Source organism: Dromaius novaehollandiae, chromosome 7, assembly GCF_036370855.1.
Source record: "Dromaius novaehollandiae isolate bDroNov1 chromosome 7, bDroNov1.hap1, whole genome shotgun sequence".
NCBI classification, from domain to species: Eukaryota; Metazoa; Chordata; class Aves; order Casuariiformes; family Dromaiidae; genus Dromaius; species Dromaius novaehollandiae.
The window spans coordinates 7,093,147-7,163,910 of NC_088104.1; the positions used below are offsets into that span (position 1 = coordinate 7,093,147).

At 41.7% G+C, this 70,764-nt stretch overlaps 1 protein-coding gene across 2 annotated transcripts; it reads left to right on the plus strand.

Moving 5' to 3' along the window:
* The first annotated feature begins 15,668 nt into the window (after positions 1-15,668).
* Positions 15,669-57,138, plus strand: NXPH2 (neurexophilin 2). 2 transcript variants are annotated; one of them, XM_026123482.2, is made up of 2 exons: positions 15,669-15,727; positions 54,287-57,138. In XM_026123482.2, the coding sequence occupies exons 1-2, from the start codon at positions 15,710-15,712 to the stop codon at positions 55,028-55,030; spliced, it is 762 nt and encodes a 253-aa protein (XP_025979267.2). In that variant the 5' UTR covers positions 15,669-15,709; the 3' UTR covers positions 55,031-57,138. The 2 variants fall into 2 exon arrangements, with proteins under 2 accessions (XP_025979267.2, XP_064370677.1); XM_064514607.1 differs by lacking the exon at positions 15,669-15,727 and adding an exon at positions 18,328-18,510.
* The last annotated feature ends 13,626 nt before the right edge of the window (positions 57,139-70,764 follow it).

Here is a 70,764-nt window from a genome sequence, read left to right on the forward strand (position 1 = left end):
TTCTTGACCACACTAAATATTTTCCTGCTATAAAAAAGTACACATACGTAACAATTTTTCCCCATTCTTACCAGTATAAACCAAACAAACGTAAAATAAACGAGACTGAAATTTTACTATTTCCCTGTTAAATGTTTTCCATATTACAATCTTAAAACAAAATGCAAAAAAGTAGGATGTACAGATTTTAATTATTCTAAATTCCTAATTCTCTGTGCTTTCAAAACCAAAATAGGCTGTAAATGAAGTGAGCGTTGCTGTTTGCACTTGCAATCAACCGTTTGTTCCAATCACTAAACACTTATAATAAATGCTGTGGCCAATACAACAAAAAATACATTTTCCCTCCATTGTGTGCAAGGGTTATTTCAACTCAGAGTTGTGGTTCTTTCAGGTTAGAAGTTGAGGGCATGCCTACACTAAGTTTTCATCTTGTAAAGGCAGCCTTCTCTTGCATCTTCTTCTACTATTAATGAAGCCTTTCATTTGTGCTAATTTAGCAACTGAAAACTATGAGTGACTGGTAGGTAGTCTTATAACAGCAAAAATCAATGGGCCAGCTCACATATCCTGTGTGTCATGTTGATGCTACGGCTGGAATGACCTGGCCATTTCAAAATACATTTTAAGGAACCAAGAATCTAATTTGGATTGTCAGTGTTTTTTCCCTACCTGCAGTGATCTTGTTAGCCTTCCTCTGTCTCCCAAAAGTGAATAAAATTCCACATTTTCCATGAAGCAAGTAGCAGCTGCTTGAGCACTGTAGTGAAAGAAAGCCTCTGTGAAACAATATAGTGCTTTTACATTATAATATATCACACACTAGATAACAATAAAGCAAGATCTCAGGAGGGCCTTCCCACATGTCAAAAATTAGAGCGTTTTTAAAGAGGCAAGTCCACTGGTTTGGGCTGGGAAGGGTACTTTGGATGGCTCCAACACCTAAGGCAGCCCCTCGGAGTGGAAACCCCACAGCCAAAGTCACCGTTCCCAGGGGCTTGCTGCGCCTCTAAGGTCTCAGCTCAGCATCAAGGCCTCGCCACGCCATGTGCTGACATCTCACCACCTGGCAGAAGGATCATGCATTCCCTCAGGCCTCTCCTTGCAGCTCACTGGATTATTTCGTCTCTAGAAGTCCATCTGTCAAGGAGCAGAAGTTGAAACCAGCTGCTCATTCATCGAGAGCAACAGCAAACTACAACGCAGAATCACCACTCAATTATTGCCACAGACTATCTCAAAGAGTCCAAATTGCAACATGCCTTTGAAATTCAGTAGGCTTTGAGTTGAAATAGATGAACTGAAAAGAAAGATGTGAAAATATTTCGTACTGCTAAGCAGTATTAATGGAGTAAAATGATGATGGGATTTAAAGACCCCCAAGGTAATGACAGTTTAAACAGTAACAATTACAGTGATGAACAGCAGTAAAAGGTTTGCATCAAGCTAACACTGTAAACAGAGGCAAACAGATTTCCACTTCTCCAACTTCTTACTCTGCCCTAATAAATCCTACTTTCAAGTATTGCTTCTCATTTTCTGAACAAACCTTATATTCAGCATGACAACTGATGACAGTTCTTGGTCTCTTTGATAAATACTCCTCTCATCCTCTGATTCCTTTTTCATATGCTCTTCATTTCCCTTTTTTACTGTACCATTGATCCATATTTTCTCCCTGACTTCTCTTTCCCTATATCCCAGTCTTTCCTCTCCTATTTCTTCAGGTCTTAATAAGCTTGATGTATCCTAATATTAGGAGAGGGAAAAAGGAAATCTTCTCTAAAGCAGCATTTAAAAAAGAGAAGGTTAAAGGAGGGGCAACAGAATCTAATGTCATTACATATTTAAATACTACTAATAGTGCAGGAGCAGGCATGCCAGAATCCACCAGCTGTTCCTAAAGGTACAAGCCAGCTTTCTGTCTCTTTGCGTTATAGCCCAGTTTAACCTCTGTTGTAATGTTTCTCAGGACAAAAATTACAAATTCTGCTCCATTAAGAGCTGGAGCTCTAATTTTCAAATATAAGTTTTGTTCCCTGGAAATAGTTAACAATTACAATTACATTCAGTGTTGTACATAGCTAACATAGCAGAAGTTTAATAGTATTTGTTAACGCAGAGTGGTTTAGTTTGCATAACAGGGTAAGATTGTGCAGAGCCACTATATATATATATATGAATGTATGTATGTATATATGTATATGGAGGAACTATGATACTTCAAAAAATCAGCAGACTTTGCCTTAACTGAGTCATGCATGGGAAACAGTTCTGGACATAGAAATATGCAAGAAATTAAACCACGGTTCAGCAAAGGCAAGAAGATAATTGTCCTGTCTCCAGCTAATAGAACAGCCATTGAGCTGCAGCTAATAATATCTGATCTAGACAATTTCAAATGTTTAGGTTAATTGGGGCCTAAATGCAGTTAGAAAACAAACAGATGAAAATTTATGAGGAGTCAACTCCTCCCTCCCTGCCCCCACTATTAAGAAGCAAAAATATGGCCTCCAAATTAGAAGCAGAATGAATTTCTAGAAGAGTGTGTGGATACAAAGAATCTGGATATTTAATTTTGGCTATCTTCATCTGGATGTGCAACTTTTAGTGTTTGCCTATGGCTTCTCCAGACCATGGCAGACACCACTGTTCTTGATGTGATTCTGTATCTGAAAGGATTTAGTCTGGCCAGGGACACCCACCTGGGACGGAAAGCTGCCTGGCAGCCGCTGGGTCCATGTCTCCCAGCCTTGCTCCACACCTGCAGCAAAAGCAGTTTTATATCGTATAAATCCATGAAATTCTTCTTAGGTAGGCTGGTGTTTTGTTAAGTTTTTTACACCCAAGAGAGACCAGATAACTGCTTACTTTTAAGCAACTTATAGCTCCCCTGTTGTTATGTTTTGCTTAGGTTAATAGCATATACTGTGTACCACACCTTCAGCAAGCTCCCACACCTGTGCCACATGCCATCAGTGGAAGATTATGGCAGTAAAGTAGGCTTCAGTTCAGCAATCCAGCCAGCTTTGACAACTGATGTTCTTTCTGATGAAGCCTCTCTGTTACAAACACAGAAGCTCCCCAGCAACTGTGGGAAGTTGCTGGAAACCTTGTTTATGTGACAAGCTGCTGGAGGTAAATACGTAATTCACACATTATGCAATATATAACCAACATCACTACAGCTCAAAGTTTAGAACTCCTCCACATTAACAAAAATGACTTCAGTTTTCTGTTTCATACTTTCATTGGTAAATAAGAGGAAGTCTTAGACTCCATCTAGTATTTCTTATTTTCCAACGTTGCCTGCATTAAGTGACCCTTGTCCTTATGCTATGTAGGTTCCCGCACCTCCAAAATAACTCCACTTAACTGTTTATAAAACTTTCTTCTCCAGTTTTCCTGACACTGCCATAGATGTTTCAGATAAAGTATCTCTCCCTCTTATTCTTGCCTTCTGTGCACCAAATGCTTTGGAAATGAGGCCAAGCCACAAAAGTCAGATCTAGATTCCAGAGAGACGGTATAGCTACCAAAGCCAGCTGTGATATACGAGTGAAGGTCTGGCTGGTGAAATTACAGCTGAATTCCTTTAGTCCTTTCAACAGCCTGTGCAGAAAAGGTCTGAAGATGTTTTTAATAACCTGACCTCATCCTGAAGAAGAAATAGGAATTTGAAAGCAGAAAAACATGGGCATGTAATCCAGGACTGTGGATTGATAATTGAGGACTTAAGTCACACACAGGCATGATTTGATGTGGTTTCCTCTACTGACAAATTACTGGGCATGAAACTCTCTCTTTCTGTGTCTCTTTGGGAAACTTTTTACCATGCACGGAGATGCTGCAAGTAGGAAGTACACCATGTAAAAGTACATAGCAATTATTTATTGCCTAATACACAAAACAAATTGCTGGGACAAACAAGCTTCCAGGCTAACCGGTAAGTAGCTCACTGCTCCAGAGAAGACATCCAAGCAGTGTTTGCCAGCCCAGCAAATCGTGTGAGGAGGGTTGGCCTCCATCTCTCCTGGAACAGGCCGATTCTCAATGTTGCAGAGTTGCCACCTTGCAACTCCTTGGATCCCAGCCAGCCCAAGCCCTTAGGAGGAGGGTTAGAGGTAGGAGAGACTATTCTGGAAAATCCTATTGACATTACCTTGTGAAGAGCTGTGTCTTTCATTGTCAAATCATGCTGCTGTGAGGAAGCAGAGAGCAACAACACACACTTAATAAAACAGAAAGACCTCTTTGCACCTCATTCAACCCTGACACAACAACAATAGCAGCAGACACCTCTCATGGTTCGGGAGCACTGATCACACAAAAGCAGATAAAAGGACCCAAAAGAGCTCTTCATTTGCACTAAGTTAAGCAGCAATACACTTAGGACAGGAGATGGTTCACTACCTGGGTTTGGCTTGGATATTAACACAGAAATACCAGCAACTGTTAGTGGCCACACTGGATGACCTCCTGCCTACAGTCACTGATTTTCTTTTAAGGCTGAATACAGACCACAGGAAGCACTTGGAGAGACAGGTCGTACGGCAAGTCCCATTAGGCAGTCACAAACGGAAGGAAAGCAGGCACCAGATAACTATTTCTGCCCCAAGCAGTAATTTCAGGATAAACCAAAGTCAGTCCCAGGGAATGCATGAGACCCTGCACCTCTGGTAACGCACCAGGAGAGGAAGCATCCGTGCGCTTCCAGCCAAGGTAACACGTGGCCAGCGCGACACTGCAGGAAATATGCAGAAAGGCACAAAAAGGCATAATGGAGGTAACAGCAATACAGGTGATACTCTGTCCCTCTTCTGAGATGAACAAACTTCCACATCCTACTGTGTAATCACATCTAACTGTATAAAACTGACGCTTTATTAAGCTGAATAGCTAAATCAGTGTTTTCCATCTTTTCTCAACTGGCCAACCCTTAAAAGTGTTCCAGAGCAGAAGCAGATTTTTATACTGTAAATTTACATCTACTGATAATTGGCATATTTTTTCCCCTAAAAGAAATATATTAACCTCAGGAAAACAGGTCAACAGCCACTGAACCATTTGGCATAGGCACAGGTTTGCGCTTGGACTATTCCCTCTGGGTACTTTTCACATGCAGCTGCTAAAATAAGCTTCCAGAAAAAGTAGTTAAGCCTTTTTCAGAGCCCCTCCAGCTGTTGTGAAGAGAAGCAAAATAATACATCAGACACAATCCACCTCAGTATTATGTGTTTTTTTTTCTTCAAGGCCAAGTGCTTCCCCACTCCTTATAGTAAGGTTAGTCTTGCCAAACACATTGTATTAAGCACTGACAGCAACACACTTCTGCTTGGATATTGGTTGCCCCAGAAAATTAATTATGGTAGTTACTTGCAGGAAGCAAATGGCAGTTTTTCTAGGCTTCAGGTTTTTCTAGAAAACAGCTACCAATGCCTTAAGATTGTGGAAACTGCAATTAGTCAACAAAATTTATGGTAACTTAAAAGGTCTACAAGGTAATTTTGAAGGAGTCTACAAATGTCAGATTACACGTGCAATTTAGGAAGGAATGTTCAAATACTTTTCTTTAATTCAGTAACTCGATAGCCTATGGATTTTTCTTTTAATAACACAAGACATTTCACTGGCCATAATATTCGATTCCAAATGTATTGTTAACACAGTATGAAAGGGTAGGGTTTACAGGTCAAATTCCTCTGGACTGCAAGACCTGCAAAACACATCCTAAATTTATGTCCAGTATTGCTTTGAAATGACGGGAATCATCACTGCACTGATGACAGGGCATGAAGCAGTATCTGTTTATACCTATGCTTCTGACGAAAAAATAATTTTGAGCAATGCTAAAAATAGTGAACACTTTTGTTTCATTACTGAAGATTCCTACTTGCCATGCTTACTATTCATGATCAGTCTACAATACGACCTTGGTGGCCTGGTTAGTGAGGATGTATTTGCATGGTTACATGAAATGCCAGGCTCTCTCTTATGATTTATTTAAGCCTACAAAAGGTATTTCCTTTGATTCATTGAAGATTTCATTGTAGATACTTGCTGATTCAACAGTCACAGTAGAGCTTGCCTCCACTAAACATCAGATCACATAAATCTGTTAAGATTTTAATTTTAGAAACACCTTTTGAAGATTTGCTTTTGATTTGAGAAACTCACATTTTTAGGCAATCCACTCAGGCAAGCCCTTGCTTTTCTTCCTCTCATATGATTCCCCTCCCAAAAGAAAAGAAAAATTTATCTGCCAAATCTTTTCTTCTCTAATTCTTAGATTTTTAAAGATGGCAAAGTCTTTCCTAGGTCTTTTCAATTACAACAGTAAAAAAATTCACAGAACTCTGCAAACAAGAAAAATGAGAGGATGGGAGATTTCTTAAAGACTCAACGTATAAAAATGAAAGCAAGAGGACACATATATGCTCCTTTCCACTGCAAGCGAAAGAACACTGCTGGGACACTCTTTTCTCCATCTTCCAGTCACACTTTGTTCGTGGCTGTGTCTCCCCATGAGCAGAGGGACTTAGGATGATCTCTGCCATTTTCTTCAGCAATATCAGATCTATAGACTAATTGCTACCACACACTTTCTAAAACAGAGGAATCTTAGTCTGTGCCAGACCTCTCAAAGGCAGTATTGCATCACTGCTGTATTTCAATTTACATAGTCATACCTATCCCCCAAGCTGGATAGTAGAGTAAAATTCACGACCAGCACAGAACAAGCTCTAGGATGACCTTATACAGGAAATGTTAATAGGTCACTCATACATTATTGCTGCCATCCTTGAATAAGCCAGCTGGTCTCAATATACCATTTTTAGGCAGCTGGTAAAGCGTGCGCTTGTTGGACCAAGTATTTTAGAACAAGAGTTCAGGCTACATCCTGTTGATGGGAAGATGTGGCAAATTTAATCACAAACCAGTGCCCACACTCCTGGGCTTGTTGTCTAACAGTTTCCCCCAGCCAAGCTGCTGCTTCTGCATTTGTTCAGAATTTCAAGCACCCAGTTTCCAGAGGGCCAAGATTTTTCAGACAAATCCTAGCAAATACAAAGTAAAAAGCAATAAAAATATCCTACCTCTTTTAGGGAAGGCTCCTTAGTCCCTCTGATTTATTCCGAAGCTCTTCCTGCTCTGAAGGAACCAAACCCCTTGGCAGCAGGCATTGCCAGTACTCCGAAATAGCTGTCCTGGAAATTAAGGTCTGCCTCTCTTCGTCCATAGAGGGAAGCTCTATCTGCAGGGCCAAAGCACAGCTTCATCCACATTTGCCTGATATTTTTGGTCTGGATTCTAAATACAGATAAGAGACTTGGGTTTGTTTCCCACCCTGGAGGACCCTTTGGGAGGGATTCCCCTCTTCCCTCAGCAGCTATATACCCGGCAGGGCTGGAATTTAAAAGGGAATGTAGCAGGCTGATGCTTGCTCCAGGGCCTTCTATGCCTTGTGTTGAAGGGTCAACAATCACACAACCAAGAAAGCACACAAAAAGGAGTAGATACTCAAAACAACACATGAAAGGGGCTGTGAGGGAAATTCAAAAGAGGGAGGCTGTTTTCACTGTTGAAAATAAAATGCCAGAAGTCCACAATCACCCCTACAGTGAAAAATGATTTCCTTTTTAATCATCTGAAGTTAAGGATGTTAAATGTTTTATTTTCCCCCCTCCTGATCATTTGCATTGCAAAATTTGATATTCTGTGTCAAAGAAAACTTTCGATTTGTGAAGCAGAAAGAGTATATTTTGAAGTTTCAACTGATGGATGAATGAGTAACTAACTGCAAGCTGCAATGGTCTACAACAGTTAGACCAAATTTAGCAGCAGCAGGGCTGCATTACTGACACTAATTCTTTGATCTTATAACGGTAGAGTATAGGAAATCAGTAGAACATACTATGCTTACTCTTCACCTCAGCTGTCTAATGCCAAGCTGGCAGACGGCGTCTGCGAAACACCGACTCTTTCACAGCACACAGTGAATTGTCAGTAACAGCTGGGAACATAAGGAGCAAACCTAGAATGATTCCAGGTTTCCCTCGGACAGAAAAATGCCTTATGAATGACAGCTTTGGCATTGTGGAAGGTGATGAAGAAAATCAATTCTGAGGGATTTTGTTCAATTTTCAGAAACGATCAATTACGTACACAGTCTAGCAGGCTATATTATTTGTCGACCTGCTATAATTGTTCTGATAACATAATGAGTGTTTGGGAAGTTTCATGAAGAATTTTATTTCATAGGGTACCAAAGGCCATTGTGATATGTGCTTTGGTCTAGCCTGGGTACAGCTTACCAAGGAATCACATGCAGGGAATGAATAGAGTAATAAAATCTGACAATTGCTGATAAACAATAAAGTAGAAGCAGATTACAATGTCTTAATCAGTAATTCAAGTCAATGCTTATGTTGAAAAAGAGATGTAAATAAAGAGAAATCTATTTTGGGTCAATCTGGACAGAAAAATTATCTTTTAGAAAACTACATACGATCTCCTTACAAAGAAAAAAGATACCTCTTTTCTCTATCTGTGAAAAAGTTTGCTTGCACATGTTATCATATCTTTGAGTTCTTTATATCCCTGACTAGCTTAAACCCTAAAAACATTAAAAATATTTGGGTTGCCTTTTAGAACTACCCAAAGTTAACCTTGATACTCAGTAATCATACATGTTATATGAAGATTTTTTACCACTCCCCACATCAAACTTGACGTAAAAAATTTTTTTATCTATTTTATATAAGAGATTATGACTTAAAACTGTAATAAGAGTGAAAGGAAGCGGATTTGGAACCATGCATTGAAGCATACACTGATCGTATTATTTTTTCAATACTAGATGAATGCAATAGCAAATTCTAATCTCTCAAATCATAGTTAAGGATCATTTTGGCACAGTTCAGCGGATTTAATTTATAATGTTAAAAGAGTTTTTCTTAGCAGAATTACAGAGCAAATAGTTTCTTCATAATGCAGATTTTCTTATTTTGTCATGCTGGTTCAAACACAAACCATGAAAAACCTTATTCATATTCTATGAAAAAAATAGTTAAAAAATTTAAAACTCTCATATGCTAAAAGAAAACTTTAAAAATAAAACAATTTTAGAACTTCTTCTCAACTCTCTTTTCATTTTCTCTCCTGTTCCTCGTTTCATTTTTCACTGATTGGCCAATTCTGCCAACATTCCTGTTTAGAAGTTGAGGCTCGTGGCTCTTTAAGCAGCATACACACCACTTGAAACTGAACTGTTTTACAAGTGGATTCAATCAGCAAGACACTAGTTTGCCTTTAGCATTTGTTTCAAGCTACATATTGCTTCCAGAAACTGTCAGTCATCTGACACACTTGCATTTTCCAGTAGCCTGTGATTTCTGTTGTCATTTATATCCATATCAACTCAGAATGGCAGATTTTACACCTAATGTGCACCCTTAAGGTAGAAAGTAATGATAAAACTGACCCGTATTTTTTTCAGCTTCATTTTTTAAATAACAGTTATAGGACATTGTAAAGGAATTTCATCTTGCAGTCACTAAAGTAATCACTCAGATCTCTGTATTTGCTAAAACGGAAGAATTCTAAAACCTGTGCAAGCCTAAAACTGCCTGAATATTACCTTGTCATGCAGCTGTAGTGTTAGTCTACCAAACAGAATTGATTAGGACATATGCCACAGACATTTATAGAACATGAAACCACATACAGACAGGTACAGCTACAAGACTTCAAGTCTTGTACAAGTCAAGTGCTTGTACTACAAGTGAGCTCTTCGGAACAAAGCAATACTCAAATCCGTTGCCTCACACGAGTGCTGCAGCTGTACGGAAGCGTGCACTCACACAAAGTAAGGACAGAGATGTAATCACACAGACAAACATAATTCAGCGTGAATATGCATAAAGTGCTTAGAATCCAGACAAGAACGGTTTTAGACCCACAGGAGGTAACAAAAGATCAGGAAACAAACTTCCAAATATTTCTGATAGACAGGAAGTTCACTACGGGAATGTGAAACTGAATTAAATGCAGAAATATTATTTATGTGATAAATTATTTTATTTAAAGATAGAAAAATGGAGCAGCATTTAGTATGCAGCATTAGGCAGCAACTAGTAAGGGGGGGCAGCATATTAGTGTTTTAATAACCCTGATTTGTTGCCTCCACTGGTGTTTCTTTGTTTCCCCATTCCCTGTTTATGACTTTGTAAACCATGGAAGAGCAAAAAGACTGTGAAACATAAGGAAAAAGCTTTTTTATTGGGAGACCGGTCAAACACCAGAACAGGTTGCCCAGAGAGGCTGTGAAGTCTCCATCTTCGGAGCTATTCAGACCCCGACTGGACCCGTCCTGGGCACCCTGCTCTAGCTGACCCTGCCTGAGCAGGGGGTTGGACCAGGCAATCTCCAGAGGTGCCTGCCAACCCCAGCTGCCAACCATTCAGTGATTCTGCAACTCTGTAAGAGGAGACAACAGGCGTACCCATTATTTCCCCTCCTCTACCACATAAAACCATATTACCTGGAGTCTTGTGGTAATTTTGGAATCATCCTTTTGGGGCGAGTCCCTAACAGCCCTAGTCCTCTTGGTTCGTCTGTTCTCAGCAGCTTGAAGGGGTCTGGACTGAGGAGAAAGGAAAACACATTGGATTTGATCTTTACCTTTTATAGCTTTATACCATATACAGTGAGCTCAATGCCAGAGCATTTTATGGCTAACATCCCTTTGGCAGCTACCTGAATATAAGCAAGCAAGTTCTGCACTCAGTTACACTCTTATTAATGTGATATATTTAACTGACTTCTCGATTTATAATGCTGTTGCAGAGATCAGAGCTGTGTTATCTCATTAGGCTATTCCAGTGAGCAAATTTTAAAGATAAATGCCCAAAACACGCATGTGACATTCTGGTCTCGAAGAGCACACAGATTTCCAGTGCGTAATAAATTGTACTTAAATTTAACGAATGGTTCTAGGGCAGTGATTCGTAATACTCCAGCAACATTCTTCTCTTCTATTAGAAGCAGGCAATTTGCCTTTTTTTCTCCCTACATGTGTGAATTAGCAGTAGGGTGACAGCCAGCCTTTTTCCTCACTTTGTCAGTTTGTGCCTCAACTTTCATATTATTTCAATATATTTTTCCCATATCTAATATATCAAAGTATTTAGCATTGGTTTTGATAAGCTGTAAAGATGTACGATACAAGAAAAGTGTAGGCCAAGCAGGAATCAGTAAAGAACAAGTCAGTTGAAGGTATCGTCTTGATTTTCATAGCCAAACCCAGCAGGTAAATTTTTACATTCGCCGCTAGTAAAATATCTTCCTGTGAGTTTGCATGCTTCTGGGGTAAATGAAAGCTTAACTGGATTCCTATATTACAGGTACAGAAAGAGCAAGGACTTTTGTCTGTTATCCTAAGAAATGAGTTATCTGAACTCGCCACGCACAGTAAAGACATACAGATGGACTGAAAGTAGGAGAGGGGAGAAACAAGGTAAGTGACCTAACAGAGCCACGAACGCTGCCACAGAGATGGATCGTCTGGTGGCACACTGCCTGCGATGTGAATCGGAGGAAAGGGGAAGACTCCTTGGAACCAATGCTTTCCTCAGACAAAATGAGAAAACACACACAAGAACGAAGAGGCCTACCAGTAAATAGGGTAGCTGCAGCACAAATTAATCTCACACAAGGGATCCACTTTAAATTATAAAATACTCCCTGCAAAAAAATAACTAATGAAAGAATATATCCTTAATGGTTGATGACGAGGCAGACATATGAACTATTCTGAAGGTGGAAAAACCTAACAGTATTCCCTAGCAACGCAGGTACACTGCCCTCAAATGCTATGATACCTCTATGTGTATATTTAGTATTACAATGACTCCAGTTAGCATAACTTCTAAAAGCAATTTTATTTAATAGCTCTTTTTACCCAGTACCCATTTCCTTTAAAATGGAATTTTCATAATTACTTCTTCTCATTATATCTTATAAAATCTTTTCTGTATTCCTGTTTTATACACACCTAGCCATATCTTAGGAAGTTTAAATATTCTAGTAAATTACAGTACATCTAGTAGATTTTAAAATAAAAAATGTTCAGAACTCGAGCACTCTTAACTAAATTAATCAGCTCTTTACCAGCTGCAAAACAATACATTAAATCAGAATTAAACTGTCTATAATATCCCCTGGACTTTGACATAGGAACACATACAACTATTGTGGGCGATACACTAGTTTCAAGAGATTACTTGTTTCACCCGACACAGCTATTCACATGCTCCAGTTCAGGAAAGCTTCTCTGTTCAAGCTCTGACTGAAGTCAATAAAACTGGGCAGCTGCTGAAATGCTTTCTCAAACAGGCCTTCATTACAGGCTGCAGCACTTTCCTGAACTGGAACTACTCAAATCTAAATACATTAGATTCACCAGACTAAATACCTAAATACCTAAATATAAATTTAAAACATAAAATAAAATTTCTTGTGACCATTACACTGATTTCCTCCAAAACTTTCCTCACATAATGAAATAATATTATTAACGCAAATAAAGATGTAATCAAAAAAAAATGCCAGACTGTTAAGTTTGATATAGTCTTTATAAAAGTAAGAAGATTAGTTATCAGATTGTCTTCTAGGCCATTTTGTATCAATTCTTTTAATATTCGCCCAGGTATTTTGCTTGGCATTAGACTTCGACTAATGATTAGTAATTTCCTGGATCTCCCCTTTTATTCATTCTTTCGTGCTCATAAAAAGGTTTAAAATGTATTGATTACCTTTACTGCATACCTCTCAGTTTTAATTAGTGACCTGCTCTCACCAATGTCCTTAGAGTCGAGTCAGCATATCTTGTTTCATCAAAAGGTTTTATTCGTCCATAGAATTTGATCTGGAGGCGTCTTTTTATTCTCTCACAGACCTGTGCTCATAGGTAAATTGTGTTACTCCTCACTTGCTTGATTTTTGAACTCCTTTGAATATATGCAAACTACAGCAATTCCAAAAAAGTTTAAAATTACTGGCGATTTATATTTCAAATGGTTCTCAAAAAATAAGTAAAGGGGTGAAGAGGAAAAATAGCTCCATATAGTGGTTACTCGCTCCCTTCTAGTACCAACACTTTCAATCTAAATGTGTAATGAACTCCCGGGAGGATCTGAACTAGAATTTGACAGTGTTACAGCACAGACTGAGCTACCTGAGTTAAAGCAGCTGCAGTAAATAGCAGCAGCAGCCTCTTCTTCTCTATTTAGACTAGTCGCTACAGAGAAACACAGTACGCTAGCTTCACTGAAAAAAAAGCGTGTAACCCAAATAAACTTGATATAAAATTGCACTGGAAAGGCAATCTCTGTTTCAAGCCAAATTAACAGATAACTCCAAGACAACTGAGCACCTCAGATGAAGGGGAACACTGAATAAATAAAAATTTGAAGGATGAGCAGCAAAGAGACAGGAAGTACTACTGTTGATACAGCAGTAGAGAAATACATGAGAAAATTGAGATTTAAAAGTGATATGAAAGACCTTACATATAGTCAGAGAACAAACTCAAACATTCTGATGGCAATGCACGAGTCATGGGGAACAGGAGGACTGACGCAAAATATGTCAACTTGCCAAGTTCTGCTCAGGGAAAAAGTGCTGCTAATATTCCTGCATGGAACTGGATGAAACCAAAGAAGCACTGAAGTATAAAAAAAAGGGAAGCTGACAGAGGCTTAGTTTTTTTAATGTGTAGCTAGGATAACTACAGAAGCCAATCGTAGATCAACTTGTAATGATTTAGAAAAAGTTTTACACAGTTCAGACTAAATGGATGGATAAATAAAAACAGGTTCTCAGTGCCTCAGTGCCAAGTGTTCCAGGCCTAACTGTATAAAAAAAATTAACCTAACACTAAAGATAAGCACAGACCACAAAAAATGTCCAAAAGGATTGATAATCAATGCTAATGTGTTTGTTAGACATCAGAAAGTATAATAAAGTGAGAATCATAAACATTCAAACAAAAAAGTACACAAGATTCTTCAGCCTCATAAAAGAATATACAGTAAAAACAAAAAAACAAAAAAACCCAGGACACTATCTCTTTAGAATGAAGAAAAGAAGTAAAGATAGTCTAGATGTGCCTCAAAATGAATCTTCTCCTGTAGTTTGATACAAATGAAGCTTCTGAAAATTAGGACAAAATTTAGCTAGCTCATACAAATGGCAGGAGAAAATGGAAATGGAAATTATAACATCCATGGTAAAAGCAAAACTCCCACAGTTGATATGTTCAGACAGGCTTAGACAGGAAAGCGGTGGCAGGCAATCTTCATCCCAGAATTCTCAAATAACCAACATGTGAAATTGCAAGTCAGGTAGAAAAGATTTGTAATAACCCTATAAAATCAGGAATGGTATATATGATAGAACAGCAAATGCAATCCTTAGCCTTAAGAATGTAGAAAGGAAAAGAAACACAGTATCAGCAGACATGAGCTTCACCAATATGCAAAGCTGCTGAAAGCAATCTGAAGGGAAAAATAAAGGCCTGGAAACAGGGGAAAATAGAAAATAGGATAAAATTTGGGGGTTTTTAGAAACACAGATCATTCAAGGATGTTGAATATTTCATTACCTGTCTTTGATTAGGTTACTAATTTTCCAGACAAATGAAATAGAGTCATCTATCAGCACTTCAGTCAAACTGTGATTGGATGTCACATTGGAAATAATTAGATATGCTGGAGAAGGTGATTAGGAAAAAAGTAAAGAGGGTAAAGTATGGTTTAACAGGTTGTATTCAAGGTTAAAGTACAGGTTTGGAAGGAGATTACAAACAGAGTTTGTCAAGGATTGATCTTGGGTCCACTATTATTCAAATGGCTAGTCATGTACTTGAGAGACCACAAGAAGAACTCTGCTAGAAGGTGGGAGTTACTAGCTGTAGCAAAGAAAAGGAAGCAGACCTGAGTCATAAATGTAACATACTCTTGAAAAGGAAAATAAAATAACATGTATCAGAGAATATATTTCCAGTAAAGACAGATGAAGCATTAATGATGTTCCACAAGGCTTTATTAAGACCTAAATTTCAATGCTCGCCCATGTTCAAGAAAGATTAATTCCAGCGGATATAGACAACAGAAAAGCTTTATTAGAATGACAGTTGAAACTGAATCCTATTGTCTGAGAGATATTTAAATTGCCTGGCTCACATAATTAATAAAGTTTGAGAGGGAATCTGTCTGCACCTTCTAAATTCATCAGAGTAAACACTGTCAGAAAGAGGAAGAAGAGTCAGTTAAGATAAAGCACACTGTCACCAAAAGGACAAATGTGTGTAAAACTGGATATCAAATACAGTGAATCTGGAAAAGAGAAGTTAGAAGGAGGTTTTCAAATGCCAGATGAGTGAATTTTTGGAACAGCTTCCTAATGCAGCACTGGGACGCTCACACTCCTAAACTCACCGATTTTAAGATGGAGCTTGAAAAGTTTCTAAAAAGCCCTGCAATCAGGGGAGATGGACTGAATGACAGAAATAGCTCTTTCCAGTCCCGTGTTCCTAGTATCTGGAAGCAGAGTGAGGAGGAGACTTAGGACTGGAAAGAGCAAAGGTTGAAGTTGGTGTTTTAAATTAAACCACAGAAATGAGATTTAAGAACTGAATTGGGGCTGGATGACAGACTGGTTCAAGGTAAATAAAATAAATGTTTTACTTGTTTGTACTTATAAGTTACTTGATAAAGGCATAAAAATTACTATTGACTTTGCGCTTTATAAATCATATTTTAATCATGTATTTTTCACTGTATTGTAACAGCCAAGATGGCTTAGTAGGACTCTTAGATCTTACTTTAGTTATCCCACCACTGGATCATCTATCCATTTCTAGAGAAAGCAGGATTATGCGCTGCAGTATACAGCTGTTATTTCCTCAGATGTATCAACTATTTATTAATGTGTCTTAAAATTAGGCCAGAAAATGTTCACTTCCCCATTTAAATAACATTTGAAGATCATGCTAAGACACCAAAGCACGGGAATGCAACGCCCAGGCCTTACGTTCTATTCTTATCCAATGCTACTGTGAATTTTCTGGGAAGTAATACAAATAACAATAATACTTATCGCTTACTGTGCATGGTGCTTTCCATCTTCAAAGAGCTTTACAAACGTTTACTGCTAGTTAATCTGGAAAAAGTATGATTAAGGCCAGCTTCTGATAGCTTGTGTGACAAAGTCAATGTCATTTAAATTGAGTCTGTTTGTATTTAATAGGATAGAACTAGAGTACTTTAGTTTAAACACTATTGTTCCATTAAAAGCCAATTACAGAAATTCAGCTTTCCTTGAATTTATAGAGCACAGCTTTTCATTTGAAAAAAGATCTATCTAAATACTTCATCCGAATTTAGTCTACATAATTCTAACTAATTGCATAACATTCATTTCACCCTACTGCATAATGTAATTTGTCATGAGGAAATAAAATCTTTGCACTGTACGTGCAGGTAGTACTGCTTTTAAGCAGTAGATAGCGCTCAAGATGTTTCCATTTATTACAGGGAAGTGAGACTGGATCACTACGCCTGTGCTAGATTACCATATGGTAAACTCGTACCTACCTGGCTCGTCGTTGCATACGATGTTCGATATAAGCCTTGCTGAGCGAAACAGAGCACTTTCTTATGGTTAAGCCAAGTTAGTAATTGATTCATTTGCATAAGTATAATTTCAATACCATAAAACATCATTTTTAGATCTTAAACATTTGTATAGAGCCTATTATTTATTTTACATTCAGGATGTGAAAACAACTTTGGGATCTAAACTCTGATAGGTAAGTTTTAACGTAGTTTATGCTGACTATTCCATATTAAAAATTTAAAAAATCATCAAATGGTGGCACAACACACTGAAGACTACTAAAATAAACGTTAAAAAAGAACTTTTAAACACTGCTAGAAAATTATCTGTGTGGATTACGTTATAATACCTTGGCTCAGTGAGCATCACTGTTCTGGGGATTTCTCTGAATCTCCTTTCTTGGCTGAACCAAGCGAGCCCATTTTAGAGTTGTTCCGTTTATATGTACTTTCCTTTGTTACAAATCAAGCGTGTTTTCTGAACCCCAATGAAAGAAAGTGATTTGTGGCTAGATCACACCCACACGATACAGTTTGAGAGATGCCTAGCGGCGTCTAGATCTGGTAACGGAACGGATGGGCTACAACAACTAAACAACCGCAGTCGTTATGTGGTAAAACCATGGCTGAAAGGGGCCTGAAAGGGGCTCGCAAAGCTGTGTGTACTGGCGAGGATTTCAGGAGTTTAAAATACACGGGTAGTCAAAAAAGTAACCTGAACACAGGTGTAGCAAGGAGATGAGAGCGGGCAACCCGGAGTTAGGAGGAAACTAATCCGCAAAGCAACACGCAGGGTGCGGACACTGAAACCGCCATCTCCGCTTCAGCCTATCGCATCCCACGCAAACTGCGGGCAAAACGCAGCTCGAAACAGGGGCACGCGTGGGGCACGGCGCTACCGCCTCAGGGCCGCGCGGAGGGCACGGTCGCGGGCGCCGCTGGGCCCGGCTGCGTCGTCCCCCGAAGCGCCGCCCGCCGCGCACTGTTATTTCCCCTTGCGAGGTGCCTGCGCAACTTGTCAACGCCGTGGCTGGAAAAGAGGGAAAAAAAGGGATCAAAAATGGGAATTTGTGCCGCTAAGGGGAGATAAGCTCAGGCTGAGCCCTTGCGGGAAGCGCGCTCCAGCCCTGCTCCGCACGGCCTGGCCCTGAGGCCGCTCTGAGGCACCGCCTGGGGCTGCCACCCGCGGGCCGCGGGCGCAGGGGCGGCTGCCGGCAGCACAGGGCGGGCGCTAACGCGGCGCTGGACCAGCTGGGGCCGGGAGTCGAGCCCGGCCGTTCCCCGCCGCCGCTTTACCCCGGGAAGCGCGGGCAGAGGCGCCTCAGCCGGGGCCGCGGCGGCGCGTCCCGCTCCCGCCGCCCGGCGGCGCCATTTCGCGCGGAGCGGCGGCGGCGCGGGGAGGGGGGGGGCGGCGGGCGGAGGAGGGGCGGCGGCTCCGCCGCGCCTTTAAACTTGCCGCGCAGGGCAGTGGCCGCTCCTCAGCGCCCCGCCGGCCCGGCCGCCTCGGGCTCCCCCCAGCGGCGCTCCCTCCCTCCCTCCCTCCCTCCCCGCCCCAGCGCCATGCGGGGCCGCGGGCTGGCGGGGGCCGGCCGCCGCGGCGGGCAGTGAGCGACGCCCGCGGGGGGAGGGAAGGAGGCGGGGGGGGGGCGCCGCCTCCTCCCGCCCGGGCCGCGGCAGCCGAGCGGGGCCGGCGCGGCGGCGGCGGCGGCGCTGCGTCCTGCCGCCCGCGGCGGCGGCGATGCGCGGGGTTGGCGGCGGGGCAGCGGCGGCGTGGAGCGCCGGCAGGATGGTGCCGCTGCCGCTCGTGGTGCTGCAGAGCCTCCTGCGCCTGGTGAGTGGGGGCCGGGGGCCGCGGCGGCCGCCTGCTCGGGGCAGCCGTTGTTTCGGCTGCGAACGGTGACACCGGCGCGGCGCCGCGGTTTGGGGCGGGAGCGGGGCCGGCGCGGCCTGCGGAGCGCAGCGAGGGGTCCGGCCGCGCGGGGGGACGGGCGGGGTCCCCTTTCCATAGGCTGGGCGAGATTAAACCCCTAAAACCACGTATTTACAAGGAGTTTGGCCACCCGCACTTTGAGAAGCGTTATCGTGCTGTTTCAGCATCACTTTTCCCCCTTTCCCGGGAGCTCGGTAGCTGCGCAGCTGCCTCGGGTCCGGGCTCCGCGGTGCCGGCGGCGCAAAGTTTGTCGCCGCAGCGGGTGGGCAGCGCGTAGCCAGCCTGGCGGGGGCTGAACCCCCCCGGGAGCGGAGCCGGTGCCGCAGCGCCAGCGGACTGAGGAGTTTGGGGGGAGCTTGTGTCGAACCCCGCTCCGTTTTCGGATTGTGCTCGTCTTGTAGTGTTGCTTTTTCTTTATCGCGGCGTAGCGAGCTGCGGCTCCGCTTTGGGGCAGGAACAGGCCCTTTCCGCGCTTCGCCCTGCGGCCGCGGAGCCGGCGGGGAGCCGCAGCCGGTGGCGAGGCGCTGAGCGAGAAGGCGCTGAATGAAAGCAGCCTTTCCGCCCGCGCCCCTGGCCCTTAGTTCTTACAAACTGGTGTCAAAGGGATGGGTGAAAATTTGTCCCGGCTTTGGGGGTGCTGGTGTGAACTTACTTCGTGTGCTGTTAGATGGGGCCGGGCGCTGCCGGTGCGGGGAGCCACGTTGCTCCCTGGAGTAGGACAGAAATCGCCCACAGTCAGGGCAGGTTTTCGGATGGATGCGGCGCTTAACTCGCAAGCGGGTCTTCGTTTTTCTGCGTTCCTGGTATACGAACCGGCAAAGTGTTGCAGCCAGTTTGTTGCAAGCTATAAAACTAGTTAAATAGTAAATTAACGCAAAATGAGAATGTTTTAGGGATATTTTAGGTCTACCTTGCAATGCTAATCTATGACTAAAAAGTTGTGTAAATACATTTTACCGTCCTGTTACCAGAACATCTGGTTAGCTGTGGGTAAGTTGCAATTCATCACAAATTTCGTGTGCTGATACCGGTGCTGGTGGGGACGCGCGGAGCGCGGGTCTCGGTGCCGTCCTTTGTTCCCTGGCCAGTGGTTTGAATGACTGGTGTCTTCCTGCAGTCTGATTAGTAGTTTTAGCAGGCAGGTGTTGGTGATAATCAATTCATGACTCTTTTCTAACCCAAGATCGACCTGGTTAATGTTAATACGGTGTGAAAGGCTCAGCATTTCAGCCAACAAAGAAAAAAATGATCACTCTTGCAGTTGCAATACAGCAACAGTCTTGTAACCCAGAAATCCCATCCTCAAGCCCTGCTGCTGACTGTGCAGGCTTAATTTCTAATGAAAACAGATGTTAAAACTCACTCTTTTTTTTGGCAACTGTGTGCTATGTTTTAATGAAGCTAGAAGTACTTTTTCATTAGACTTAAATTCAAACTCTTGTGCTAACTTGGCTTCTGTGTAAATATCTTCAGTTTAGAAGTCACTTTATCCCCTGCTGTCAATATATATCAAAACAATTTGCAATGCATAGTTAGTATGTCTGGGCTCTTATTGATAGCAAGACAGAAAATTGTTGTATTATCATTAGTAGATACTCTTACTTTACATTAACTATTAAATTTTCAGTAAGCCTTTCAATTGTCATGTAATTGCTCAATGCCCTATTAATTTTCTCTTTATAAATAGTGGAGTTCTGCATATTGGAAATTGGAGACTAAGGTATTAGGTTATATAGCTTATAGTATGTCTTCTGGTATTTTATTAAGTCTACCTTGAAAGCCCTTCTCTTAAGGCATTCAGTCACTTCTCTGGGAAAATTATTTGTCATTTTAAAGAGATTAAAAAAAAAAGGTTGTCAGTTTTCAGTATTTGTTTTAATTTCATTTATTTGCCCCTTTAAAATGTCACGTTTCACAACCTGGTTTAAAAATAGCTCATATGGCTCTTTAAAATGTATGAGATTGATCCCTTTCCTTTTAAAAATGAGAGACAGAAAAAAATATAGGCTGTATGTTAGTTTTGAATCAAGAAGTCAAGTCTGCTTTAGCTACAGAGCTGGCCAGTGCTTACTCTGGCTTGGGAAGGTGTCATCACAGGCAAGTACACGCACACCGTGCCTGTGTCGTGCGGGGTAACCACGCGCTTCGACTGCTTGGTTACTTCTACATCTTGGCAATATGCAATTAAAGAAGGGTTACAGCAGCATTTTCTAGTGCCTGTAACTAAAGTTTTGTCGCATTTCTATTAAGTAACTCATTTCTAACGTTACGGTTGGGCAGAGTTGTCATCATGGTACAAACCTAAGAATCAGTTATTTTACAACTACTTAAAAGCAGTCATTTTTTTTCCAAAGAAGGTTTGTACAGAGGAGAAAAAATTAGAAAAAAAGACAAGGTATGTTATTTTAGGATTTTCTGTGCCAAGACTGAGCTATAACGTCTGATATGAGTGAAATTCAAAGAAAAGTTAGGTTTGGGGTTTTTTTCAGGGCTGAAATTTTTACCTGTGATGGAAATTAATTTGTCAGACAATTAGTCCAAAATTTTTAGAGTTTGTTAAAACAGAGTTTAAGGTTCTTAAAAACTGTAGTGGAAAAGAACATTTCTAGAATGCTGTCGTGCAAGACAGTGCTTCATGAACACAAACAGCTTCAACACTGAGAGATGCATTTCCATTTAATATGTATACTCTGCAGGGCATGGAGACGGAGGGGTATTCTTCCTGGCTACTTTAATTTTCTCCCTGCAGCATTGTAAACTTCCTCTGCTTAACATGCCTTTATAGTGAGGATCAGAACTAGCTGCCATGTAAAACTAAACGCTTCAAAAGGGTAAATGCGACCCTCCGGTCATCTTTGAGCGTATAGATGAAACTCCATCTCTGAGTTCAGTGAGATCTGTGTTGTGAAGGACATTGGGCCCAACATCTCGCTCGGTTAATTTTGGTGTTTTTCTTGATGCTCTAGGCATTGTAAACCTATGGCTTATTCTGGGTATGATACATTAATGCAGGGCACCTATGGAAATGAAAGCAGTTTGAGGACAGCTCAGCAAGTGCTGGTTTCAACGTAGTCTGAGACTTTTATTGTCCTGAATTAGAAGTATATATTAATGTGGGTGGGAGCTAGGTTTAGTTTATGTAGGATGGTAAAATGCAATTAAACTCAACTTGTACTTATGTCACATCTTTTCACCTACTCCTGTGGGATGGGCAGCTGATATTTTTCAGTTTATTGGTGAGTTGATTAGGACACAGACATTATAGATCCCCTTTAAAAACTGCACAGCAGTCTGTCTGACTGTCCACTGAAGCAGTCTGTCTGTCTGATGTCTGCTAGATTGCCAGGTGCCCCAGGCCTTCCCTCGCACAGGGCAGGCAAAATCCAAGTCTCAGGCTTTCCACCCGTAGCATGGAAAATATTTGTCAGCTATTGTGAAGCACTTTGAGATCTACATATTGAAGATGTGCTGTACGTACTTTTAGTTACCAGTAAACTGATGGGGAAGTGAAACAAAAAGGTCAATGGAGCCCAAAGGCTAAACTGATAAATCTGGATGCACTGATCAGTCCCACCACCTTTTCTTTTTCCCCCTTCCTGAGCTTGGTTTCTGCTAGGAGGGAGCTCAGACATGTGGCTCAAAAGGGAGCGACAGCAGAAATCACTCACTGGTCTGGACATTTAGGGCATCAAGATCCAGATGGTTGCAATGATGCCTGCTCACACCTCACCTCTAGGTACAACCACTGACTTCCTCCTCAGTTGCAAATACTTGGGGGAATTTTACCCTTCATCGATGCTTCACGAATGAACATGTACGTTCCTCGGAGGAGGAGCAAGAGCTGCTCGGCACAGCACAGGAAGCAATGACATGGGGCACTCGTCCTCACTGCGGTGTCAGTGAGTCTTAGCCTGCGATCTGTGGGTGACCTGTATGTGACTCAAGTCATCAAACATGGCCATTCTTGGGAACTTCTGCTGAAGTGTTGCAGTAAGGAGAAGCTATCTGCTGTTGTATGTTGAATAGCTTTAAAATAAAGGGCTGCCTCAGAGAGGGGAAAGAAGGATACAGTTCTGTATGTGTGGGTTGCATCTTTGTCGAACTGAGTGAGATGTTTTGGTGCTCAGGGAGTAATGTTGGTTTGATCCTTTCACACATACATGTCCAGGTATTGAAAGCAAATGCAGTGAGGAAAAAGGAAGATTTTTTTTAAGCCTTATTACAAAATTGCTGTCATAAATGACCATTTAAAAGTGTGTGTGTGCTTTGTAGGACAATAGGACACAGGACAATAAGTTTGCCATGTTAATCTGTGTTATACTCCTGATTTTGCCAACCTCTTAAACTTAGCGCATTGCCATACCCTGTTATAAAGGGAAAGTAGTGACCTTGGAATTTTTACCAGATCAAAACTTGCAGACCTGGAAAAAAGGAATATGAACATTCCCATTTGCATGAATATTATAAATTCATCCTGAATTTGATTTCCAAATGCCCTATTTTGGGGCAGTTTATACTTTTCACCAGAATAACTTACTTTAAGTGTTACACGTTTGTATACATTTTCTCCAATCCCATTCATTTTTCCCATTTCATGTTCAGTCTCTTCATTTCCCACCATATTTTATAGGTGGTGTTTCTGTAGTCTCTTTAGATGGTTAAAGAATCATATATGCAGGGAAAAAAAATAGTTGGACCTGCTAAGTAGCAGGGATTGTTACCAGTTTACACTTGCATCCGGCAGAGTATTTTCTATCACTAGAGCTAAGTCCATGACAGTTGCTTTCAGCACTCTTTGAATCCCTTTTCTGCAATTTAACACTTCTCGTTTGCAGTTTTTCTCCGATACTCTGTCTGAATTCATCCCATTCATCTGTCGCTTCACTATGGTTTGTGCTTCCGTAGCTGTTCCCGTATCATCGTAGCGCTGAAAACACACCAGGCTCGTGCAACGTGGCCATGGATGCACGTTGAGTCGTGTAATGGGGTACGGCCTTGTGTTAAGTGAGGTGATGGGGGACCCCGATGTAAGGCTGCGGCCCAGGAACCTGCCTCTTGCAGACCTCTCGCAGCCCAGAGCGCGGCTGGGAGCCCAAATGTTCGCCTGCTCCAGGACTGCGCTTGCCCGGCACAGCCTTTCGTCCGCGATGGGCTCCGGGGTGCTGGGGGAGCTGTGGGTGCTACACAGCAATACGGGAGGCAGGTCGATGCGTTTCTGAACAGATCTCCTGCAAAAACTCAGATCCGCAGGTCGGGATGTGGAAAGCAGCCTGGCTCCTTCCCTGCGGGGAGTCCCTCTGTGGGCTGCTGCTCTGCGCTAGTTATAAGCTCAGTTGCAGTTAACAAAGATTGTTTCAGGATTGGAAAGGCAAGGAAACAAATTAAGAGTGGAAAAGGAAATAAAGTGCTATGAAGATGGATCCACAATTAAGACTAAGTAGTTTTGTCCTTAAAGCAGAGATTTTTTTGGTGCTGGTACAATGCTCTCTTCTCCCTGAGACAACAGCACTTACTCTGTATCTAGAATTTGAACAACTTGACTATAATTTAAGGTAAAATTATTTCGAAGGAGCCTTTAGAAATATAGTTATTGAGGTCAGATTTTCTCTTTGATCCAAATGTTTCTTAGTGATAGAAGTTACTAATGTCAGGGAAGGGAAAAAGTAAGAATGGGGAGAAGTAAAAAATAAAAATCTAATGTCTCTAAAATCAATCTCTGTTTGTGCTGGGACCAATGATAGTTTTTGTGTCATTATAAAGCAGAGCTAAGGTTATCTAGGATGCCCCAATTCTGCATCTCCATATCCATCATGTTTGGCTTGTGTTTATGTTCAGTGTTGATTTGAGAATTTCCTCACGTTATAATGCTTGGTTTTGATGATGACCATGTATTTCTAATACCATAAATCACCAGTACAAACTCCTTAATTCCATCTTTCTGTAGCCATTATTTAGGAATGTAAAACAATGCATAGATGTGCTTCCATATTTGTTTTTTTATTATGTAGATTTAAGGGTTTTTATGGTTTTGATGCAGAAGGAGTGTGCTTGAGGCTGACCTGAAGAAAAGGAGCACTGAGACTTGGCTTTGGGAGTCAGATAATTATAAGAGAGAGGAAGATGATGGAAAAAAAAATTAAAAAATAATAATAAAAAACCCAGCCGGTGGGCAGGTGGAGCACATCTGAGCGGTCATGGGGTTACTGCAGGAGAGGGACAAGGTCACAGCTGTCATTCTACAGGAGCACTCAGTTCTGTGCGTGAGAGGTGGTGACGGGTCCTTCCTGCCATTATTCTTCTCACTGTAGAGAATTTGGAACAGGGATTTTTCCAACCAGGCCCTTGGTAGGGGTGAAAGCAAAGAAGGAAGACTTGAGGTCTCTGTCTGTATTCATGATTGTACAAGTGCAAGAATCTGGAGATGTACATTAGCTGTTCTGGGTGCTGTTGCTGTTTTCATCTGTTGAAAGAGGTGAGGAACCCAGATTGGTAAAATATTGGACCTTGAATTTTTTCCCTCGTAGGGAAAAACATAGAGGAACATAGGGATATTAGTCCTTTCCGGGCTCTCTTCTCCTTGCAGGCGTCTGCTGATTGCTCCTGGTGTTCATTACATGCGTGTGGGCAGTTGGAAGTGCTGCTCCTCGCTGGGCTTTCTAGTGAGTGTGTTCCTCTGCCATTGCCAGCCTGAAGCATCTGAGGTATTCCCAAACTGAAATTCCTCCTTATGCCAAGCAATTTCATTCTGCTAGGTAAGTTAGAAGTCTTCAGAGACTGTAGTGCAGGAACAGCTGCATAACAGCAGCTTTGTAGTACATCATATTTGGACTTCAAGGTATTTTACAGCTAAGATTTGCTACACGTTTGTGATTGTTATTTTGGGAAAGTGGGAGAGCAAAGGCTGGCTCTACCCAACAAAATAGTGCAGTCTCGGGGTGAGTTGCTCATCATCAATTCTAGGGCAGTCCTAGTTTATGAGCCCTGGGTATGTGGTACAAGGACTGAGGCAAGGGTGAACTTTTTGGAGAAGCAGCTGACTTCTGTGATGTGTTTGCATCCAGGGTGAATGACCATGCCCAATAGCCCTAATGGTCATTAATGTGACTTACTGCTTATGGTTTTTAACCCGTTGGTCTTTAGGTAACAGTGCACATATCTTCCAAGTTGAGTTGTAGTACCATATGCTTTCCTCAGATCAGGTTCTAATTTCTCTACCTTTTTACTGCAATAACATGATAATTTGACATTTAATCTCCAAAATACAAGAAAATCTCTAAGTGAGAGTAGTATTTAAAATAAAATACACTGTGTGAAGGTTATAATTATCTCAGAACCACGTATTTAGAAACTGAGGAAATTTATACTAAAGAGGATATGTGAATGACACAAAGAAACAGCTTTATGCCTACCCTTTAGTGACACTTTGAGGAGGAAAATAATTAAAAAAAATCCTGAATATCTTTGCAATATAGTTTAATATAATCTCAGATCATAAGTATAATTCTCATATATTTATTTCACGTGGCATGGGGCATGACGAGGCCATGGTCTACATGAGCACGTGCTAACTCCGCTGTGCTCCTTGGTTCACAAGGTTCAACCCGAGTCCAGTCTGGAAGTCAAATATGGTAACACAAGCCCGGGGGTTGTAAAGGATTGTTTTCCGAGAGGCGCAATGTGAAGGAAGGGGTGAGAGGAGCCCACCTCCGTGAGCAACAGCGTACCAATGAGACAGCTGAAGCCTGTGCTGTTTTCCACTCATTAAACTAACAACATGCTAATCAGCTCTGCAGAAAGGCTCGTGGTAGATCATGTTACCTCTGCCGGGGTGGCACCGCTGAAGAGTTGTGTGGTGTGTTAGCCTCATCTTTAATAGGGGACTGAAACACTTGCATGCAACAATTTCTAATTAAGTTGCAACATACTTTCTTTTAAAATAGATGAAGTTTCATCCATAGGCTGTTTTCCTTTCTAAGACCATTCAAGGCAAGGAAAGGGCTGGCGTTAAGCTTCTTCCCGGGGTAGGACGTATCCTACAGCGTACGGGTCATGCCAGACCCGGCTTGATCCACCAGCTGGGCCACTGCAGCTTACAGCCGTTGCACGAGCGCTCCTGCGCCTGCTGCTTCCCAGCTGGCACCTCCCGCAAAGGCCGTCTTGCCGCGGCACTGAGATCCCGGGGGGCAAACGTAGATCAGGACCAGGAGATACAGCAAAGTGCATCACTGCGGCGATGCACACATTAGCATTTTGGGGGCACAGAAGGTTGTTTATGCTTTCTCTCCTTCCCTGTAAGACCCCAGACCCAACTTTTGTTCTAAGGCTGTTTTGGTGAAATCGCTGCTGATGTTTTTCCTCCAGATACTAAACAGTGAGAAATCCGTTCTCACCCATCTCACTCTTCTCTCCTCTTCTTATTTTTCTCTCATTAAAACTTGGTATCCAGTTCATGGTGCCTGACTGAAGTCGGTTTGAAATAATACCAAGATATTTGATTGTACGTTGTTATCTTGGCTTTTAAAATGAAAATCCATTTCCTGTGTCAAAGCAGGAAAATAAATTCATCATTGAGTTTGGACCCATTTCATTTAACATGAATGAAATGCCTCTAGATGTAAGAGTGAAAGAAACATGGCATACCTCACACTATCCATTTTATGGCATTTATCCATTAATCCTTTTACGCAGGTATGCATGACCTAAATATTAGCAATGGACAGCCTAACACTACTTGGGCTAGAGAATTGAAACTTCAGCATGTTATTTAGCAACAACAATTTGTGGATATTGGAAGGAATCGGTTACTCTGCTTAGACTCCATATTTGGTGTTACTGTTCCTAATGTGCTGTTAGTGCTGAACAGTTGGGGAAGGAAGGAGTCTAATGCAGCTAGCGTAGTATTTGTGATGGTCAAGAATACTGTTCTGCAGACGATTGCCTTCTGCTGAGTTTGCAAGATAACTTCAGTGAACAACAGTCATAGTTTTGGTGGAGTGACAAGATCAATATGATAAATACTAAAATAATAGACTTCCTCTCTTTCTTTGGCTTTGATGCATTGGTTTGTCTTGTCCAGTTCAGATTAATTACTAGGTTTTTTTGATGTTAATAAAACTGATAGCTGTGAAGAGGTTCAACTTTGTTCTATTTAAATATTAAATTTGTAGCCCCTATAATGCAAAGCAGTAGTTACTTTAACTGACTTTTCCTTTACCAGTGATGGGAACATTCCTCAGCATAGTGAGTATAGAGAGAAACTGTTTTGTGAGCAGGTAGTAATGAAGCCCACTTTGCTATGAATATGGGCCCTGTGTCCCTGTTCCTGTCTTTCCTGTGACAATTAATAGGAAACTATTTACCTTTGAGATCACCAGCTCTGTCAGTTTTGGTTGAAGTTCACAGAATAGTTGAATAGTTGTTAAGGAGACTTATGTATAGCTAACAGGCAACAGAGTCATAGATGCCCTGATTTTCTGAGGAAATGGGCTAAAATAATAATGGAAACAGAAATGAGTCTGAAAACCAAAACAAGCCTGCATCCTGATGAGCAGTTCACTGGAATTTCCTGGGGTGGCTACACTTCAGAGTTTTCATTCTTTTGCAGCCTCTGTATGTCTGTAAAATAAGATGCTTCAATCTTTTCTTGGCTTTAATGAAACTGTGGGCTACTGTATCATTCGTTTAGTTCAGGCTCCTCTTTGGAATACTCAACCAGAAAAGAAATAATCAATCCTAATGGTAAACAAATCTTTTTTTTGCTCAGATCTTCAGTTTGAGAATAACATCTTGACTAGATGTGATCAGGAATCTTTGTACAGTTCCGGAAAATTCAAATTCATTCAAATAAATTTTCAGACACCTACATACTGCATTATTACTTCAACTTTCACATTTTTGCATATTTTCAGGTATATGCATGTGTGTGGGGAGGATCACTTTTTAAAAATATAATCAAAAACTTGGAGAGATCTTGGCTTAATCCTAACACAGAATAGTAATATACATGTATATTTTTTTAAATCTCCAAGTTGAGGGCAGAGGGCTTGCATTATTTAGATAGTCCTTTATGCACAAAACTTTTAGCTGTGTTCCATAGAATAAGGTATTCAAAATCCCTTCCACTCAGGAATAGCTAGTAGCATGATAAACCTTTTGACTTAGTACCTGGAGGTTTATAGATTTAGGAGTGGAGGGGTAATAAGTAATATAGAAAGGTATTGTAAGGCACTACAGAAGCATGTGTCACAGCTTTGAATTAAGCATCTGGAGTTTGCATATAGGGTGTGAGAACAGGATTCATAAAACTCACCATACAGAATAAAGTGAAGTACTTACAATGTCCTGAGAAGAAAGAAGCAGTAACTTAAAATCTGTCCCATTTAGAAACATCAGAGCCGCACTGGCGTTTGCAAGAAATGCTTGCTTTGGCTTGAGACTAGCAGGCAGTTTAGGGTAAATAAGCTGTTTATCCTAAAGTAAACAGCTTTCAAGGACTGATGAATAAACAGATGATAATGTCTCCCTTCTCCCTTTGCAAATAAGGCAGTGGTTATCCTCAGTGAGAATACCGTCAGGGAATGTGAGCCCTGTGCATCTCCCAGGGCAGTATCCTATTTATCAGGGTGCACAGTGTGCTACGGGAGGGTACTCAGTCCCTGCTCTTGAAGCTGTTTGGATTCACATTTCAGAAGGAGAGAGAATAACTACAATGTTAATGTTAATCACTTTTGGAAGTGGGCTAGGTATGTTCAAATTCAGTGAGAAGGAAATTGCCTTGCCTCTCATCTATCAGAACTGCTCCAGCAAGTGGACACAGGATAAAATATATATATATATATATATATACATACATACATACATACATACATACACTTTTTCCTCTTTCTGTCTGAAGTCATTGGTATGTGAAAACCACGTGCTAGATTAGGTCCTTCAGGGAAAAATAGGTGATGGAGTATCTAGCCTGGTATCCCAACAGAGCTCACACGTGGGTTAGGAGCTTTGCTGCTCAGTAAGTCAGAACGAGGTGTGCTCCAAAGCAAACCGAAGGGAATTTGTATCCTTAAAACAAAGGACTGCGTGGGCCACGTGCCTTGCAGGGTCGTTTTAGAGGCTGTAGCTTTAGGACATAGGCATGCATTATGAATCTGAAAAACTGAACTTGCTGTCTCTCAAGCTGCCCTTGCCTTTTGCTGTTTACTATAGAAGGAAGGCACCAAGAAAAGCTGTCTGATGCCTTCCTATGCTGTAGGACTGCTCCTACTGCAGGCTTCCTAGTGGTTTTCCTTAGTTTGTTTTAAAAGGCCCTAGTGAGAGTCCCTGGGAAGTTTCACAGCTGACAATGTCATGCTGTTTAGCAAGTTTTCCCTAATGTTATGCACAAAATTTTCAATTTTCTTAATTCATTCCTGTTATGCTTAGCTGTTGTCTTTTTTTATCAATCTTGAGACATTTTGCTTTAGGCTGGATTTAGGCCAGTTCCTGGGGAACTCTTCCTCAAAGAACCACAGTGCCTAGCATGGTGAGCCGCATCAAGTTTTCCCCCTTTACTGATCTTTTCTACTGATCACACGTTTGGAGTGACTTCTTTTTTTTTCATTCTGCTTTCCCATTTGTTTTCACAGAACGTCTTAATGTAAAGATCTCTGAAATGCTGACTCAATCTGTATTAGCATAACTTGTTAGTATTAAAAGATACTGTCTAAGCATATAGGATTATTAGAGAATTTCGCAATTCTGCAGAGGAAGAAAATGGGTTAGAGTCAGAAGGAAGACATTATATTCTGAAGAGTTCTCTTGACCAACTCTTCTTTTGAAGAAAAATCTCACATCTGAAGCCATCGAAATTAAATATCTTTTACTTTCATTGCAGTATCTTCTTTCATGTTCTGTTGATGAAATGTCTTTTCTACTTCAAACTGCAATGCATTCACTATTGTTCTCTTATATCTGTCTCTGAACACCTTATCTAGGTGGCTGATGTTTTTCAGGACACCAGCAGTCAATGTTTCTATTCAGCCCGTGAGAACAGGACACTATATACACTCTGTGTTATCCTGAAGATGCAAACCATGTGACTAGATTAGCACTATATGTGAGTTAAGCACAACACCAGAAGGTGAGATGAATGCAGTTTTGGTCAGCTCAGAGCTCAGGGAGAACAAGCTTGTCTCTAGTGACTTGTGCCATTACAAATCTTCCTAACGTATTCCTTCTTTGCAAGTGCTTCAGGAGTGCCTTCTACTTCATGCACAGGGCTGAATGCACATCAGTGCTCTGGAAGTGAGTAAATACTGTAGTAGCTGAAGGGAAAAATGACAGCAGGAATTGCACATAAACAGATTGTATGCCCAAATAAGCTCAGTCCCTAATTTCCGATTAAAGCAATATTGCATGAATTCCTGAGGGATGCATTTTGCAAGCAGTGGCAACCTTGGTAGCTGTCAACGTATGTGAAAAGCCCCTCTTGAAAGATGCTGTAGAAAAGCATCAGGTGTTCTGTTGATATAAACCTGGTATCACTTCAAATTTCCTATTCCCGAAAAAAATACCTTTGGAGTAGTCTGTAAAATAGTCCTACTGGCACTCCAGTGTGTTTTTCTTACAAGTCATCATCTTTAATAGATAAACTTTCCATTAAGAGCTAGACAAAGCTGCTAGTTTTTCTTGCAGTAGTCAGAAATAAGAGCAATAAATGTGTGGGAGAAATTCATCAATTTGTCTAGAAACATCAAGGTGCTGCTTATCTGAAATATAGACTGTATAGAAACACAAATTCTTTCAGAGAAAACTCCAAGTATAGAATTATTGACCCTGGAGGATAAGATAGAGAAGAGCCTTGCTAGGCTGTACTTTGTCAATTTGAAGTACTATTTGCAATGAGAGTTGTTTAATAGTCTTATCCCCCTCAGCAAAGATTTAATAGTAGAAGCATTAGAGCTATTCCAAAGATGTTTTCATTTTATAAATTACACTACTGTAATAGCGTATTAATGTTCTCTGCATTTACGTGTGTTCTGTAAGAAAGCATAAATAAGTGCAACTAATTGATGTAAGTTATTAAAGTCCGTAACTACAAATCTGTAGTTTTCTACTCTGAACGCTCGTTTTCTGATGGCAGTCTCAATTCTAGGACCACCCCATTGAGCCCTCTCTGCAGTATGTCAGAATCCTGGAAGCCGTGAGATCTTCAACACCATGTCCCTATGTAGCATGGCAGATTGAGTCAGTTGATCACAAATAATCCTTTTTCATCTTTGTGAAATACTAGCACAATACATTGCAAGGGATTTTTCCTTCCCAGTTGCAGGAGTGCATTTGACCTTGTTGAATTTCATGAGATCCCTGTTGACTCATTCCTCTAGCTTGCCTCTTAATGGTGGCCTTGCCCTTGAGCATATTGACTGCACTCCCTTGTTTGCCGTTGCCAACAAACTCCCTCTTCTAGGTCATTAATGAAGATATTAAACAGAACATGTCCTGCTTGACTGGCCTCCAGTTAGAGTACTACCACTACCTCCTGAGCTTGGCAGTTGAGCCAGTTTTTTGCCCAAGTAGTAGTCCACTTGTCTAGACTGTAATGTCCCAACTTGGAGACGAGGATACTTGGGAGATGGTGTCAAAAACCATACTAAAGTCAAGGTAGATTGCATCTACTGCTCTCCCCATCTACAGATCTAGCCTTTTGATCACAGAAAGCAATCAGTCTGGTCAAGCACATAAATCTGTGGTAAAGCCTATGCTGGCTGTTCCTAGTCATGATCTTCACATGCCCAGAAATGACTTCAAAGAGGTCTTGCCCCATGATTTCCCCAGGGACTGCAGTGATGTTAAACAGCCTGTAATCTCCCAGGTTGGTTTTAGCCCTTTCTGAAAATGGGTGCAACATTTGCTTTTCATTTGAATGTCCCCCAGTCTGCAAAACCTTTCAAATATGATAAAGAATGGCCTCATGATGACATCATCCAGCTTTCTCAGCTCCCTTGGATGCAGCCCATCTGGGCCTGTGGGCCATAGATGGCTCGGGATTGCTCAGGACATCCCTGACTCCATTCTCTTGTGTTACTTGTAGCTAAAAATAATTAGGAAATAGAATCAAAGCTCTGGGGGATTTGAATTAGTTGCATTTAGTTGTGCAAGGGTCACATTTGTCCCACCACAGGTTTTGTTTAGCAATGAATGCTAAATAATCATCTAGCCAAAATTTAAATAATCTGTAAAGGAATAGTTATAGTTTACAAGGCTTTTATCTAAATAAGCTAGAAGGGCATAGCGATCCATTTCAAGTCTCCTTAGAGAGATCTAAGCTTTACTTGTAAGGATAGGTCTTGAGTTTGGCCTTCCAATATTGTTGCAGAGATTAGCTTTATAGAGTCGGAAGGAATTATCTTTCTTCTAGGGTGTCGGAAACGTTCCTTGAGGATGAGGAAGCTCCATGGGGAAGTAATAGTATACCTTCTCTTGGTGACTTTGAGTTGGACCAGCAACTTCTCTTCCTGCAAAAATGATTTGCATTTTTAGTCTTCTATTAGTTTGTGTCCTACGTATCAAGGGCTTGTAGATGATTATTAAATTCAGAAAATCTAGATAGACAAATGAACGTCAAAATAATCCTAACATCTGAAAATTGATCAAGTGTAGTGATATTTTTCAGCTTTGGAAACAAATTATGGTAAACCATTGTCAAGCACTTTAAGTTTTCTGCCGTACGGGAACTTCATTCTGCCCTTACTTTGTTAGCTGATACAGTGACAAGCTGCTGAGTGATGACAGATTTAGCAGAGGATTTGGAGTCTGAACACCTGTGCAGTGTCATGCATTTTAAAAACAGAATGTGACAGCAAAACACATCAACCCTTTAATGTCCAAATGTAAACCACAGGGGGTTTACTTCAGCTTTTATCCAGGAAAATAGCGCTTAATCGTTGTTGCCCGGGTAAACATATAAAGCAAAAGCTTTATAAGCTTTTGCTTATAAAGCCCAAAATAAACAGGAGCAAACTCAGTTGTTTAGTCACAGTTACAGTAAAACCGTGCAGTAATCCTCACTTCTTTCCTCTAACTTCAGTTCTGGCTTATACCTTTGAGGGGTGAAGGTTATTAATGTTGAGTGGCAATTCCTTCAGGAAGCATATGCTTTAACCCATCCGTGCTGTCACAGCATGCAGAAGTGATTGTATTTTTGAGGAAAGCTTTAACTCCCTCCCCTCCGAGCTTTGCGCAGCCCTCCTTTCTGTCGTAGAGATCCAGTAACTGGGTTTGTGGTGCAGATCTTTGTGCCAGGTTCTGTGCCATTAGATCTTAGTGAGAAAACACTTCCATTATTTAGCCAACAATTTTTGTCTGTGCAATGCAACAGAGTTATGCAGAGATCCCTTACAAGCTCCACGACAGCTAGTACCGAAAGAGGCAGCAGGGTTATTTTAGCATGGCAATACAGTGGTGTGAGACAGGGCTAATTAGCCTGAGAATAGCCTTAAATTGGCACAGCCAGGTTGCTTCCAGGACACAAACTGGTCTTGCTGCATGGCCAATCACTTAGTGCTAGTACAACTCCCCCAACTCAGCATAGAATTATTTTATGCATAAAACATTTTTTGTTGTTTTTTTTTTTACTTTAAACTACCTATAAAATATGCACTGCAATATGCTGACTGGTTAAAGAGGACTGGCAACAAAAGTTAGTTTGCATACCTTGACTTCTGCATGCTTCATTCAGCCCTCCAATGAAAGTAACAAAAAAATAACCAAATCATTTTTCATTTCATGTATTGAAAAAAGCAGAAACAAGGGCTGTGAAAGATAAAAAACATAATCTTGCTTGATTCCTGGGTTAGACCTGTGCATTATGGTTTCCTCTGAAGGAGCCTGTGTCATTGACAGTATTTGAAGGGAACATCTTTGCGACCTATCTCCTCTAATAGTATCCTTGAATCCTTAATCAAAACTTAAGCACACAGTCTGTTTTCCCAGAGGGTACTGGCTCTCCCGGTCCGATCCGAGGCACTAAGTCCGTCCATTGGTGATTGGGCCAGAGCAGTCCCCGCTGGCGCCCCAGGTGCCCTCCCTTCCCCTGGGGCTGAGCGCGGTTACGCGCGGGAGCCTCCTCGGGCTGGCAGCGATGAGCTAGGCAGTAAACCCTTCTGCTAGTACAGAGCGCTCCCCTTCCAGCGCCTGTTCTTTCTTCGGTAAACTTGTTTTCAAAGGTCATGTGTTGTTTCTTCATACCGGGTGCCATTATTTTGATAGGATTTTTTGCTTCTTTTCTTACAATTTTTTAAATTGTGTTAAAAAGCCAATCTCAGCAAAGCCATTTATTCAGCCTTTCAGTCATCAGTTTTGTGATTGTGCAATGAGGAATTAAGCAAGGTCCATATTTTGCTTTCTTAGTGTGTGCTCATTTATGTATGAGAAAGACAGAAATCTACTTTAAACTGAGATAAGAATTAACGTTTTGGATGGTAGAAGTTATCATACATGAATGGGTTGCTTCTTGAAATCAATGAAATTAAACTCCTTGCTTAGGAGCATCTGGCACCCTTAAAACCTAGTTCATATAATGATATCTCTGTTTAGTAAAAAGAATTATGTAACAATATGGTTGATTTATTTCAATGTGATTGGCTTAGCGACTTAATTGGACTATGGACTATACCAGAGGAAAAAAAAAATAATTTAATTAGCTGATTCATTTGTGGATGACTGGAAGCACTGTACATCATGCTCAGCTTCTTTAAAGGTATGCAGCCATTTGATCCTGCAAGGCACTGAGCCTTTTCAGCTTTCACAGAAACCCTCTTTGCATCTTGAAGGGCTGCTCAGCACCGCGCTGATGTCGAGACATTGGGCTCCAGTCTAGGCCCACAGAAACCAGCAAGGACTTTCCTTTGATTTCAGAGCGCCCTTGATGCCTCCCTGCAGACAAGGAAGCCTTCCTTGAGAAACAACAAGACAAAATGTGCCTTGAAGAATAAAGCCAAATTTTCCACACTTTGGTCTCTTTCCATTTGAGCTGAAACTCCGTCATTTATTTCCCATTTTCCGAGTCCCAAGTACAAAACTGGCATGCTGTGTCCAAGATTTCTACTCATCCTGATGCAAAGTTTTATTTCCTCTATTTCCAGGGTGACTATTTAAACCTGAAAAACATGCTCTTGCAATGTCATTTGACTGCAGTAAGAGGATACCACATCTCAGCCGAAAGAGAACAGTAAATTTTTTAATTGGTGGACCTGTTGGTAACACAAAAATATCTGGGTTAGTTATTTAAGTGTTCAAATTCCTTAATGTGCAATAGTATTTTCAGAATAGTATTTGACAGTGGTTCAAATAATGTGCAAGATCTCTCACCTTTATTTTTGTTCCAAATGCTGCTTGTTGTGTCAGCCAAGAGACTGGTGTCTCGGGGGCAGATTGCACTTAAGTGGAGTTAATCACATCAGCATAAGTTGTTTCTATTCTCTGGTTTTACACCAATTTAAATAAAATTAGTTTTGGATGTGGATTTCCCTTGTGGTGTTAACTTGAGATACTCTGAGTCCCGGATGATTTCTGCTAGTTCTTTCTCCATTCCTGTAATTGAATGCCAAACTTCCCCCTTCTCTCCCACCCCCCAAAACACACCAAAACAACACAAAAACCTAAATTAAAATCAGAGTAAGGTTTGACTTAAAACATAAAAGAAGAAATAAGGCTGAAATTCCATGCTTATCGTACCCTGTTGTACCTAGAAACTGCTGCACATCTGGTATGTGAGATAATGCACTGCTTAGAGACCATGTTGCAAGCACAGAAAATTGGAAATGAGTTTCAAGTCTTAATGCTGCATTTCTTTACTACTGGGAGCAAGTAAGGCCCTCGTTTTCACTTTTTTGTAGGTTGAGTGATTTGATTCCCTCTGTTTGTTTGCTCTATAAATAATATAAACATGCAGGAAATCAAAAAAGGGATGGTTCTGTAGGAAGAATTTTGTGCAGCGCAGTTGAGAAGTCTTTTTATAAATCCCTGAAGTATATACAGCGGTCTAATTATAATATTAACCATGTAGCAAAAAAGGAAAGGGATACTCAGTGGAAGCCATGGATAGAGCAATAAAAAAACACATGTATTTTGTTCAATCATTTATCACAGAATATAAATAATTAAAAACAAAGTCAGTCTTAGTCATTCTTGACCTTTTGCAACAGAATATATTCACTCAGTACTACCCGATGTTATAATTTGCTTTTGTCATGATCACGTGTATCCGTTATTTGCATGACTCTAGCCTGTAGCAAACAGACAGGAGAAGTTCACTTTGCAGCCAGCATGTGTTTAAGCCACTTCTTGCTGAAACCAGTGGATGACTGCATGGGTCTTAACTTCTGATATGGAATACTTTCCATGTGCAGTGACTGCAAAGTGCAAGCTTTTTATTACAGAAAATGAGCAAGGAGTAGTACATTTGGTTTTGGACTTGAAATTACGTACAGGAAATGAAATACTTCTCTGGAAGTAGACCATCGAGCTGCCTTTGTTTCGCTTTTTAGTACTTAAATTCTTCCAAATTCAGTGGCCGTCTCGGTTTTGGGTGGACATGCCTGAATGCCCCCTCTCTGACGGTCTGGGATGACTTCAGTGACACGCTGGACCCCCAGGCAGGAGATGCTTTCTCTTTAATGCGGAGCCTGGTACTCGTGACCTGCTGACAACACACAGCTTGCACTAGGGAGGAGTTAAAGAAGCAAGGAAGCCGCTGGCACAAGGCAAACCTGAACTCAGACCTGAGCAGGAGGGCGTCTGATACCTCCGGAGGAGCCAGGAGAAGAACAGCAGTGGGAGAATCGTGGTCCAGCTACGAGGCCAGGAAAGCAGCAGCCGAATCCAGAGGAGCATGCAGGCAGCCCAGGGACCTCTCTTCCCCCCTCCAGTCTGTGCGAGGGCCTCGTGTAGTGACCATGAAGACAAGGGGTGAAAAAGCAGCTAAGTCAAGCATGCTGTTGGCACCCTGGAGAAAACCTCTCCTCCCAAGTGTTGAGCAGCAATGAAACGTGCTTCAGAATTGTTTGGACATTTGGATCCATATTCAGCTATCAGAATTGTGGCTGAAATTCAGCTGAGCCCTGAGCAAAGTCAAACATGAGCCACATACATCTTGCCCTTTGCAGACTGGAAGGAGATGTGCCAAGATTTTCTTTTCTGGAGCATGATGTGGAAATATCAAGTCAGGTGTTTTCTCTGTTCAAATACAATCTGTTCAAGCTCTTGTTCTCTGAATGTAGGTGATAACGGTCCGTGTATCCCCCTACGAGTCCAGCAGGCCTGCTCTCCACGGTGCGTGGCCAGTGGAAGGCAGGGAGCTGCTGCTGAGACCAGAGCTAGAAGGCTCTCAGCTCCAACCCCAGTCAAGATCGACAGGGAAACCAGATGTATTTGTTTACCCATTTCTGACCCAAAATACGTAGCACTCTACCATGCATATGCTCTGACTGATTTGATGCTTATGCCTGATACAGGTTCATTTTGTACCAGTGGATGATCCAGTCAACTGATAGTAGGGAATGTGGAACCACAGTGGTGTTCTCACCATAAAACCTCACTTTTATTGGAAAAGGCATAAAAAGTCAAGGCCAGGAAACAGTTCATCAGGGATGGGGGAGGTGGAGAGGCAGGACAGCTCTCTAAACCCTGCAGTGTCTTGCTCTCTCGAATTACTGGGTTAGCTTATGACCCCCACAGTGCCCCTTTTCACCACATGGCTTTTCTAAGGGTTTGATCCTGCTTTGCTGCACTGTTTTGAGTGCAGCTGACAGCGCAGTGGCACTCCAGAGCCTTTAGCTCTCCTTGCCTTTATTTAAAGCTCTGTGCAATCAGAGCATTTAAAGCTTAGGCCCTGTTTCTTTAGTTGTTGGAGACAGGGCAGAGGAAAGAGGAGGCAAAGGCCTTCCCTAATACGTACCTGGTTAACCCAATAACACAGCAGCAGAGCAAGTGGCTGAGCTGATTTCAGGGTTTGTAGCACTTAATGCTGCTGGTCGCAAGGGCTCCCTGTGCTCCGGTGCCAGGGCTGTGCTCCCTCCATCCTTCCTCTGCCAGGAGGGCAGGCAGGGGAGACGGGCAAACGAGACGGCCCAAAATGGTTCATTGAAAGCAACTGGTGCTTCCTAGATACCAGGATTTGTAATGTTTTTTGATGTAACACAGTTTATTGACCTGATCAGGGAGTTGCAGAGATTTATGAAATCACATTTTTGTTATTGACTCATTCCTGCACGTACATATCTATAGACTTTAAAAAATCTTTGTAATTGATCAAGCCGGGCAGCACATTCAATTTTCGTGTCAGGGATTATGTGCAGTTCCTCTGGAACCACCTCTTGTACGCGCAGCAGGCACTTCAGAACCGTCACAGTGGAGCTGCTGTTTTGGCTGTCTGATGCTCATTACCAGCTTTGGTCCAGGTAACAGATGGATTTAGATGTGTTTCCTTCTTTGATCTCCACCATCTGTACGAAAAACCACATAAGAACAAGAAGAAATGTGTGTATATTTAAGCATGTCTTTGCTTACACATATCAGTTCTTTTACCTTCTGCTTATCCGATCACATCTCATATCTGCTGCTTAAAAAAAGCTCCTCTTTGCAACCCCAGTTTGTTTAGGTTTTGAGATGACTCACGTCGTTTGTTACCACTCAGTCCCAAACCCATTTGTAAATTTTGGTTAGGTTTTGTGTGCAGACTCGGAATTTGGCTACTTAATGAGAAAGTCCTTATTTTGCATTAAACCATTTTAGGCAGTAATGTGAATTAAGCAGTGAACTGTGAGTCTTATTTGCTGTAATGGATTCTTCTGAACTGGTTCAGTCTGCTTTTTGGAAAGTAATGAGAACTAATTACTGCACAGTGGCTATTTTCAGATTAAATCTTACATTCAGCAAATTCTGTTTTGGAAGCAAATTCAGTATCTGCCACAGAGCTCTAGACGATGGTCAACCAAAAAGTAAAAATCCAAAAAGAAATTTGAACACCAAACTATGAAGGGGCTGCTTGGTTTTTGGTACCACGCATGGTCAGGACCAGGGTCAGTGAAGAGTCACAGGGACTGGTAGCAGAGGAAGGTGGATGATGTTGGCATTTTCCAAACTTTGGGGGAAAAAATATCTCCTGGGAATGAAGTCAGAAAAATCAACAGAGCCAAGATTTCACTAAATGCTTATCAAAACCGACCTCATATTTAAAGCTGTGGAGGTTTTGCCATGAGAGGTTTTGGATACGGAGTATGCAGAAGCAGTGGCTGTTAGGATGCCCAGGTGTCCGCTGGGCTCTGCGTTCCAGTTTGCGTTATTCACGGTAACCCAGGGAAGGCTTTTTAAGGTGCTGTGCCTTTTTATAACCTTTGCTCTGAAACAGCTTCACTGCGCATATGAAAAGACTGCTTTCTGCTGTGTTTCTAGGATTATGCCTTTTCTAGGGTGTACACTTCCGATGTGTGTCTTAAAAGCAATGTGCTAGAGTCCCGCTTCCCCCACCCCAGTCCCACAGCTGGTGATTTATCTAGCGACTGCAAGCACCTTGCTAGTCTAGTTCATTTATACAACCTGACAACATTATTCTGGATATGCCAATTGGAATATCAAACACATCTCGTGATGAGACCAAATTAATACTTGGGGTTATGTGCACAGTAATGCACAGTAAAAGAAAGACTGAAAGATGTAAAGATGCACTGGGTGCATTCCCTTTTTGTTTTAATGCAGCATATGTAGAACAAATAGATTTGAAATTATATTTTTATATGCAAATGACAGCAGTTTGTATTAAATCCTGTTGTGCTAGAACCTGACATTTACGTCTGATGTAAGTCTGTCTTTGTTCAGAGCCTCCTTCTGTTCTTACAGCGTGCACACAAGGATCCTCGATATTAAAAATGGCTTTGTAAAGTGCTGAAAGGGAGCAGACCAGGCACGTATTGTGGCAGTCTTCCAGTTGAACTGGGTATCAAGCTCATCTCTTCTCCTCCTTTTTTTAAACCCGAGTCATGAATTTATTATGTCTGGGTACAGGACAGATGACTAAGCAACTTCTGATTCAAATCCTGTTAAAAATTACATGGGGACTGGGTTTCAGGTTTGGACCTCATTGTTTTAAAGTGTCCCAAAACTGTCGTTTTAGAATGAACGCTGCACGTACCTCGTGCTAGGCTTGAACGGGCGTAATTTTGGGTTTTTTTTCTTTTCGCCTAGTGTTGAGTTTTGAGATTGATAAGCTAAAAAAAAAGCTATGGAAAATGTTTCCATTCTAATTTAGAAAGGATTTGACCGTCTAATCTCAAACTGTTCCCCAAATTTTCAAAGCACAAACAAATTGAGTCTGAAAGGAATTCTGTTTTTCTTCTTCTGGGGGGACACAAAAGATGGCTGAATAAATTAAAAGGGATTAAAATTGGGTTTAAATAGGACCTTACAGTATGAAGCCACTGTTACTCTACCAGTATTCAGATAGGAAAGCAGTGCCCAAGGGCTGCAGGCAGGGCCAACTGCTGCTAGTCAAAGGGTAACGTCGTTTCGCCTTAAAAGTTAATGATAAGGCAGCTCCAGTCAGTGATTTTCTCTTCTTTAAGAGAGTAATTCATTTAGGAAAGCAGCGTGCATGCATGTGTGCAGGCAGCAGTAAAATAGCTAGAAGTGCCCCAGCGTGCTACCTCATGCTAAGTGGTTTGAAAAGGAAAAAAAGATTTTAATTTAATTTAGAGAACAGCCGTGGTCTTTCAGGCGTAATGTGGGGAGGCATGAGCAGTGCGCGTGGGCAGGAGGATCTCCAGAAACATCGCACTTAGACAGTGAAATGTGGGAAAGCTGTGAATTTGAGATTATTAGACATTTCCCCCATCCCTTGCTGGCTGAGGGCCTCTCCCGTACATGCGCGCACCTAGCTCAGGTAGTGGGGGGGAAGCGGATTTGCAGCCCGTCCCCGAGATTTGCTGAATACCCCTCGTCAGCGGGTCCTTGGGGTGACCACGACTTTCCCCCACCTTCGGTGCAGGAGGTGCTTGGCGGCTCTTTTCGATTCGGAGGTTTGCACGCTGAGCTCTTAGTGTCCCTACGCAGGTAATTAAACCGCTGCAAGAAAGTGGTGCAAGCTGAGCAACAGACTTCTGCCGGGGTCCTGGCAGGTCTCAGCGGGGACCACCGCCATCCCCTTCGCCAGCCACGTTGCCGCGCGAGGGACCCAGTGTGTCGTGCACTCACCTCCCTGCGACCCTTCCCCGGAGTCTGGCCTGGAGCGTCTGAGCCGGGAGTGGTGTCGTGAAAATACCTGCATTTTTAATCCTTGCAAACGTTTCCTCCCTAGCATGACAGAAAGTTATGCACCCTCCAACGAGATGTGCTTTACAGTGAGAGCCGAAATAGAGTTTGGAAACTTTGAATTTGTTTCAGCAATCTCTCCCCCTGCTTCAGTGGTCTCCTGTTGAAGCCAACGCTTTGCAGGCACGGCGTATCTTCCAGCGATGGGCTCTTTTAATTAGCTCCACGACTTCAGTGGCAGGTTGTTAGGAAATTCAGCCTGTAGTGAAGCAACAGAAAAATCTTATGCTTTATTTAAATAATAGTGTTCATTGCCTATTAAAATGTAAGTTCTTGCTTTAAAATAGGATTAATTAAAATGTACAAGAATGCAGCTCAGTTACATTTTATGCCTCAGCCCAGTGCATACTTTTCATAACTCATTCCCAGAAGTAATATTCAGGGCAGCATGGCATCCTCGATTCTCCCATTAAAAGCACAAATGAATATAAAACCCGTTCTTTTCAAAAACTTGGCTCCAATATTGCCATTGTTAGATTTTTCATAGCATATTGCTTTGGCCATTACTGTTTTGCAAGATAATTGTATCAGTGATCTAACTTTTGACAATATCCAAAGTGGCTGAAAATAGTTTGCTGCAGCACCTTTGTCTTTTAAAGGCCATTTGGGGCTTGTTATTTTAATCCTTGTGCAGCCTGATTTATCACTTCAAACATCTGTCAGCTGGGCTTTGTCTTGAAATTGATAGTGATAGTGTTACTGATTTTTCAACAGCAGCTGTTAGAGGTTCATTAGTTAGACTCTCAAAGGGGGTAGATAACTGTAATATTTTTCTTTGTTAATCACCTCTTACGCGTTGTAATAGTACAGAGTTTGGAATCTGCTAGAAATGCACGTCTTCCTCTGTTTCTCGCTTGTCAGAAGCATTCTTTTATCCCTTTAATCTGGCTAGATTATTAAAACTGTCTTCCTCGTAGTACAGTAAAAGATGTGAATAACGGCATGGGTGCAGTGCAGTAGAAAGCCATTATCTGCCGTTTCGTATTTGCTGTGGAGGGAGGTCAGTCGTGGTCTCAGGGTTCCGATCCAAACATGGATTGGTTCCAACGATGAGATTGAGGGCTCTTCTATAATTCATTTTTAATTTAAATTTTACAAGGCATACAAAGCCTCGTTGACAGCTTCAGTAAAATCATGTTTATTTCTAACAGATACAGCAATTTTCCATTAGTGTATTTTCCCCGCCACATCATAAAATATTCTTAATGGTTACCTATGATTCTTGAAACACATTCCCTGAAAATCCTCCCAAGTCTGCTTCTGCCTGAGAGCCACCGAGGAGCTGCTGGGGGCTGGAGCGTCTGGGACTTTGGCAGTGGAGCGCATGTCAGTGCTACTGCTGGTTCAACCAGCACTGTTAACCAACAGATAATTACAGTTTGAAATTAGTATTTTAATGAACTGATCTTAGCAAGTGTAAAGTGAAGTCTCCCAGGCAATGAAGAAAGAAGCAGGAGGGAGAATTAATAACTCCAAGACTCAATAGACCGATGGTCAGCAGGTGCCGTCCCGGCAAAGGAGTTAAGTGTAAAGGAGTTTCAGCGTGCAGTACGAGAAGGCGCGTTGAAGTTTTGGTTCTGCAAGCAGCTGAGCAGCTTCTGCAGGTGGCATGGTGGCTTCAGTGGGGATCAAAAGCGCCTGGGACATTTCACAAGCTTACCAGGCAAATAGAAATGTCCTCTAAAAATAACTAAACATGGATTTTGATGCAAGGTTCTTCCTAAAGATCTCAGTCCCAGTAGCCAATACATGTGCCCATAGCACTGGTGAAGTTCAGCGCAAAATGGATTGCAATAGCATGGCCTGAATTTCAAGCAAATGTCCATAGTGATTCAAAAGTGTGTGAAAATCAGTTCCTCTTTACATATCCTCACAGTTCTCTGTCCATCTTTCTCTGTTGAACTAAGCAATGATGTCAACAAGTGGTGGCTTTCAGCTAGGGCCCACCAGACTCCCTCAGCTTATGGAGCTGCTTCTGAGTCTGCAGAAGGTTACCAGGAAAAGCAATCCAAAACCAGGCTTAAATTTATCTTGCTGGAGTCTGCATTGGTACTGGAAAACTTTTATAGCTCAGCAAATCAAACAAACAAAAAGGTTGCAAACTAATTTGGAGTAATGTAGAAAAAGCCTCCAAATCATATTAGTTATTGGTGTATCCACTATCTAGGCAATACAGAGCAGCAAATCTGAAGGCTTTGATTTAAGAGCAGGGACAAGAGACCAGGAGGGGTTGATGAGAGCTCTCTGCCCCGTCCCCGCTCTACACACAGCTGAGCTGCAACAAATTACGGTGTAACTTTCAAAGACGAGCTAAAATTCATGCAAGTTTACTGAAAACACTGCTTTGTACATGCTGGTGGATCACAGTCTGTGCATGGGCCACTGGAGGGAGGATGCTGTAACTCCAGCAGTTGTTTTCTTCCTGTGAATCAGAGCCACTAATCTGGATGGTAAATTGACTTTAATCGGGTCCCTTTTGAAATGTATAAGCATAGTATTTTAGGGTTATTTGGGTGTGCTGTTGAAGGTGTCTGACCCGTCAGAAAAGATTAGCCATAGTAGCAGCCACCCTCTAAGTGTGGGGGTGTTACCGTGTACCCCACTTTCAAGCACTAAGAGATCAAAAATGCCACGGCCACAGGGCATCAAATGCTGGCATGGAGTAAACTCTTCTTCCTTGTATTTGTGCAAAGCTTTCGATGGGTTAGGCGCGATCGCAGGTCAGGATGGCAGCATGTCGTGCTCGAGGAGGTGCTGCCCGTTCCCCGGCAGGCAGCCCGCGGCACGGAGCTCCAGCCGAGCCGGCCGAGGTGCGATCCAGCGTCCTGCCACCACCGGAGTGTGATTATAAGGACCGTTTCTGTGCAAATAAACCACTAAGATGTGTATTTTCTCTCTTAAAAGACTTATTTTACATGTAAAGAAAAAAATAAGTAGAAAGAGGTGAAGTCTTCAAGAGTAGCATTTGTGCACATTTTTTTGGCAAGAAGCAGTTCTAAGAACAAATTTTCTGTTGACTCAGCAAAAAGGCAGATCAGTTCCATACATGGCTATCATTTAAAAGCTGTCTATGCTATAAGCAATTTATCCAACTGAGAGTGGAGGGAACATTTAAGACAGGCAAAAACTACTAGTCAGGGTTGTGTGAAAAATGGCAAATATTTTCCACAAATACCTTTATAGAAAAAGGAAATCATTCTAAAGCCTTCTTTTTTACTTTCACTATTTTTTTCTTCCGCTTCCTCCTCCTCTTCCCAAATTTGTTTCTTTATTGAAGTGCCTGTCTTCTTAGAAAAATACTGTTTTGCTTTCTTACGGAAAATTGGAGGATTTCAACGTGATTTTTGTACTGTAAAATATGATGCTGGGTTTGCAGTATCTGCTTTGTTTAAAGATAAGCAATGAGCTCATAGCCCGAGTTTGAATGTCTCCCAACATACTAGTTTGTTTTGGATTGATGTGTTTGTCCGTGGGATATTTGAATGTTGTCTAATATTCTCATTAAAGTAAAAATTTCTCCCTATTACATCCCTAGCCTTCAGGTACATATAGATGTAGACAGAGATTTTTGTCTCTCAGATCTTCTCAGAAAAAAATGGCAAAGTCCCTTTCAGCAGCGCTCGGTGAACCACACTTCATTAGATTCCCCTATTCCTGGCATGAGAATAAAAGAGGAACTTGCTATATTATAGTATGGAAAAATAGTGCTGAGTCTGTATATTTGCTTTTACGTCTCCAGTGTATGTTTCCTGACTTAGCTCCTGTGACAGTTTGGAACTCTTGAAAGGTAAAAGGCCAAAAAATTAAAGCTTCAAGCAGCTTGAGCAGCATCTACTGTTGTTTTCATGTTTCCTGCAGGTGTTTGTTTTTCTGTTTATCAGTATTAGTCGACTTTCAGACAATGAAATGTTATGCCAGCAAACATTAATATTCACAATTAATCTATTGATATGTAGTTTGAGTCTGTCGTTCCTCGTTTTCTCTCTGTCGCTTTGCTATTACTCTGCTCTGACATGTTCCCAGCGATCCTGAAGAGACGCGGCTTTGGAGGGAGTCACATCACTAACCGTGACAGCAGCACGCTGCACCGCAGCGCTCGGCCTCGGTGCTGTCGGCAGGGATGACTGTACAGCATCCCTCCACGGGGGGGAATTTCTTTGTAAGATTCATTTACAAGCAGGAAATTTAATGGGCTGCAAAGTTCGATCGTGAAGGGTTTTTTTTTTCTGCTGAAGCAGCTTGTCATTTTAGTTTTAACTACGGGAGACAGGACAAAATTGTTAAAGCAATCCAATTAGATAAGCTATTGAACAGGGGATTTCTGGCCACCTTTCATTAGTGAAAGAAAGTAGCACTGTGTGATCCTTGATAACTTTCAGCGTTGCAACCCCCTAATGTGCCCGGGGTGATGCCGAGAAGCGTGGGGACCCCGCGCTGTGCCGCAGCCCAGCTCCTGGGGCGGAGGCTCAGCGCTTCTGCAAATTCACACCCTGCCCTGCGGTGCCCCCCCCCCCCCCCCCAACGGGGGATATCTGTGCTTAAATCAGCATGGCAAACCCTGTAGTCTCTCCTGATGATCCGTCATGAGACAACTAATCAGGCACATGAACTCTGAATTTCTGACTTGAACTTTGCAAGAGGGTATATCAAAGCTTTGGTCATCTCCCAAAGGAGAGGAAGGCAGTCACAACAGCTAGCTGGTATTTATTTATTTATTTACAGTTTAACAGGGGGAACAGAAAAGACAGGGGAAAGTTGTCCTAGCTCAGGAAAGCGCATTGGGTGCCCTTCACAGTCTGGAGAGCAAGGGCAGCCAAAGCTACAAGTTTCAGCCTCTCTTGAACGTTCACCGCTTCCACATTAGCACGGGGAAATTGTGGCAGCAATTTGTGTGCAAGCTCTTCATTTACATGGAGAAATAATAAAGTCCCAGCCTTTGACAAATGTTTAACAAAATCGGCTAATCAAGCTAAACAAACAGGCTCTTTCATTATTACAGTTGTACTTTTGCCAATATATTATTCGCAGTTTTTCTCTCTCTATGGTTGCACCTTCCAAGCACTGCTTGCAGAACCGTGAGGGACATAAAGGGACAGATGAAGGCGAGGTGGGAGCCTTGTGCTCACGGGCTCCCACCGCAAGCGGCCTCCCCATCGGCAGCGGAGGAGCCTCTCCCTCCTCCAGCAGCTCAGCGCTTGGGTCCCCGAGTTTGGGCCAGACGTCAGCTGGAGGTCCATATTGGTGAGGGACGGGCACAGCGAGCGATGGCAACACATTGGCACCTTCGCTTTTGTCCCCAAAACACAACCGTATGTTACTTCCTTTAGAAGTGGCCACTGCCTTCACGGTCTGCCTGGCCGCCCACCAGCCCGTGTGTTCAGCATCGCGATTCAGCCCCGGGGTCTCCCAGCTGCCCTTCCTCTGGCACCCCAGCATTGCCACGGCCCCTCTGCAGAATACAGAGTGAGACCAAGAAAAACCCCGCTTTGGCACTCCTGGATGTGCTTAGGAGGTAGAAGGAAGGGCTGCCCCAGCGCACGCTGCTTCTCCTGCACCTGGCAGACACGGCTGCGAGTTTGCTCTCCCCTAAGCATGAACCAGGAGGAAACGGGCCATGGCACCCGAGTGGGGAAGGACGGAGGAAGTGTGGGAAGCTGCCGGTGCTTCATCGTTCCCCTGCGAGCAGCTAAAGTACCAAGCGTCCCTGGAAGTGTGCGCTGGTGAGGAGAGGGCCAGCATGAGCTGCAGGTCGCTGGTCCTCATCTCCCCTTGAGATGCGTTTTTGCCAGTTTTCCTGACGTCCTGACAAAAGTACCTCCCTGTTCATCCTGTCCCTTTCCGCCAGCCCGGTGTTCAGAGGCCGAGGACGGCCCCGGGGCTCGCTGCAGGCTGGACGTGGCTGCCGTGCGGACGGTCAGCGTCACAGGGAGCCGGAGCACCCAGCACCCACCCGCCACGAGGGACGAGCGCCCCGAGCACCTCGGGTCACACCGTGCCCCCTCCGAAACCACGACGGAAGCTTTCAGCTCAGACAGCCAAGCAAGCACTCAACTTTGCGACCTCCTGTTAGCTGCCCCCTCATCTCAAATGTACTTGGTCATTTTTTTTATACTTTCTTCACAACCAAAATAAGCTACAGAACTTAGCTCTACTTCTTTGGAGCTCTCCTGTTATTTTCCAGGTGTGAGAGCCACAAAAACCTCAGATACTCACACACACTTTTGAACTTACAAAAACAATTTCTAATACGTGGCTTGTATTACCGCCTCATATAATCCAATATAAAATACCTTTTGAGGAAAGCACAGGCCCCAAATCCCGGCAGGCTGTTCTGTGTTTCCTGCGAAGCTGTGTACATCCTCGGCTTTCCCTTACTCCGGCTCAAGCTGGCTAATTCACACTCGCACGTTGGACGGTTGGCTGGGAGCTGCTGTCGATTGCAAATTCAGAACGAGGAGAGGTCAAGACAGAATCTTATGACTTGTCTGGAAAAGAAACATTTTAGATTCAGTGCAGACAACTCTGTTTTTTTACCCAGGCTGACCTGCACTACATTTTATTTTGTTTTCTAAATGGCAAGCAGAAAGCCTCCCGGAAGAATTTTTGGGAGGAGGGATCAAAACTCAAAGTTTTCCCAGCAAACACATGAGCATGAGTGTGGGCTGTCGTCCTCCAGAATTTTTCTGCATGGTAACTTAAGTTGTGAATTCAAAGCTTTCATTCCTAACAAAAGCAGCAGCGGTAAATGAGAGTTAAATGACCTTTATAATTATGAAAGCACACAGGCTTATAGCATTCCAAAAAATACGGCTGTAACTAGATGGAACAAATGTGGCTCTTTTATAATAGTCCCGCTAAAAGAAGATGTTGCTTAATTCCTAAAATCCTTGAAGCATTCCCAACAGCACATCTGCTACCATAAAACCCATCATGGCCTCTGCCTTTGGGAAAAACATATTTAATAATCAGTAAAGTTCAAGCTCAGCTTGTTGTGATGAATTATTAGAACCTGTCATCATTTTCTTGCAAGAAAAGGCTATAATGGAACACAATTTTATGTTTTTTCCATTTAATTGATGACGGTCTGAGTTTTTATTAATCTTTCTGGGCTCCAGTGTAAGATGCTGAAAAAGCTAATACGATATCATTGTATCTGGTTAATGTGTGTGCTTTGCAAAATTGATAAGGCCTGTCAAAACATAAATTATTTAAAATTTGATAAATGTGTTGAAATCATTGAATTTTCAAACAGATAAAGCAGAGCTGTTTCTCTTCCCTCCCTCCCCCCACTTCAAACTCAGGTTTTTGTGGAGCAGCTCAATGATTCTGCATTATTATAGCGACACACGGCATAAAAGATACTGAAATTAGCATGAGGAAGCCAGAAAAGTATCGTATGCAGCTACGGTAGTGACAGGAATATGAACCTACGAGATAAAATCTCTTGAATATTGTCACCACGTGATGGGACTAGCAGAGAGTCCACTGCAAGCTTCCCCAAGTACTAGCTTTTCACGTTGGCGAGGGTCGGGGTGGAAGGAGGTCCCCGCGTGCCACGTCCCTCTTGGCACCTTCCTCTTCATTTGTGAGATAAAAAGATCCCAGTAGCGCCAGTGAGTGACCGAGTGGTGGTTCAGAAGTATTGATTCCCACAGACGTATTTCAGCTATTTGCTGAGAGTTTTAAAATGATTCCTGGTAGGGGTGAAGCTATAGAAGTGATTGCTGGTGATTGATTAATAACCTGGAAACAATTCCCAAAGCATCGGGACGATTAACTCGCGCGTGGGTACACCTGATTTTCTTAGAGAAAGCTTTGGGAGCAAGTTCCAGAATAATCAGCTGTAAGCTTAAATGGACAAATAAGGAAAATATAGCATTTACTCATATCAGTGTCTCATCAATACGGGCTAATTTCTCCGTAATAGTTCACCAGGAACATTATTTAATTCTCCGCCTCTTTACCACGATCGAAATCACTCCTGGAGGAGGAAGATTTTGACAAGTAATCACGATCTATCTGACCAGAGAAGCACACAGGAAGAACTGATGGTTCAAAGATTGAAAACACACAAATATACACCACATAATACTTCTAGTTTTAACTGTTCGTGTGGTTAACCTATGATAAGAAACAAGCAGGGGATGTGGTGAATTCTTACATCTTGATGGCCCAAGATTACATGCTTTACTGGAAAATACCTACACAGTCTAATGGAAATATTGGGGCTCAGTACAAAGGTAACTGGGTGACATTTTACAGTCTCGGTAATACGGAAGAAGATTAGGTGAGTTCTTCCATCTAGAAATTGATGGTTTGGAGGGAATGGGAAAACACAGGTGCAGCAGAGGAGAACTACAGCAATAGCCATCTATTTAAATGTATACACTAACTTCAGTACACAAGTACTTTTCAGACATCCTACTAGCAATATTTTCCACTACAGAAAAGCATTACAGTAAAATAAGGAGATGCTGAGGAAGTCATTTTTCTAGCATGTGCTACATTCTTTTAATGCAGATTTTTTTATTTCCTAGAAATTGCTAACCAAATGAATAAACAGCTGAAGAAAAAGCGTCGGCCCATCATTGCTAATAACAAAAAGCTGTGATCAAGTGAAGGGCCTTTGCAACGTGTAAAAGAAAATGATCCCTTAAAGAGTTCGTTTCTCTTATATCGCAAAAAACTCGTTATTTAAAATAGAAAAAATCTGCACACCAAGAAGATTTTACATTAAAAAAGCACAAAAATTATTCACATTTCTGAACAATCCAGCATCATACCTGCTCCTGCACTGCACTGAGCAGAACCAAGCTCTTTGTTAGCTGCCTTTTTATTACTGAACAAATGCAAAACAACAAATTTACAGTCCAGAGCTTGTAAAGACTTCTTTCTTGCAACTGATTCAGCTCACAACTTTTTCAGCCTCTGTTTCCTATAATGAAATCAGTGAAACAAGAGAGCAGTAGGATGAAGTAGAGTCAAGAATTAAAACTGCACAAGCAAGTCTGCACACTATTTCAGTCCCACAGTCTGCAAGCTATTTCAAAGAGAAGGAAGAAACCTCACCCAGTTCAAGTAAAAGCTATAACTGGTTGGTTACTGTTTACTATTCAGACCTCAAACAGGAATATTATATCCTCATAATTCAACATATTAATGATTTTGTGCTCCTGTATTATGAAAGCTGTTTCATTGCCACATGAAATGCCATGTGGCTTTAGCTCCAGGGACATACTCTGTTGTCATACAAGCATACCAGCTGCTCAGTGTAACACATACATAATTAAAAGTAGCAGTAGTTTAGCATGACACAACTCTGCAATTCCACCACCACAGTTTTGGAATAATTGTGGCCTAATACCTTATTGATGTGACAAGCCTGACAGGCTGTAGCATGCATTAGTTTTCTACGCTTCAGCCATACTGAACCTTATGCCTGCATACTTTTTTTGTAACAGAGCCTTCTGAAAAAGCAGTTCGGAAAGTAATGCTGTGCTATCTCATTTGGAGTGAGAGCCCCCTGAAGAGACATACACTGAGTGTGACCAGGAACACACGACTCAATGCCCTCTAGATCTCTTCAAAAAAGGAAGGGGAGAAAAGCCAAGCAGCTATTGCACACATTTCAATAAACATTGCAAAAGAAAAGTAGCCCAGAAAGACAATTGTGTAGGTTCCTCTGCCCTTGTCAAAGGACAGTCATAGCTGAGTGGGGGAACAACCAAAGTTAGAACCACCTATGTAGCAAATGGTTTTGATTTTAAGTATTTTTCCTTAAAATTTCAATCTGTAATTCCCTCCAACTCAGCTACTAATTGCAGTACCAACTGTAGCTGCCAACATTTTTGAAGGTCATTAGCATTTTAAGTTTCAGGTCAGTGTAACTGCAGGTCAGTGTGACTGCATCTATTTCGACATTGCCAGGCTTCTCCTCCCAGCTGGGGTCTGGAAATGCAGCAATATATCTTTCTCATACTTCTAAAAGGCCTCAGGTCACTTCTGGGGCGAAAGATGGGCGAATGCGTGCATCAGCTCTTGTTTCATCTGAACAGAACCACTTCTCCGTAGCGGGGAAGTTACTTTCCTGGCAGCGGCAGTGGCCAGCTGTGCTGGGAAGTTTGCTCTCAGCATCGTCCGCTGATTTTGAGCTTGCAAACAAGCTTAAAAGCAGTTGAAGAACCATAAACGTGACATTGCTTCACCAAGAACTTTCCATCACAATGGACGGTTTTCCATAGTATCGTTAGGACAGCGCTATTTGTGCTGGTACAGATAAGCATCTATCACAGTTTCCATTAGAATCTTCTATTTTTATGAGTTCATAGCTCAAATATAAATAATGTAGCATAGAGGCAGAAGCTTGACATACAGGGTCTCACTCTGGGAGCGATCACTGCTGTCCTACCACCCCCACCCCCACCCCCCCCCGCCGCTTTATAATCTGAAGAAAATAGTTTATTTATGTAGCAACAGACCTGACCACTAAATTTGAATCTATTCGTAGATTTATTTAGCAGTAATGATAGCTGCCTTTTAATGTTCAAACAAGGTTAAGCCTATCTTAATTATTACATTAATAGAAGATCAGGAAGAATACTTGGTAAGTGGGTTTGGATTCTGGTTTAGAGCCTATTTCTAGAGAACAGGCCACAGTGAGGATGAAGGGCTGCAGAGTTTCTGGTCTTTGCCAGATAATGAAATGTAAATGTGAAGACTATGGGTGGCATATTCACAAGCTGAATACCGCTAAGAACTGAAGGCATAAAAAACATCTTTGAGACCAGTAGTAGGGGCAGAAACAAGTCTAGCATTACTTTTAAATATTTTCCCTACTGAGACAAGCTGCACAAAACTCTACCTCGTGAATTCAGTGTCACCCAGCTACTGGGAAGGACGGCATTTGCTCAGTGCTTTGACTGCTTTAGACAAACTTCTGGAGAGCGAAAACTGAATCCTGTGCAGTGGTAATCCTGGGAGCCCACTGCCTGGATCAAACTTGATGAAGATCTTAGTACTGCAAGATCCGTGAAGAAATCACAGCAGCATTTCACCAGGAGGAGTTTTTCATTGGGGCTGGGGACTTGGTACAACATCAGTCTTTCTGTATGAACCCCTTTTCATTCTGTTTACACATTTTATAACATGCGAGTGGATTAAGAATAATTGCAGCTGAACAGGTTTTCTTCATAATATGAAAGATGGCATAGAAAAGTCCTGAAGAGAAGAATGAGCATGAAAGCATGTTTTGCAAAACTTACATTCAAGACTTTAAGGAATGAAAAATAATAAGAGAAAAAGATGGTCATTTCTGGCATGCTGAAACAATAATCCTACTTCTGTCCTCTTTATGAATATGCTTGAGTTCTGTATTTTCAGCAGGACTTCCTTCTCTTATCTGGAAAGATGTACACAGGCAATATGTCTCTACATTTAATTGGAAATCTGATATTTACTAAGTTTTGAATGTTTAACTTTGAAATCTAACAACATTCTGTTGATACTAAAAGCAATTATTTGCATTCTGATTGCAAACAATTTTGCACTAGACTTAGCACTTTCCAGAAGTTTCACATGGCCAAGCTTAGAGGACCTCTGTGCCGAGCACTGCCCAGCACTCCACCTGAGGCTGGAACTCCAAAAGTTACAGTCATTTTCATGGTCTCTTTCAAATGAAGGGCACAAATTGATATACAAATTCAGATAAGTGAAAAAGGCAAGACCAAAAAGAGCATAAACATACGGCAAATGCTTTAAAGCGTGAGCTTTACAGGAAAAGTAAAACAACCCAACACATCTGAATAAGAGAATTTTAAGCTTAAAAGAGCTGGGAGGGTAAGTGGGGAAAAAAGACAAAGCAGAATGGAAAGTTTTGCTTTTTTGCTTCACTCCATCTTTCACCAATAGCAGGATCGACAAAGAAACTTGGAGGCACACAGCTGTTGCTAAGTGATCCACAAAGATGCCCTTTTGCTGCTCAAGCTTTCTGGTGTCCTTAGGCATGTTTTATTCTAAAGGATCTGTAAGCAAAGGGTGTCTGCCTGCGCATGCACATTGCAGTCCTTAACCTTTCTGGATTTGTTCTGCTGCGTGGCTCCCTGATATCTAGGAATCATAGACCTTTTTGCATTGTCCAGATAAAATGCCCAACTTTTCTTTGGGCAGCAGAAGTTACTCATTGCAGTAGTCCACATGACCGGACCTACCTGTTTAAAACCAGTCTTGTAACAAATGTGTTAGATCCCATGGATATAAAAATTAACATTAATGGCTGCCTTTGTATGTTGACATTTTTATTTTCACACTTTATAATTCTTTCTTTGTTTTGAAACAGGTATTTTGTGATGCTAATCAAGTAGTACAAGCCACAGATGTGCTGGATTGGGAAGACAAGAATGCCGCAGAGACACTGGTCGACAATGTGGCCCATTCCAGGATCATCAATCCTTTACGCCTATTTGTTAAGCCATCTCCAGTGCTGAAACATGGCCAGGTGCCCTACTCAGACAGCATAGAAAACTTTTGGGATTGGTTGTCCAACATCACGGAGGTTCAGGAATCTCTTGCACGAACTAAACGCAGGCCAATAGTAAAAACTGGGAAATTCAAGAAAATGTTTGGATGGGGCGACTTCCACTCTAACATCAAAACTGTTAAACTGAACCTCCTGATCACAGGGAAAATCGTTGATCATGGCAACGGAACCTTCAGTGTTTATTTCCGACACAACTCAACAGGTCTGGGAAACGTTTCCGTAAGCCTGGTGCCACCTTCCAAAGTGGTTGAATTTGAATCATCTGCACAGTCAACACTGGAGACCAAGGAATCTAAGTCCTTCAATTGTCGAATTGAGTATGAAAAAACAGACCGCGCTAAAAAAACTGCGTTGTGCAATTTTGACCCTTCAAAGATCTGCTATCAAGAGCAGACTCAAAGCCATGTCTCCTGGTTATGTTCTAAACCATTTAAAGTTATCTGCATTTACATTGCTTTTTACAGCGTAGATTACAAACTGGTGCAAAAGGTCTGTCCTGATTATAATTACCATAGCGAGACTCCGTACTTGTCCTCTGGCTGATACAATGGATATTCTGAATAACTATAGAAATACAGCGTCAGTCATAAAAATAAGTATTTCCACTAACCTTTCGGAGAGGAATATCTTTTCCTATCAGGTTAAAAAGTCTTTAAAAAAACGTAGCTGTATTTGTGCTGTATCGTAAAAAAAAAAATCAAACTGTTTATGTAACAAGCATTTTCATTTGAGACCATTGCATTTTAGCTCTCTCATCATTAATAAGGGAACTACCAGGCAGACACGTGAGCAAAAAATCAAACAAAATTATGTGCATAATGAACATTGATCTTGAAAATCAGTTTTTTATTAAAGTAGATTTGATGGCAGAGAGGTTTTTGTCTTTTACTGATTTGGACAACACTTAGCAGGAAGTGATCCCATTTCTTACTGGAAACTATAGAAGCTGACAATATAAAGAATAAATGATAAATTAAGAAGACTACCAGCTGCTTATATACAAAATCCAAATAAACAGCTCTCCCACTAATTTCTTGTCACACACAGAGGGCAAATATTAAAAGCCAGTTCTGTTTCTGTGAAAGAGAAGAAAGGAAATGGCATTTCTGTGAGTTGCAGTAGTTATGCATACTCACTGAAGTGGAAGAGTGAGTAGTTCTTCCTTCCAAACTCTTACCTGTGGATATGCAACGATGTAATTAGACGCTGATGCGCTTTAGTTTATTAGGCACAAGTGTACAGGTTTGGTGTACATTCCTTCCTTCCGTGGTCACCGTTATTTTTGATTATTCTGAAATATTTACATATACAGCAGTACTAGTCTTACAGTGATAGAGAGTTTGTGTACCTTGGAAAAGGATAATCTCTGTTTAAGCCTGAAAATGATAACAGAGGCTGGCTTCCATTCAAAGGAAGCAATTATCTTATCTTGCTGTCTAGCCCTCTTACCGTTATGCTATAGCAAGGAAAATACATCACAGCATAAGGATAATACCTGAATAAAACAAGCTTTCTGCATAATGACACCCAGTTGTCCTCCTTAGTATGGTGTTGCATATTTAAAGCCAATATATAAGCACTGAAAAATAAAGAAGATAGCAAAAAAAAAAAAATACTATGCATCTTCACCTCATAAAGCAGATTTCAAACCACCGCTGTCAATCTAAAAATATTCCCCCAGACTTTCAACCAGTACTAAATAGCATCGCTTCATGTAGTTAATTGTAACAACTGAGGGTCTGGCCATGGTTTTACTTCCATAGGACAGATGTTGCTCCTACTGAAGGCAATGGCAGCACCAGTGATGCAGATTCGAGTACAAATGCCCTGCACTTTCATTGGGTATCGATTTTACTGCTGCAGCCAACTACTGAAAAAAAAAAAAGGTTCATAAAAAAAAGACAATAAAATAACAGCTCTTACTTTTGGCTTTTGCTGTCATAGCCCTTTGCGGCAGCCTGATGTCACAGTTCCTTTGGAAAAGATAGCTGGCTGAGGAAGTGCTTTTTATTACCTATAAACAAACTAACATGCGAGGTCTGGGAAAGAAGTTACATAGAGCTTAAATGAAGTGCTACTGAAATACGCTGTTCAAGTGCTGTGCACCTGGACAGATGACTGACAGCTCAGAAGCAATCGAGATTAATTCAGATTTCCTTGGTAAAGGTTTATATAGAAAATTCTTCTGTTAACAACATGCAAATACCTGGTTAATTTGTTTTTCTCTTTAACAGACAAGTTTAGTGTGTGGTTTAGTTTCATCAAGAATATGAATGTTTTCCTTAACCTTATTCCATATGTAGTCTCTCCTGGTCTAAGTGATGTTTTTTAGTTTGTCTGTTACTGTTGATTCCTACAAGATGTTCTACTTTGTATTCTGTATAGTGTGCCCTAGCTTTAGCTGTATATAAGCTTAGATTTATTGCTATATTCTATGAGTTCAGTGTTTGGTGCTTTTGTAAGTTAGCTGTAAGCCATGATTTTATTGCCATGTATTTTTACTCAGCACTGTAGGCAATTAAAAAACCCTACATGCTACTTACTGTAGAGTATGTGGAAATCATGTATGTATATACACCTAAACGTGTACACATACAGAACGTGTGTACATGTATTTGTATGTAAATAAAGAGAGTTTGCTAAATCTGTCACTTGCTTGTGGCATATTTATTTTTTTAAAGTTACTTTGTGCTTTTATGTATAAATAAGGCACTACAACACATCACTGGACATTTTTCCCAACTGGAATTTGTTCTTACATCACAGAATCACAGACTGGTTGGGGTTGGCAGACGTCTCTGGAGATCATCTGGTCCAAGCCCCTGCTTAGGCACAGTCAGCTAGAGCAGGGTGCCCAGGGCCGTGCCAGGTGAGGTTTGAGTAGCTCCAAGGATCGAGACTCCACCACCTCTCTGGGCAACCTGTTCCAGTGCTCAGTCACCCTCACAGCAAAGAAGTGTTTTCTTGCATTCAAGGGGAATTTCCTGTGTTTCAAGGTTGTGCCCATCGCCTCTCATCCCGTCACTGAGCACCACTGAGAAGAGCCTGACCCCGTCCTCTTTACACCTTCCCATCACATATTTATAGATATGGATAAGATCTCCCTAAGCCTTCTCTTCTCCAGGCCAGACAGTCCCAGCTCTCTCAGCCTCTCCTCCTATAAGAGATGCTCCAGTCCCTTAGTCACCTTTGTGGCCCTAAGCTATTATATGAGCTATTTAAGTATGCACTACAACAAACTGTACTCCAGGCTTAAGCAGAATAGATTCAATAGCATTTCATGATGGACAAGAAACAAAAATACATGGTGAAGACAATCATGAACTATTAAATAATTCTGTAAGCTACCTAAAAAGGGAGATCAAAAGTGAATGGGTTAGGCTAAATTAGAAAATGTGATTTAGTTGTTCCCAAGCAGAAACTCTCTGCGAGATGCAGAGGCCCACTGTTTTTTCAGTTTGCTCAGACAGCATCTCACTGAAACAGCTGGAGCTGAATCGCCTTCCCAAGCAGGCATCCTTTCGCTACATAGCTGCTTTTCTAGGTTGAGGCTTCCAGACTGCAGAAAGACTAAACAGGACCATGGGCAAATGAACACTGCTTGGGAAACACTTGAACTGTCTGGGACATAGGGGGATTCACACAGAAACGCTCTTCTCTCAGTTAAAACCTCAGGATTTTGTTCACTATTTAGCATCAGCTGACAAGTACATGAATAGGTTTGAACACCTGAATTCCTCAAACACCTAAAAGAGAAGTGGCCAAACTGTGGCTTTTCACTTAAAACAATTCATAAGCTTTTCAAGCGAAGCTCTCATGACGGTGCCACAACAGGGGAGCGGCAGCAGCAAGGTGCACAGAGTTGAGAGAAATTAACTACAGCAGTTGGAGGAAGGGGTTAACCAAAACCATTTTAGTTGCATCACCCAGCAACCCAGCTGCAACCCAATTGAGGCCTGTCCTTCAACAGAGCATTAGGAACAGTTGTTTCATCTCCCCTGTAAATCCCCCCGAGGAGCTTTCCTTCCCCTGAACCTTCAGAGCATAGAGCAACACATCCCCAGGCAGATCTCACAGAGAAGGGTTTGCTCTGCTCTAGGCTGTGCCTCATGTCACACAGCGTATAATGATATTTCTGTATCATCTTAAATAGTGATGTCGTGCGTTTGTGCATGCATGTAGTAGGGGAATTGGTTTTTCATTTCTTCTTCTTTAGTCTGGGAAAACAAACTTTTCAGCCTCTCCAGAGAAGGGCTGCATCACAGACAGAAAGAACGTGTGCTTGTGAAGATAAGATTGCTGTGGGTCTGGCGTAGCTGTGTGAGCAAGGAGAGCTCCCAAGAGACCTTCGTTGTCTCCACGTTGGCAGTGACAATCTCTGACAACGGCAAGAACAATAGGGGACAGTGCTTCGCTGGAGAAAAGCCTCAGAGAATCCTGAATATTAGAAGTTAAAAAAAAAAGATAGAGAGAGACAGACAGACATAGAAGCATTATAATTTCTTCCACCCATCTGCAGCTTAGACAAAAGCATGAAGAAACTTCACTAGAGAGAAGAGCTGCTTCCTTTATCTGCGAGGTGTTTGGCCTCACAGGAACGTTTGTTTGGAAGGAGCAGGGTTTGATCCCCGTGATCGTTATCAAACCCACTTGTCTTCCTCCATCGCTAGTGATCATAAAACCATGCTGCGTAAGCTGCAGGAGGGTAAGGAGGGTCTGGCCCCACAGCAAGGAGAGGTGGCAGTTGCACACCAGGAGACAACACAAAACAGGGCATCCCTGTATGAGAACTGCTGCATAGCAAAAGACTGAGCCCTACTGCAGCTTGGAAGGGAGAACGGGGCAGGGGGGGCAACCACAAAATTGCCCAGAATCAGAGGTTTTGGGGGATAAAGTGAGACACCTGCTTCTCTCGACTACTGCTTCAGGCCATGTGAGTGTTTGGTCAAAGACACTTCACTACTTCATGACTCACCTTGCCCATCTGTACAGGTGAACAGTATCTCTGAAGAAGGCTTAGTGTTTGCTTAAAACTAATTCAAACATTTTCCCAGGGAGAAAATCCCCCTCGCCAAACTCTGGCCTGCTCCTGTCCTTCCCCAGCAACATCTGAACAGTTTTCCAAATGCTTTTGTACACATCAGGCGATGAGAAAGATCCCGACGCTCCCATCCCTCTCCTCAAGTGCGAGCACAGGGAAACCATCCGACGGCTGCACTCGTTCGCATCCTACCCACGGCACGGGGACAGCAAGGGAGGGAGGCAGCCTTGGTATCAAGATCAGTCATGCCAGAAAATTTACCACAAACCACTAAGCTTTTCCGATCACACTACTTTGAAAATTGGCTTAAAAGCATTACAGTACATTTTTTCATATCAATTGGGAGAGAATAACAAAAAAAACCCACTTGTAATCTTATTCAAGTCACAGTCAAACTAAAAGAAGTTATTTAAATCTAGCAAAGTAAGCAAAACACACCCCTATAAGCCTAACAAAGTGACAGACTTAATTATTAACTCAAATTTCATACTGCTCATGTAAACAGAATTAAATTTGATCTGATTTTGCACAGAACAGGCTGTACTTTTAGTCACCTATTATACAGGAAAATGTTTTTAGCTATTTTAGACAAGTTTCAAATTTCAGTAATTGTTCCTCTTGTGACTCTTATTCAGAGGATTTTAAAATAAGAGTCTAGATAATATTTCAAGCATCTTAAAATAATTTTGTGTAGAAACTGGAGAACACACATACCATCTCAAGAGTGTCCCAAGTAGGCAATAACTACTGATGACTGCAGCAAATATCTTTCTGATTTAACTAAAAAGAAGAAAAAATTCTAATATGTTTTAACTCAATGCAAAGATCAACAGTAGTCTTGCCTGAATTTATATCATATATAAATGCATATATGCTTTTAAAATCTTTACTAAGTATGCTTGCTACTGGTGACTCCAACACTTGGATACACATACATAAAAATGCAGTAAAAAGAATTCTCTATAAACACATAAACATCAGCCTGTTTTTTCTTCAGCCAGTACACAGTACAGTGTTGTGAGAATCATGGACATTCAGCAGGTTTTTTTTTTTTTTTAATCATATCGACTTGAACATGGAAGTTACTTTGTTTGGTTTTGCACTTTTTTTCCCCCTTTTTTACCCTCAAAAGTTTCTTCGTTGGATCCTGAGATGCTTTTTCTGCTTGTAAACATAATTGGTGGCCTGATCCTGCCGTGAGCCCCGCTGCCTCTCCATCACTGCGGCACTGGCTATATTGCGCTGGGACTCGGGGCTTTCTTCCCACCCCGCCGTACGTGCGCGAGCTCCCTAGCTCTTACATCGAGACACAACCCTCAGCACGACAGCAGCGAGCAAGACAGAAAAAAAAACAAGATGAGCATCGTCTGCTGTGACCTCGCTAGGCTGTTATGTATGTGCTGCTCTTTTCAGGGGGAATTGACTGTTAGGGCTAAAAAGAACCAACCCCCCCAAACAGCTCTGATGCCCCTGGAAGGGCTCTCGTAGCAAGGAGGTGAAGGTACGCAGTGCAAATCAGCGTCCTGTGGTTGGTTTTTTGTTTGTTTTTTTTTGATTGTGTGTAATTCAAGGACATGAGAATTTGCTATTTATTTTATGCTCTGTTGACCAGCATGATCTGAATAATGTTTTATTTATAGTATAATAATGATGCTAAATTTCCAGTGTCCATATTCAAATATGCAAAGTTAAAAAGACGGTAACAGGTCATATATACTAAGCAGCTCAATGAAATACACATCAATCAAGTAGATTTTTTAAGCTGTAGGATGCCTCATTTGAAAAACTAGTCTATACCATTCTCATCTCTGTCCCTTATGAACACTTCTTACCCACATTCACCAGAAGGAGCTTACTTCTTGCATTCTAAAGCTATAAAATAGAATGACATTTCTAACATATTGGCAACTAGTAATGAATTATAGTTAGAGAATATTACCTGTACCATATTTGTCACTTTTTCAAGAACTAATTCCTAGGTTATCATCAGAATTGAACTTTTGCAAAATATCCCTCTTCCGTCCAACCACACCTCGCTTTGACAGTCTCCCAACACAGGTCTGCAAAAGCTGTTCAAATCTGTGTTTAGACATGCTATATCAGACCAAACATACTCTGCTGGTTGTTGCCAACAACCTGACACAGCAACATCTTTCTGTAGAGACTGCTGCTACCTAAATTGCACAGCTTTCCAGACTGAAATATCTTTTTTTTTTTGTCAGAAGCAAGCCTCTAGCTGTTGGTACACTGAAGCAAGAGCCCCAGTAATCTAGAATAACTTTTAAAGGCAAAAAAAAAAAAAAAAAAGAAAAAAAAAAAGAAAAGAAAAAAGAAAACACTTTTCCAAACACATAATTCAGTCTCTAACTCAGCACAAATCTAGCACCAGCTGTAGCCCAATTAAAAAACAATTAAGTTCATGGGAAAACAGTTTACTCAGGAAAACAAAAGCGAGTTTACCTACATTAACATTAGCAGGACTCTGAAATGAGGCTTTTAAAGAAATATCAGCACCTTCCTATTCAACAGTGATGAAACAGCCAAGTGGGTCAAATCAACAGTACTTCCTATACTGGTCTCTGGTTTCGTCTTTCTATGAGACAGAACACAGAAAAAAAGCCACCAGGTGAAGATTCCCCCCTTCCCCCCAAAAATTTTCTTCATCTTGCTGAAAGTGCATATTCATGATTCCAGGGTTTTGTGATGATCATAATACATGAGTAACAGTAAAGCAAAAGAAAAATCCAATGAGGACCAAAAACTCGCATGTTATTTGGGCTCAGCAGGTTACACCACTAACCTGCTCCAGGTAACCTAGTTGCTGGGATGCAGAGGCAGCAAGCGGGATGATTTGGGACCTGTGGGAACTGGAAGTGTCCGTCAGACATCTGCAGAGCCAGGGATGCCTGTTTGAGGGACAATATTGTGTCACTGTTTATCATACTGGAGCCTTAGTTCCTCCTGAGGCCGCACCAAAGCATGATCTTATTTAAAGCCATTCAGGGGGTTAGTGAGCACCATGTTCACGCCTTTTGCTTATGCCATCTTACCAATTCACACCTCCTCCTCTGTCCCTACCCACTGCTCTTAACTGTCCAACAGCACCTGGCAAAAGGGGCAATAAAATGATTAACTTGACTTCTTGGGATCTGGGGGATTGAGCCTTCACCCATACATGGTCCTGGGTGGCCTGTGATTGCTCTCAGCTCCTTGCTGAGCAACAGGCAGGATTTGGGGCTCTTGCCCCAACCTGGGCATGGGACACCATGGGGTGCAGTCCCATGGGAGCCACCGAGCACGGCCCCGCCACATTAGTAACTTAAAGCTGCTCTTCGGCAGCTGCTTCTAAAACATTTTCTCAGCTGTTCCACTACTTTCTCTACATCTCTCACTTCGACTGTCTTGGGAAACGGGGAACATCTCTTACCAGCCTGATCTGAGGCTAGTGTCTCATCATGTTTCAGTCATCACTCTGCGTGCTCGTCCTTGGCAGCTTTACATTTTAGCCACCTCAGATGCAAATCCAGTTTCTCTATTCTCTTGCCTCATTCCCAGACAGTATGTGGCTCTTTCATCATTATGCAGTCAATTAGGCTTCGGGTACTTTATCTTAACAGCTCCAAATAAGCTGGTGATCTTCCTGAAAGGTGATACATTATAATTGGTTCCAAATTGGCAAGAAAGAGCACAGTGAAATATGAGGAGGTGAGGTTATTTGAGTTAGCCCCAGAGTTAAAAATGGCTAAAAAAAGAGCACATGAAGTTATCAGGTTGTTTGCTTAGATCTCCTAGTATCTGTCAGATTTGTATCATCTGTTACAGCTGACGTTTCTGCCCAGGAAAAAAGACTTGGGATCTTTTGTTCTGGAGATCCCACAGACAACACTGTCACTGCCAGCTTTCAAAATACGTGCTATGAAAGAGGAGAGCTACATCAGGGCAGAGGGCAAAGGCTGTAGAAGTCTGATTTAGGGTGCATTTCAGGTGCCCTCTGTAGGTGTCTGTTTAGCTTGAAGAATTTGGGGGGCCGACAGGTCTGCCTTTCAGCTCAATCCCAGACAAGCTCAAAGTAGATAATTCTCACTTCCTTCCAGTTGGGAGTCGGGAACATCGTGGTAGGCTTCCTGTATTGCTGTGACCCCGGTAAGTTCACTTCACTGCTGTGAGTTACAAAGTGATAAATGCTTAAGGAGTCCTGAAAGTAGGGTCCCTGAAAGCAGCATGCCCTCTCTCAGATAAGCGTCCCAATTACGAGCCTTTCTGACGGATGGGCAGTGACTGCAGCCCCCCTCTGTCCACTCTTAAGAAGTCCCTGACGAAGTGCGAGTCACACTCTGCTCTTCTGAAGTCATGCAAGCATCCCCTCTCCGGAGAGGGTTTGGGGAGCCGGGTGGCAGCACAGACCAGGAGATCCCAACGGAGGAGCCCGTGAGCCAGCACTGCTCCTGCCACTGGCTGCGAGCGCCCCGAGTGCTCTAGCATGGGAGGGTCAAGCTCTGAGGACCTCCCGGGGCATGTGGCAATAGCAGCTTTATCTGCTACAGTGAGTTGCATGACAACTGCCATTTACATTTTTTTTGAACAGGCTTCAAAAAAAAAATAAAGTCAAGGTTTTCAAAATCTTTCAAGCTGATTTTAACTTGAACATTTGAGAACACAAATACACTTTCCAGCATAGTATAAGAACCAAAGAGTGAGGAGCCTTTGCTCTATTTTGAGTTAATATTACCTGCACTCTTCTACCAACACCTTTTTTTATCCTAGGCATTTCTGAAGCACGTGCAGCAGTGGAAGGTAATGCTGAGCAGGCCGACACTGCTGACCTAGGATTCCACTGCAGAGTATTTAATGCAGATTTCTTAGGAGGTAAACTAAAGGATTAAAATATTTCCAAGATGCTACATTGAAGATGATAAGCAAGCCTGTTTAATATAGTACTTGAGAAGTGGATTGGAATTAAGTAGTCTTATGTCAGATATATTTAACTGTAGCGTTTCTGACTTCAATCATTAAAGATTTGGATTAGCCAAAGTACTCTGAGAAAACAAGGTGGCTGCTCACCTGAGCTTCCTCGAGGCAATGCCATACAGGGGTGATTGCTCGGTCCTCAGGGAATGCCTTCTCCTTCACTATATTTTCCTGTTTTTAAAGCAAATACACCATAAATACTAGACCTGCTGTGTTTTGCCACAGCCGAGCACAACCTGACTGCTCAAAGTAAAAGCAGCACCACAGAGGAACAGTGTGCAGGGCAGTCCAGACTGATTAGGTCACCCAAGCTCGTCAGTGTGTCACGACATAAGGGACAGCTGTCATTTTACTTGGCAACGTGGGAAAAAATATACTTGATACATAACACATCTTTAAAACAAGCAGAGCCCATTATATAAAACACAAGTATCGAATCGTGTTGCCAGAAACAGATTAATTGAAGCTTCCAGGAAAAAATGAGCTTATTTCACACTGACTTTTATTCCCACTTGAATTAAGTTCCTAATGTTACACCACCTCATTTGAATTTTTTGAATTGGTTTTGCATAGTATCATTTACTGATGTACTATCTTTAATTACATAACACACATACACTCTCCAACTGTATTATTAATGAAAGTGTTTTTAATTAAATGGCTCTCAGCATAATATTCAGTCATTAATTTCACATGTTCAGGATGTGGAGAGATTCTATTCTTATAGTCTGGGGAAACTTTGTACTTTAGATGAGGGATTCATCCAAAGTGATAGTTTTAGAGTGAAGTTGAAAATCATTATGAGCATTGAATTACCCTCTCAGCAGCTGGCACCGCCGTTCTGCTCTAGTGGGTATTGTCTATTCTTCAGCTGAAGTACTCCTTTTGCTCTGCCATGCTTCACTGTTGGTAATTTTCAAATGCCTCTTGATGGATTCATGTATATTCCACAGTGAATAATATAATCGGTTACCTTTTAAGAACAATTTATACTTGGACACTAAGGCTACACCTTCCACAAAAAGGAACTCTGCATCCTCCTTTCTTACTATATGATGCCTACCTGTCTCTGCTCTTAAACGCTCAGTGCTCCTAGAAGTGACAAGTCACGCTTCTGGATTTTGGGATTTTTCTGCCCGTCCACCAGACGAAGGCAGAGATGCACGCTAGTACATCATGCAGCCTTTGCTGCAAGCATCCTTAGTGTTCTCCTGCTGCAAAGATTGTGAATTATGGCAAAGAGAAAATAGAATAGCATTAAAACAACTCCACTTTCAAACTAGCACAAATTTAATGCTGCCTTATTCAAAGATGGCAAGTAGACCTCTTCCCCATCCCAGTCTGGAAAAGGATGCCAACCTAAATTGTCCTGTACAAGCCTTTCCGTTCTACAATATCTGCAGAAGTAATTCATTTTCACCTCAGTGTATGCTCTCTATTTATTGATTAAAAAGAAATCCCTGCTTTTTAAAAGGAGGTTCTACAACACTAGGAGGACTTCTAGCCTTGGAACTCATTTTTCTGTCTTTCTAAAGGAACTTGTGAGTAATGAGATTGCAAGCTACTATGTGTGTTTGACTTGTGAATTTGGTGGTAAGTTTGCCCATTTTCCTCAAAGCTAAATTCATATGAAACAATATTCTGGGAGGACTAATCCTAGGACTCTGGTCCTCCAGTTAGTCTCTTAGTTTCAAGGCGGTAAAGTCCTAGTAGCACATAGTCCTGGACCTTTGATTTTGAGCAATGAAGTCCTTCCCAAGACACTGTCCTCCAATTTCTTAGGCTTAATAGTTTTTCCCCACTGCTAAACTACACATAGAGAATACAGGGCCCTGCCCATTCTCCTGCCAGCAAAATGTCCTGGTTTACATCTTACCTGATGGTCTCCCTGTGCTTCAGCTCAACTTCTTGCAATTCCTAAGCTTCCCCACTCTTTCGGATTTGTTTTTCTGCTATGCTGCTCTACGGCCGCAGTCCTCTCTGACCTCGAGGTGCTGCGGCGAGCCCTGCTCTTCCAGTCTAACTGCAGCAAGATACCTGCCACAGGCTCTTGCAGTTTCCATCTCAGCACAACCAAGAAAACCTTGTGAAGGAGAATGAGAGAGACTGAGAATGGTATGAATTAGAATAAATGCTCAAACCCTTCTGTCAGCAAGGCAGAACTGATCACTTCCTTGAGAATCAAAAGGATGTTAGCTCAGAAGTTTACAAATCCTCACTGAAAGTCACATTAAGATTCATCCCAGAATCACCACATTGTACTGTATTAACTGGGAGAAAAGGCGCAGAGGCAGACCACAGCTAACCATGAGCTAACAGCAACAGCACCTGTATTTACAACAGCCTTGGCATCACGATAAGGACGACTGCCTCTCATGGTTTGTAAATGGAAGAGGAAAGAAAAATGGTGAACATAAGAACAACGTTTAATAAATTCTGCCATATCATAAAGATACCACACATGGACCTCCAGTGCATTTAAAATGGGGTTTCAAAGAGAAATAACTAGTATTTTTTACATGACAAGACTAATTATAATATGTGCCCATATTCCAAGCATTTTACGTCTACACAAAACATTGCCCCATAATGAAGATAATTGAAAGTATGATTTTCATCAATATTTAATTAGCATTTGATGCTAACTCATTATTTTGGTACAATTAATTTGACATCTTGCTGTATGGCTTGTACAGATTTCCTTCCAGAGGGTTGTATTATCGGTGGGACATAAGTAACACTAGACATGTGTACCTTCCCTGAGGCTTCTAGAGGACTGTGAAATGTGGATAATATGATTGACATTTTAATCTACTGCAGGATATGAAAACATAATATTGAAGCTCAAAATGAGCACATGTATTTGGTTAATGCATTTTGTAATAACGGAAATATTCTACTGAACTAACGTTCTCAGAAAACAAATTGTACCGTCATCATACCTGCCTTTACTCACTGATTCTCCCAGCTTATATATACAGTGATAATTCAGTAAACTGAACCAGCAGTGCCCTGTTTTAGGGATTTAAAACTTTAGTAAATAACAATTTTAAGATCCTTTTCTATAAATCCATAGACTCCTCTACAGAAAATGGATCTTCAGATGATCACAGAATACTAAATCATTCCTAATGAGTTGGAGATACTCTACAAAAGAGTAGATGGATAAAGGACAACAGCGATAGTGTCAAAAAGATATTTCCAGTCACTTAGCCAATCACACCTTTAGAAAGATCTTTTAGTAGACATAATTCAAAGCACACACCTCTCTACATCCTTAGAAAGGTGTTCCTTATCCAGAGGATTCTGCACACAAATTGGTAAATGTAGTATTACAACTATGAAGGAAGAGCAGCAAAGAAGGGAACAGGCTAATACGGGCTTTACAGAAAGAAGTTGAAGATGCATTGCTTATATTCCCCCATGTTAAGGGGAGTGCTTGAACAGATCCAGAAAGTGTTCCATATAAGAATTTTCTGAACTACAAGACTACCTCAAGGCAATACTGAGTCCATTCCCAGAAATGGAAAAAACCACTGTCATAGGAAATATCACCCTTTTAATAGAAGACAGTATACAACAGATAGATAGTAGGTAATAGAAGATGGGTGGTAAACAGAGGTCCTGGGGCAATTTTGCCAGCACTTGCTGTTTTTGACTTGTACAAAGACAAGATCTTAATGAGTCAAGTTTCAAATCTGTATTATTACTTTTCTTGAGCCCTGACATTACATGGCTGCACAGCATTGCCTCCACTGTTAAATTGCTATGATCTACCCAAGACTAGCTGTATGTCAAAAAACATTGTGAGTATGGAAGCTTGCAGGTGAGGTTAGCTAATTCTTCTAATATGTAGGGTTGTTTCAGTTTTGTGGTCAATTTACAAACAATACAATATACACATGAAATATTTCAGGACTCAGTCTGTACTTTTCACAGAGGATATGAAAACACGTCACACACAGTGCTCCACTAATCTGCAAAACTCAAAATATTTTACCATTTTAATTGCAGCAGATTTGAAAAGCCTGCAGGAAACACGGAGACGCTGTAGGCAGCACAGTAACCTAGGTATCTGCAGTTTTAAAAGGCATCCGGTGTATGCACTTTGATATACGTGTTTAGTTGCATGTAATCTACCATTTTCAGAAGACAAGGGACTACAGTTGGTGAAACCTACTGAAAGCGACTGCGTTTTCAGAACTGTTGTACACATTCAAAATTGTTCATTGGAAGTCTGATCAGTTTTAAACATCTTAAAAGTTGGCATACCTCCAAAGTTTGATATGCCTCACATCACGATTCGCTTACTGTTCAAAGATTTGAATGAAATGCTCAACAAAACTTTAATGAGTGTTACAAGTAATGAACGGGTACTAACAGTTGTAAGTGAGAAGTTTTAAAATCTGCTTTAAAAGCTGTTTTTCTTTGCTTCACACATACTCACATTTTTTATTAAACACAATCCCCTCCAGCTGATTGATTTTCAGAATTTTCCTCACTTCTAAGGACATTTTCAATCACTTACTATTTGCATTTTTTTAAGGAAAAAATGGTTGTTTCTTTAATGATTTCCAAGTGAAGCCAAATCTAATGAACAAATTCTGTAAGTTTGTTACTTTTGAAAGACAGTAAGATAATAAAATTCATGTCTAGCATGCTAATGCAGCAGCATACCTAAAGAAAAACAGGAAAGTAACCACTGTTTAACCAACTGAAAAACTGTTTCTCAACCAGCTTGGCAACTGTCATTTTTAACATGCAGGCTCTCGCATGTTTTTGTTCAAATCCCATTACAGGGCTCCAAAAGGACAAACATCATATTGAAACAGTTTCTAGGCAAGGAGCAAAAATTACTCTTCCTCTGTGAATTCTTCCTTCAGATCTCTCAATGCAGTTAGGATAAATCTGCCCTATAGCAAGGCAGAAACGGGTTATTGACCATTGAACTCGTAACAGAGCCAGAACCTGTTTCCTAGTGTCACTGCTCTTTGCCTTCTCCCTTTGCTGCTGTTTCCCAGGAGAGTGGCGGCAGGGGGTGGGAGAAAGAATTTTGCAAGGTGCAAGTGGGAAGGAGGAATATTTGGCCTGAAATGGGAAAAGGATGTCACGTCATGTTCCTTCCAACTCAAACTTGCTGGAAATATAAGTGCTTATCACCCTTGCACATTCTTGCTTATCAGTTATGTTATGCAATACTTGCTAAGACACACAAGAAAAATTCCAAAAACCAGCAAGAACAACAATCCTGTAACTGCACCCTCCTCTTCCTGGTTTGCAGGAGACATTCCTACCTATTTCTGCACTCATATACAAGAATTAAGCATGAACCACCTCATAACAAATCCTAGACCGACATTTTTAATGTATGTGTGCAGTAAGTGTATTTCAGGGAAACTAATTCTAAATGCATGGAGCTAGTGATCAAACCAGTAGCAAGTTCAGCTACAAAATCCAATTATGTAACATGCTGAAGCGGATTTATATTATGCGTTTAGAGCACTGGCTAGAAAAAACAAGCGTTTCTACTGGTGGAGAAAAGTACTGATGCAAAAGTTGAAGAAGCTGATGTCTACAGATACAAGATGCATGCTCACCAGGAAAACAGCTGTAGTGATCTGTGCTCCAAGACCACCTTTACTGTCCCACTGCTAATTCTTACTGCCCTGCTGAAGAGCACTGGTGTGGGCAGGACATGAATATCCTTCACTTCACCCTCTGCTTAGCCATTTTAGCTTAAACTGCTGACTAAATAGCTTCGACAACCATGTGTGAGGACTGAACTTCAGCAGATGAGCAGGGAAGCCACAGCTCTATCCAGGCAGCAGGCAGCTCTGGGGGAATTGGCATTTCCATTACAGATGTTTAAACTCTGCTCTTCTGCAGGAATAGAAGGCAGTTCTGTCACTGAGATAAAGTTTAGCCTTATGAGAGCCAAATAAAGATTACAAAATTATGCCAGCAGTATTAATGGTTCTGAGATAAGAAACTCTACTTACCACTAAACAAGCAACTTACTTTTATTACTGGTGTGATCTCAGCGACACTGAGTGTTTTTGAATCAGCCCAGTTGCTTGGGTTTGTTTGTTTTTAAAGAGTAAAATGAGAAGAAAAGCATTCACGCCGGGAAAGTTCCTTTCCATCTTTGTAATTTATGTTAAAACACAAGTTAAGATTATTGTTACCCTCAGTGGACCACCACCCTCCTCTAAACACTTTTATTCAGAGGAATCAATACATGCTTAGTTTGCACTCCACAAATAAGGAG

Coding starts and splice junctions, on each gene's coding strand:
- NXPH2 (XM_064514607.1), top strand. CDS start 18,418: ATGCGCGGGGTTGGCGGCGGGGCAGCGGCGGCGTGGAGCGCCGGCAGG. Junction 18,511..54,286: donor TGCAGAGCCTCCTGCGCCTG/GTGAGTGGGGGC, acceptor GTTTTGAAACAG/GTATTTTGTGATGCTAATCA.